Source organism: Lepidochelys olivacea, assembly GCF_965140295.1.
Source record: "Lepidochelys olivacea isolate rLepOli2 genome assembly, chromosome: 2".
Lineage (NCBI taxonomy): Eukaryota > Metazoa > Chordata > Testudines > Cheloniidae > Lepidochelys > Lepidochelys olivacea.
This window is the reverse complement of record NC_140412.1, coordinates 37,576,031-37,648,119: the sequence shown is the minus strand read 5'-3', so window position 1 is coordinate 37,648,119 and position 72,089 is coordinate 37,576,031. Positions and strand designations below refer to the sequence as shown.

The following is a 72,089-nucleotide window of genomic DNA, read 5'->3' as shown; positions in this document are numbered from 1 at the left end:
GATTATCCAGCTCTCTGACTACTACTACCCCATGTTACTCATCCATGTGGGCACTAATGATACTGTGAGGTATGACCCTCAGCACATCAGAAGTGACTACAGGGCTCTGGGAGTAAAGGTGAGGGAGTTGGGAGAGCAGGTGGTGTTCTCTTTGATCCTTCTGGTCAAGGGTAGGGGCCCAGGCAGAGACAGATGCATCCTGGAGGTGAATGCCTGGCTGTGAGGATGGTGTCGCCAGGAGTGCTTTGATTTCCTTGACCACAGACTACTGTTCCAGGAAGGACTGCTAAGCAGAGATGGGATCCACCTATTGAGGATGGGGAAGAGCATATTTGGATACAGACTGGCGAACCTAGAGAGGAGGGCTTTAAACTAGGTTCAAAGGGGGCAGGTGACCAAAGCCCACAGGTAAATCAAGAACATGGAGACCTGGGAGAAGGTTTGGAACTTGGATGGGAGCACAGGCTGTTATAGCAGGGATAAAGGAGAGACCAGACAGAATTGGCAGGGGAGCGGGGGGATCAAATCAGTATTTTAGATGTCTGTATATTAATGCAATAAGTATGGGGAATAAGCAGGAAGAACTCAAAATGCTAGTGAATAAACAGAACTATGACACAGCTGGCATCACAGAGACCTGATGGGATAATACGCATAATTGGAATATTGGTATAGAAGGATATAGCTTGCTCAGTAAGGACAGGTAGGGGAAAAAAGGGAGGAGGTGTTGCCTTATATATTTAAAAATGTATAACATGTGGATTGAGGTTGAGAGGAAATAGGAGACGGACTTGTTGCAAGTTTCTGGGCAAGGATAAAAGGAGTAAAAAACAAGGCTGATGTTATGGTAGGGGTCTACTACAGACTACCTAACCAGGAAGAAGAGGTGTGTGAGGCTTTTTTAAACAACTAACAAAATCATCCAAAGCACAGGACTTGGTGGTGATGAGGGATTTCAACTACCCAGACATCTGTTGGGAAAATAACACAGCAGGGTACAGATTATCTAATAAGTTCTTGGAATGTATTGGAGACAATTTTTTATTTCAGAAGGTGGTGACAGCTACTAGGGAAGAGGCTGATTTTGACAAATAGGGAGGAACTGGTTGAAAATTTGAAAGTGGAAGGCAGCTTGGGTGAAAGTGATCATGAAATGATAGAGTTCTAAGGAATGATGGGAGGGAGAACAGCAAAATAAAGACACTGGATTTCAAGAAAGCAGACTTTAGCAAACTCAGGGAGTTGGTAGGTAAGATCCCATGGGAAACAAGTCTAAGGGGAAAAACAATAGAAGACAGGTGGCAGTTTTTCAAAGAGACATTATTAAGGGCACAAGAGCAAACTATCCCACAGTGTAGGAAAGATAAGAAATATGGCAAGAGACCACCCTGGCTTACCCAGGAGATCTTCAATCAAGAAGAGTCCTGCAAAAAGTGGAAACTAGGTCAATTTACAAAGCATGAATATAAACAAATAACACAGACATGTAGGGACAAAATTAGAAAGGCCAAGGCACAAAATGAGATCAAACTAGCTAGAAACATAAAGGGTAACAAGAAAATATTCTACAAATATATTAGAAGCAAGAGGAAGACCAAGGACAGGGTAGGCCCATTACTCAAGGGGTGGGGGGAGGAAATAATAACAGAAAATGTGGAAATGGTAGAAGTGCTTAATGACTACTTTGTTTTGGTTTTCACCAAAAAGGTTGGTGGTGATTGGATGTCTAACATAGTGAATGCCAGTGAAAATGAGGTAGTAACAGAAGAGGCTAAAAAATAGAGAAAGAACAAGTTAAAAATTACTTGGACAAATTAGATGTCTTCAAGTCACCAGGGCCTGATGACATGCATCCTTGAATATTCAAGGAGCTGACTGAGGAGATATCTGAGCCATTAGCAATTATCTTTGAAAAGTCATGGAAGACAGGAGACTGGAAAATGGCACTGTATTTGCCCATCTATAAAAAGGGAAATAAGGACAACCCAGGGAATTACAGACCAGTCAGCTTAACTTCTGTACCCGGAAAGATAATGGAGCAAATAATTGAGCAATCAATTTGCAAACATCTAGAAGATAATAAGGTGATAAGTAACAGCATGGATTTGTCAAGAAAAAACCATGTCAAACCAACCTGATAGCTTTCTTTGACAGGGTAACAAGCCTTGTGGAAGTGGTAGAGGTGGTATATCTTGACTATAGTAAAGCTTTTGATATGATCTCGCAAGACCTTCTCATAAACAAACTAGAGAAATGCAACTGAGATGGAGCTCCTATAAGGTGGGTGCATAACTGGTTGGAAAACAGTTCCCAGAGAGTAGTTATCAGCGGTTCACAGTCATGGTGGAAAGGCATAACAAGTGGGGTCCTACAGGGATCAGTTCAGGGTCCAGTTTTGTTCAATATCTTCATCAGTAATTTAGATAATGGCACAGAGAGTACACTTATAAAGTTTGTGGACAATACCAAGCTGGGAGGGGTTTCAAGTCCTTTGGAGGATAGGATTAAAATTCAAAATGATCTGGAGAAATGGTCTGAAGTAAATAGGATGAAATTCAATAAGGACAAATGCAAAGTATTCCGTTTAGGAAGGAATAATCTGTTGCACACATACAAAATGGGAAATGACTGCCTAGGAAGGAGTACTGCGGAAAGCAATTTGGGGGTCATAGTGGACCACAAGCTAAATGAGTCAACAGTGGAATGCTGTTGCAAAAAAAAAAAAAAAAAAAAAAAGCAAACATCCTTCTGGGATATATTAGCAGGACCATTGTAAGCAAGACACGAGAAGTAATTCTTCTGCTCTACTCACTCTGTGCTGAGTAGGCCTCGACTGGAGTATTGTGTCCAGTTCTGGGCGCCACATTTCAGGAAGGATGTGGACAAACTGGAGAGAGTCCAGAGAAGAGTGACAAAAATGATTAAAGATCTGTAAAATATGACCTATGAAGGAAGATGGGGAAAAAAAAAATTGGTTTGTTTAGTCTGGAAAAGAGAAGACTGAGGTGGGGGACATAACAATTTTCAAGTATGTAAAAGGTTGTTACAAGGAAGAGGAAGAAAAATTGTTTTTCTTAACCTCTGAGGTTAGGACAAGAAGCAATGGGCTTAAATTGTGGCAAGGGAGGTTTAGGTTGCACAGTAGGAAAAACTTCCTAACTGTCAAGGTGGTTAAGCACTGGAATAAATTGCTTAGGGAGGTTGTGGAATCTCCATCATTGGAAATTTTTAAGAGCAGGTTAGACAAGCACCTGTCAGGAATGCTCTAGATAATATAGTCCTGCCTTGAGTGCAGGGGACTGGACTAGATGACCTCTCAAGGTCCCTTCCAGTTCTATGATTTTATGATGGAAGTCAAAGTCCGTGATGTGGCTGACAAATCTAGGAAGCGCAGCTTTGCTGGTTTGGTTATGTACAAAGGATGAATGAAGAGGACTCGGTGAAGATAGCAAGGCAAGAGAGGGTGGTAAGAAAGAGACCATGAGGAAAGCTGAGGAAGCAATGGATGGATTGTATCAAAGAAGGTGGTAAGCAGGTGGACATTAGTGCCAGCTCAGGCAGGTGAAGATGGCAGAAGCACAATGACCTGACCCCAGATAATGGGATAAGACGAAGGAGGAGGAGAAGAATAGGAATAAAGAGCTGGACAAAAAGGTGAAGTCTAGACAGAAACATAGGATGGGGAGAATGGGATGAGACAAAAACTCATTCCTCTTCGGCTTCAGCTGCACTTTCAATCCATCCTGGACCATGCCTTCCAAATGAAGCCCTTCTTTCAGGGACTGGCAGGAAAGGAGACCATGCACTGATGCAGCATGTTGATGGTCAGCTAGACTAGTCCAAATTTACTGGAAAACTGTAGAAAATCAACAATGGAGACCAGTGCATGGTTTCTGAACATCTTTGGAAGCCAGTAAGGCTTTGCCTCTGGTATAGATCCTTAGGAGGAGGAGGACTCACAATGTATCATCCAAACAGATGCTCTAGGCTGCAACTGGCATTGACACCATTTCAGATACATCTGAATAAGCCTGGAGAGGCTTGTGGCTAAGAGACAAGCACGCTAGAGACCATGTCCTCAACTGGGAAAGAAAAGGACCAAAAAGTGTTAGCATTTTGGTTTTGTTGCAAAAGTAAGTCTCAGGGAAAGTGTGTCTGATTCAGAGAATGAATTTCTACCCTAACGGAGTGGCCTGATTGTGAGAGGTGCCGAGGACCTGCATCTCCCAGTGATTTAAAAGGGACTTGTGCTGATAATCTGCACTTCTTAGGTTGAGGCCCTAACAAAGCAACTGTGATGGAGGGAGGGGTTTAAAATAAAGAGCAGGGAAGGGTGGAGGGGAAGGGAGAATTTTCTCTCTAAGGTTCTAGCAGCGAACTTGACATGATTACATCAATTTTGTTTGACTGTAGCTTTGACCAGATGTATAGAAATTATGTTCTCGGAACTGTGTGTAGGGAGGAATTAGCTTTTTATTTCAATCTGCTGAGAAGAAAGGGGTACTATGATCAAATTACTAGGACACTGAGCCTGAGGCACTGGCTTCTGTTCCTGGCTCTGCCATTGACACACTGTTACCTGGGGCAAGTTACTTAATCTCTGTGCTACAGTTTCCCCATAACTCACATGGGGACGACAATGGGTACCCATTGTTGTAAAGAACTTTAAGATCTACAAATGGAAATTTATCATGTAAGTCCTAAGTGTTGTTTGTTAATAATCGTTTAATGACACTTTAACTACAAATAAAACAACAAATCTTTGTCACTAGAATGTTACTTAAGCCAAAGATGGGTTTTTTTGTTTGTTTGTAACGTACAATCTGTCTGCCTACATAAAGTTAAAGAGCCAGTGATTCAGGCAGTGCCTTTAGTGCTACAAGGACATTTGTGTTTGAATAAACCAGCAATCCAGTTTGGGGGAAAAGCTTTCTTTGGGAGAAGGAGACAGTCTGTCTGTGACATGCAGATGGGCTGGTCCCTGAATTCTGTGCCGGTTCTTTCTACTGCAACAAACCAAGTATTTCACCCTGCAACTGTCAGTACTGCTATGATGCATCACAAGTGTGCACTGATAATACTCTAGGAAAAGGAATAGCTACTGTCAAGAAAGCCGGAGATCTCATCCAAATGGCGGGAGAAGGGAGTGCTGGTGCCAGACTAGTGACAGGGCTCGTGCAATGTGTGTGGTTAAGAACAAAACACATCCCACTTTCATATACCTGACTTGACTGTCACTTTCACTTTCACTGCCAAATCCCAGAAACATCCTCAGGTCTGAGCTTTTCAAGGAAAGTCCTGCCCATAGAAGCGAAAGTCGTAATAGTCACTTTAGAAGGCAAGACCCATTTCTGTAATCAATGTGTCTGGGTGGGGAAATTGAGAAGTTAACTCTTGCTGTGGAAGTCAAGGATTGGAGTTGTTCACATTATAGTCATTGTGATAAATACAATATGGTTATTTTACGGACTGTTCATCACATCAAGTGTTACACAATGCTTTACACTCATAAGCTAGAGACAGAAGATACATTCTAATGCAAGATTTAAAGCAATCTACTCGCTGGCTCTTGAGGACACTAAGTCCCAGTCAGATGGAGTAATACAAGTAAAGCTGTGACCCCTAGTGGAGAGTGATAGTAGGACACTAAGAGGAGGCTAATGCTGGAGGAGGGGAGTGAGCTGGTAAAAAGTGATGAGGTACCACCAACAGACAACCCTTCCTGGTTTGTCTGTTTCACTAAAGAAGTATTTGATTAAGACAGCCCATGCACTGTCTTATCAAGCCTGTAAGATTGTATTGAACAAGTCCATAGACATAACTGTTTGAGCTGTGTAGGAAATGATACATCCCCTTTTCACCCATCACGTACATTTTCAAATCTCAGAAGTGTTAATGTAGAACATTATTCTGATGGAGCCTCTGGTTTTCTCATATCTGGGTTTGGGATGATGGTGACTGATTTCTATCATCCTTTCCTGAAAGGTCAAAACAGGTATTTTATGTGTATTACCATCTCAAAACAGGTATGTGCAGACCTGAACACAATGCAAGATTATATTACAAATAATCAGAGACTGGTTTAAGTAGCTTATCCCCATCACTATTCTATTGAGTGCCTGCCAGCTACTCAAAAGTAAATGTAACGATCTCTCCTTCTCCTTTTTCAACGTGTAGAAGAAACACCTTGGTTAGGTCTTGTGTGGGTGTAAAGACTTTAGTGAAGGAAAGCCAAGTCTAAGGGATGAGCTTTGCATTTAGTTCTGAGAATGCTGATAGCTGTGGTCACTCTTACCTGTTGCAGGAGCGAGTTCCATAGTTTCTGTCTACCTCTTGTGGAGGTTTTGTCTTCCACGTTGACAAACTTCTCAGTTATTGGTCACAAGTTTGATCCAGTGAAACCCACGGTGTCACGGGAGATCACTGTGCTGGAGAGAAAGGCAGTGGCTCAGGTAACTAGATAATTCACACAAAGAGCTTTAGATATCAGGATAGAGATGCTGAACTGGATTCTCTTATTAGTGGAGGCAGAACACTGGAGGGGAGTTCTAGGAGACATTTGGGAAGCAGACAGGCTGCTGTGTGTTGTACCATTTAGACCCTTTTCAGGGTTGCAGGGATCTCAAACTCAAATGACCACGAGGACCACATGAGGACGAGTGCATTGGCCCGAGGGCTGCATCACTGACACCCCACATCGCTGCCCCTGGCTCCACCCCCACTCCACCCCTTCCATGAGGCCCTGCCTCTTCCCACCCCTTCCCTGTCCCCATTCCAACCCCTTCCCCGAAGTCCCCACCCCAACTCTGCTCCCTCCCTGCCCCCAAAGGGTGCAGGAGGTATGCAGGGTACAGCAGGGGGCTCAGGGCAGGGAGTTGGGGTGAGGGGTGCAGCAGGGGGTTGGGGTGCAGGGTGCGGCAGGGGGCTTGAGGTGCAGCAGGGGGCTCAGGGCAGTGAGTTGGAGTGTGGGGTGCAGCAGGGGGTCATGGTGCAGGGTACGGCAGGGGGCTCAGGGCAGGGGGTTTGGGTGCAGGAGAGGTGCAAGGTGCGGCATGTGGTGGGGGCTCAGGACAGGGAGTTAGGGTGCAGGCAGGGCCAGCTCCAGGCACCAGCAAACCAAGCAGGTGCCTGGGGCGGCAAATATAAAGAGGCGGCAGGAGGTTGGGCTCTGGGGCAGCAATCCACCCTTGGCAGCGGCGGGAATTTGGCGGCTGCTCCGTCACAGCGCGTTTCGCGCTCGGTGGCGGGGACACGACTCGTGTTTGGTCACCGGAGGCAATTCAGTGGCTGCACAGTCACTCCCCCTCCGTGTTTGGCGGCAAGGTTTTTTGTTTGTTTGCTGCTTGGGGTGGCAAAAACACTGGAGCCGGCCCTGGGTGCAGGATGCAGCAGGGGGCTCAGGGCAGGGAGTTGGGGTGCAGGAGGGGTTCAGGGTGTAGGCTCCGGCCCGGTGCCACTTACCTAGAGCGGCTCCAGGGTGGCAGCAGCGCGCACCGGGGCCAGGGCGGGAGGGGGCTCCGCGTTGCTCTTGCTTCCAGGTACCTTCCCTGAAGCTCCTATTGGCTGCGGTTACCCGTTCCCGGCCAATGGGAGCTGCAGTTGGCGGCGCCTGGAAGAGAGAGAGCAATGCATGGAGTCATCTGTGTGTCGTCCTGTCCCGTCCCCCCCCCCCCCCAGGGCTGCAGGGACATGGTTCTGCGCACCATGGGGGGGCGATCCCATGCCTGGATTTGGCCCGCGGGCTGTAGTTTGCCCACCCCTGGCCTAGAGATAGGCAGAGAGTTGTGGGGGGATATGGAGGGCACAGGGAGCTTGGCAGGCCACACAAAAGAACCCCGCGGGATGTGTGTTTGAGACCCCTGGTTTATGGCTTCTTTCCTAGGCATGAGTTGCAATAACAAAGCCCCCAGGTCACACAGATACGGCCAGTTATCTATGTATGAGTCTAATAGGATAGGGCTTTATCTTCTGACCAGACACAGATTCGTAAGTTCCAAGGAAGAAGGCACCATTGTGAGCTGACCTCCTGTACAACATAGGTCATAGAACTTCCCCAAAATAATTCCTAGATCATATCTTTTAGAAAAACACATAATCTGGATTGAAAAATGGCCTGTGACTGAGAATCCATCATGACGTGGTAAATTGTTCCAATTATTAATTACCCTCCCTGTTAAAAATATGCCTTATTTCTAGTCTGAATTTATCTAGCTTCTTGCTAGATTGAAGATTTTATTACATTCGTTCCTCTCATATGTACCTGCAGAAGTAATCAAGTCACCCCTTCATCTTTTTCTAATGTTAAATAGTTTGAGCTCCTTGAGTTTGTCACTATAAAGCATGTTTTCTAATCCTTTAATCATTCTCATGGCTCTTCTCTGAACTCTGTCAATCCCCACCCCCCCAACCGTTCTTGAATTGTGGACACCAGAACCCAGTATTTTAGCAGTGGTTGTACTCATGTCAAATTCAGAGGTAAACTATCCTCTCTGCTCCTACTCAAGATTTCAGTTTATGCATCCAAGGATTGCATTAGCCCTTTGGGTCACGGGATTGCACAGTGAGCTCATGTTCACCTGATGATCAACCCCAATGCCTAAATCTTTTTCAAAGTCACTGTTTCCTATGCAAGTATGGTTTACATTTTGTTCCTAAAGGTATCCATTTACACTTACATATTGTTTGCTTGCACTCAGTTTACTATTTTAATATAACTAAGTGATCTAGATCACTCTGTATTAGTGACCAGTCCTCTTCATTATTTACCACTTCCCCCAATTTTTGTGTAATCTGCAAACTTTCTCAGTGATTTTGTTTTCTTTCAGGCCACTGACAGAAATGTTACAGCATAGGGCCAAGAACTGATCTATGTGGGATCCTGCTAGAAACACACATTTTCAGACCTCAGTGCACGTTTTCTGCATCATAGCTATTCATGCCCTCAGTAGAATTGAGGGCCTTGTTGGGAGTCGATTAGCTACAAACAGCTTGAGGGCAAGTAACCTCAGTGGGAGGATGATGTACAGTAAACTTAAACTTTTATAGGATAGGAAATGTCTTCTCATTCTAAATCTCAAGGTTGACGAAAATAGGACCTAATCAGCCCTTCAACAATGTAAGCTTTAAATTAAAAACAAAACAAAACAAAAAACAGAAGACAGTGTCAATTTCCAGACTTTGGAATGGCTGCAGTATAGCAATCAAGAGAATGTCAGTATAGAGATTGTTACATTCAGAGGCAGCCAAGGAATAACAACCAACTTGACTTCAGAGAAAAATGACTATTTTTGTAATAACCGCATTGCTCTGTCTTAATCTGACAAATAGGAGCACTCGGGACAGAACAGAAATTAATCTGTTAGTGCTGTTACTGTCTTACAGCAAGTTTCCCTTCTGGCAGCTAGCTCATACTGTCAAGCACAATTGGCTTTGTTCTACAGCAATTTGCTGGGTAATCCTATTAAAACACCTAATTCAAATTAGACTATACAGAGGCAAGGAGATTAAAATGTAATGTGAAAAGGTGGCTTTGTTTAGCTTGAAGGTTACAGTATTGTTTAATATTGGGTTCTATATTCTACTCAGCCTGTGACCATTTCCACGGCAGCTAGTTTTACAACAGTCAAACCCTCCTCTTCTTCAGAGGCTCTTTTGCCACAGGTAATTTTGTCATGCCAGCCATTCTTCCACTGGAGGATCCAATACTATTGTATTATACAAAGAAGCTACAGGGTAGCTGTACTAGGATCCAAACACAAATTCCCTTATGGGGTAGCAGTATTGCCAATCTCAACCATTCAAAGATCATGAGTCAGATTAATTTAAAAAAATTTTTTTTTAAAAATAGGGGGGGTTTACTTGCCTTCTTATTCTGAGCCTGCAGCATGCATTCCAGTTCACGTTTCCATGCTTTTCTCTGCAATCATGAGGTCTAAAAACTTACTTAAAAATAAAAAGCCGATCCATATCGCTTCTCTCCAGGAGATTTGGGGGCAGAGGGAGGCAACACTGCAGTAGTAAAGGGTATGCCTGCATGACCACCATCTATAGCTTCCCCATCTTCTTAAGAATGGTTTTAATAAAAGATGTGTTTATGGCTATTTGCATTTTACCATGGAAACTCTCAGGATGCAGATTCTAGTTGGCGTCAGGTAGGAAAGGAGATGATCTAAAACAATGAGTTTAGGCTATTCTTTGTGTGAACTGAAGGGCTGAATACTTAAAGCCTTGGTTGTTCACAGGCAGGAATGGATTAAGACTATCAAAGGCCACTGGCATGCCATAGCCTGCCCCCCACCCTGCCCAGCACCTGAAGTGGCTGTGGGCCTACCTTCCTTCCCAGAGAGGTGGCAGCAGGTACCCTTGTCTACTCCCTGAGCAACAAAAGTCAGGGTCTACCACTTGTGGGTCCCATCTCCCTTGCAGGGGTGACCATATCTTCTAGGATAAGTACTGGGGCCTTACAACTATTTATCTTAAGAACTGGTGAGGGGGAGCCTCTTACATTCCCCTACTGCCACACACCGAGGTCCATGCTAGGGTGCTGTTGGTAGGGCCTACTAAAGCAGCAGTGGATCTTGGTCTTTATAGCCAAGGCACCTCATGTCTCAGCACTGCTGTTTGACTCTACAAACTCAGGCAGACCTCTCTCTAACTATGCTCAGTTTACATTTTCATATTTTTGTTTTAATGAAAGCTGAGATGTCACAACCTCATCATATGCCTCTCAGAGTTGGTGCCTAGGCCTGTGCCTAATTACAGGGAATCAATAGCAAACCAAAATGCAAGATTAAGTTTTAGACTAGCACGCCCTAGTCTATCAAATTCTAGCAATTTATTTAGCAGGTATCTTCTGAGGGAAGTAGGGACAGTAATTAAATCTAGTTTGTTTTCCTAAATATACAATGAAATGGTTTTTCATAACTTTCCCTGTTCTCTCAAGCCTGGATCAAGTCTCATGTACAGCCCATTAAGAGTATTAAATCTCTTTGGTGTTCCCTGTAATGTGGGGGAGTGTTTTCATTAAAAGTAATGAGATGGGGAATGGAATTTACCCACCTCTGACACAGGACTCACCTTAGCTAGGTGACAACCCTCAGCTCAAGGTAAATTTTATATTTAGGTTGACTGGGTAGCAGCAATGGATTTACTAAATCACATTTATGTGACTGGTTGCTTGGATAGAGCAGAAGCAGCTGCAAAGTGTCTTTCCCTACTGAAAGATAACTGACAGAGCTTGAGTAGTTTGGTTATACCAAATAAAGAGGGACCATTGCCTCAAGTTGTGGTGCCTAATTAAAGGGTGGTGATGAACGCTTGGGAAATGCCAAAACATATATACAAATTGTCAAATGTATTGATGTAGTACTTCAGAAGAAGTATTAATAGTTTTGTGAACATAGGTATGGTGTAACACTGAGCCTGTTTGGGATATACATGATTATTCCAGTGTACTGGAAACAGCACTTAGATATTAACATCATGGAAATTAATGGTTTAAAATCCCCACTGTATTCATACCAAGGTCCACAAGAGTAGTTTTCTGAGCGAGAAGTTGTAGATGTGTATTCAGCATGACAAAGCTACATTACAGTTCAATTACTATATAGAAATCATTCAGGTTTATATTTTAACTTCTGAACTGAGATTACAATATTGTAAACAAATGATGGTAACAATTTTTAGCATCAAATTGAAATACATACTGGGTTCAAACTTTTTTATGGCAAACTGTCTTCATATACAATAGGTATGTCTGAACTGACCACCATATTATTTACAATGGAATTATTTGCAACTGAGCTGTAAGTTTAACATAAAACAATTCTCTTTAAAGCTCCACAGCAGAATCCTGCAACATGATCTCAGATAACCCTAGGTGATGTTTTGTATTTGTTTAGGATTTCAACCAAACCTGCCACTGGAGGACTAGAGTACATGGACTCTTTCAAACCTAGAGAAATTTGGGCTGATGGCTAGATTTTCCAGACGAAACTAACTCCCAAAGTATTAACCCCCATAAATAATTATTATAAAACATGACCATCTTCAACCTGTCCCTTCAACAGACAGGAACAATTCATTAACTCAAAAAGCACAAGACAGTTAAGCCCAGAGGTGCAAAGGTATTTAAGCACTTAACAGCCACTGATTTCAATGGTACTTAGATACCTAAATACTTCTGAGGTTTTGGGCCTTAGTGCTTCCCTTAGGACTGGCCTGCACCATTCTATCAATTGAGAAACAACATGGTACAATTCCCTATTGTGATTGTAGATACAGGTATAAAACTGTGTGTAGGCAAGCCCTTGGTGCTGGAAGTCCAAGGTGAAAGGATCATTCCATGATAAACTCACCTTCTTTCCACCTTTAAAGATATACAATATTATGTATTCTTAGCCTTTCTGAACTGCAAACTTGGGTTTCCTGCCAGTTGGCACTAATGTACAAATGCATTTGTACATGTAAGGTGGAAATTTCACACCCCCAGGTAAGGAGCTAAAAAATCATCTCCATTTTCTAATTAATGCTTTTGATTCAGAGATCCAGGATTTAGCACAATAGCCATGAGTATTTAAAAATCCTGACTCCTAACAGTTTCAGGTTAGCAAGAAAAATAAGTTAAAATGAAAAAGCAAGTGGAGGACTGGAGAAAAGAATCAAGAGACTTTAATAACAGAACAAGTAATTCCACTGAACAGCTTCAGTTATTAAGATTAGTTGGCATATATAGTTGGTGTGCTTTGCTGTTATTTAAATACACAAAGTACAGTGCAAAAGAGCATCAAGGTTTCTGAAGACATGTAGCCCTTCTATTACAAAGACAATGCTGTACAGGACTAGTTGAAGGTTTTCTATAAAGCTAGTTCAAAAAAGGGAACTGACATTTCTATTTAACATTCAGTACAGCTGTAATTCATATTTCTACATGGGTACTACATGCATTCTAGCTACAGCTACCTCTCTCCTAGGTACTGCTATTCACTACTGTTGCCTTGAATGTTTGATATTTTTGGTGTTAGAAATGTTAATATAATTTAGTTTATGTTGAAGCAACACCACAAACTGCATTTCAGCTTGCCAGGAACTTATCATCTGAACTTCCCCTCACACGAGCTCACCAAACTTAATTTACTTAAATTAATTATTCATCATTTAATGTTCTGCCAACCTAAACCTGAAATAATAGGCTGGAAGAAAAAAAAAATCTTTTCAAAACAATCATCTACATATCCATTTCACTGCTATCTAGTCCCTCTCACAAAGAGAGCCTGAAAAAAAAAATCTACACAAAGTTTTATTGCAATCATACATGGGTTACGTCAAGGGTCAAATACAACAAATACTATGATGCAATTTTACATTTATTGAACTACAGTTCAAAGCACAAATTTACACACTAAATACACTGAACATCTCTAATGAAGTCACACTAGTCTCCCACTGACATTTGATATATCTGGGTGAAAGACAATAACTTTACAAGACTTTCTAACAGGAATCCTTAGTATAAAAACTGTGTACTTGTATGTAAACTGTTTAACTGAGAACCCAAGTGATGGGTTTCCATCTCGACTAAGTCATCCATTTTGTTGCATATTTTATTTAAACGCTCAGGGGTTGAACAAACTGGCAAGTTTAAATCTGCACACTATTATCTAACCCTCCCACCCCAGTGAATTGTAGTTGTAGCTGGTTTTGCCTGGTCCCAATTAGCTATTACTAATTTTCAAGTTTTGAAGAGAATGAGTTGAATTCAAGATTGTTCCATTTTAATTCCACAGTGGAATGTTGACCAGACAAACTACAGGCTTGCAACTGCAAGTCTACATGAAGCGTTACTGCCTGTTTAAGCTGCAGTGGAAAAGCTGTCTTCTGGGCTCAGCTGAATGCAAGAAGGCACAAAGAAGAAGTTCTTCATCAATGTGTCTGAAGTAATTCCAGCATCTTGCATCTCATACCTACAGCAGAAAGTATAACAGAGGTATGTTCAGGAAGCATAGACCTGAGAGTTTTAAAGTTCTCATGGCGGCTTAACATTGGAAACCAGCATTAAGTTCAGTATTCAGTCTAAACAAAAAAATGATTTGGCAGACTTAAAGATTAAGTTAACCTTTTCCACCTTAGTAATACGTGCATTACGGTATTTACTGGTGAATATATGTTATATAGGCTGTGCTTATCACAACACTTCCTTTTAACACATTGGACAGCTGCACAGAGACTCATCAGCCAGCAAAGCAATACCTACAATTGTATGCATTCTACCATTGTCTTAAATGAAAGACTTGTCTACACCACACCACAGGGTAGACTATGGGATTGTGAATTGCAGAGCACTCCAAACCATTGTGCTCTAACTGTCCTGCATGGACACTATTGGTGAGAATACCTAGTTCATGTTAATGTAGTCCTGTTTGAAAGGTGAAACAGTGTGGTAGTATTTTAAAAAAGAAACATGAACTAATTGTCTAAGTTGATTTTTTTTAAAAAATAAATCTTCCTATATCAATCACCATGCATCCAACTGTAAGATTATGACTAAATGTTTTCAGGGGGGAAAAAGGCTGAGTGCAACTACCACAGCAAATATTGAAAACATCATCTTACCAGTCATTGAAAGACATCATGTAGTAAATTGGTGGTCTCTGAAAATCATTAAAGGCAGACTGTTGACCCAAGGTACCAGAACCCATATTATCAAAGATCAGCCAGTCTCCGACACTCAACTCAGGAAGAAGACAGTTTTCCACAATTTGATCAAGCTCATCACAGGATGGACCCCAAAGGCTGCTGGCAAACAGAGGCTCATCTTCCTTGTATTTCTACAAAAACAATCCAGTCAAGTCAGGCTTTAGTTTAAGGCAAAAGGAAGTTTTATAGACGCATTAGAAAAAGAACATTGATATTAAGTCATCTGAAAAATTCCTTTCTTCTAGGAAAAAAGTCCACAGATCCATTACAATGGGTCTCACGCCTGCTTGCAGCTTCTTGGGGCAGAAAAGACTTGTCAATCAGGCAGTCTGGGAGAGGCCATACCCCTAAAGACCTAGCCAGTTCGGAATACTTCCAAAGCTGTTTTGTAGTGCAAAGTCCTTTAAAGGTTAATTCACAGGTTAACAGACAAGATTCATAAACATTTTCCGCTGCAGAGTAACTTGAAATTCCACTCCAATTATATTATTATGTCCCTAACTTCAAATTTCACCCCAAAGAAATATATATTGTGTCCCCAAAGAAAATGGAGGCTAGTGTGATGGTTTAAGCCTTCCTCAGACCACAATCCTTGTACTGAGTTGGATCTGTGGACTTTTATGACTGGAAGAAAGAAAATTTTTGAGAAAAGATATGGTAGGTTTCCCTATTCTTTTTCACAGGGAAAGTCCACAGAGCCATTACAACAGGGTGTCTAAAAGCAGTGCATTTCCGTGAAGGGAAAACAGGAAGAATGAGATGAGTGGCTCTGAATGAATGAGCACCAGCTTTTTTGGTGGGGGGCATGCTTTGCCTGTTCCATGCAGGCCAATAATGTAACATGACACACACAGACCAAGCCCTTGAAGATGTCCTGTTTGTAAAAATACTTTTTCAAGGCTAAAGAAGTGTTAACACATCTGACTATCCTATTTTAATTATACCTCTCACATAATGTAGTTAAGATTTGATTTTCTGGACTTGGGTACAAAATTTTGTCCTTGGGAGCAGATTCTTTTTGTAGAGGAGACATAGCTGAGTGGTGGTGGACACCTGAATTCTACATGAGACCTAGAATTTCCCTTGACAGCATGGAGGCCATCATGGCTCACTTCTGCCTTGTTCGTTTGTCCTGGAGATCCTGGAGAATACTGTGATCAGAAAAAGAAAGTCAGGCTTTTGGCCCTGGAAGAAAGGTGCATAATCATGCCTGCAGCCTATTATTTTCTTCATCAGAAAAGAGACTCATCTTTGCTGGGTTCTGGCTACAGATATGTCCATTGACACACAGGTGACTCAGGGCTGACTCTGCACTCAAAGACCTTAGGCTGTAGACTCTGCTCTTCTGGATTTTTCCTTTACTTTAACCACCTCCTATATTTATTTATTCTATATGTAGTGCTTGAATATACAGAAGATTTTTTTTTGCTCTTTTCAAAATATGCAGCCAGGAACAGCGAAGATTAGATGCTCATCCAGGTTGAGGGCCTGGTACCTCTGTCCTTGTTTAAAGCTATTGCTGAAGTGTTGTAAGGGATCACTGCTACATCTTGGCTGATCAGGACTGCTCTTAAGGCCTAATTATTTTGATCCCCTTGATACTGTGTTAGAAGTCTGTTCTTGCATTAACTTTGGATGCAATTTGTTCCCTGAATGAGGTTTCCTGCTTTTGAAGCTGCTATAGATTATCTCCACCAATCCTCTCATTGCAACATACCCTCTCTTCCAAGTACCCCTGGCAATGGCACAAAAAAGACAGTCCTACATGCCCAAGAAATGTATGGAGAAAAACCATGTGGAGTCTTACAACAGTATGTTGTTCCTAGAGACCCCTGTTCTTATCCAAGACAACAGAGCCCTGACAGATGTGACTGGAGAACAGAGGACACTGTGCCTCCTGACCACTGGCTTGGAGTGGAGGTTGATAGTAACAGTGCCAATATGATCTCATTTAGATGTTTGTGATACTGACAAACTAGGTTGTTCCAGGAAAGAATATGAATTGTATGGTATCCCTTTTGTGTGGGCATTTTCCAGGAACAGTGCTCTGATGAGCAAGTCATCTTAGCACATGTATACAAGAACCCTGTTCTGCTTGTGGAGAAACAATGTTAACTAGCACCTTGGAGGACAGCCTGAGAAAGGCAGGTAGGCCACAGAATAAAGGGTATATGGGTAATGTAGTCTGTTGCACATGATGCTGGTATCTCCTCCAGCACGATTGCATAACATGTAGATAGGTGTTCACATCAATTAATGATGAAAATTTGGTGCAGTGGTAGAACTTGGTCTCCATCTTGTGACTTTAGAGTTGAAGTTATGAATATTGGCTCTATACTGTCTGTATTTCAAACTTATGCTATGCTTCTGGGTGACACCCCAAACAAGTTGGTGTCAGCTCTGCCTAGCCTGCTTGATGGTCTATTAAGGACCATCAGCTATACAACCGACACATTGAAAGAAGGCAGATACACCTTGTAACTCAGCAAGGTATGCAGGGACATGACTATGACCAGAACTCTGAGGTTTTTCCATGCCATGTGATGGACAGCTTGTCTTTGGTACAAAGAAAGCAGAGACCACATGGCAAGAGACTATAAAAAGCTACTGCAGCTCCTCCACCTTGTCTTCAATCCTGCTTCTTACCTCTGGAGGGACTTTGCTACAAATGGAAGCTCTACACAAAGAACTGATGACCCATCCTAGATGTGGATGTACTCCAGAGACTTGATTTGAACTTGCAGTTTATTCCATCACTGCTACAAGCCTGAATTAAGAACTTTGCCATTACTGTATGTAATGGATTCCATTTAACCAATTCTTGCTCTCATCTATATCTTTTTTCCTTTTATGAATAAATCTTTAGACTTTAGATTCTAAAGGATTGGCAACAGCGTGATTTGTGAGTAAGGTCTGATTTGTATATTGACCTGGGTCTGGGGCTTGGTCCTTTGGGATCGGGAGAACCTTTTTCCTTTTACTGGGGTATTGGTTTTTATAACCATTTATCCCCATAAATAGTGGCACTGGTGGTGATTCTGGGAAACTGGAGTGTCTAAGGGAATTGCTTGTGTGACTTGTGGTTAGCCAGTGGGATAAAACCGAAGTCCTCTCTGGCTGGCTGGTTTGGTTTGCCTTAGAGGTGGAAAAACCCCAGTATTGGGCTGTAACTGCCCTGCTTTAAGCAATTTATCCTGAACTGGCACTCTCAGTTGGGTCCCACCAGAACCAGCATCATTACACCCTCCTCTAAGTCTCAGCTGGATCAAAGAGTGCCAAGACCCATAGAAGAGTCTTTCTCCTTTTGAGTTATCAGAGCTCCTTAGATGATTAATATATTTTAAAATTATTTTATGTAAGCAGGTTTCCAAGGCAGGTTTGTTTATAGTCACTAAAGTGTGTGCCCCCTGTGCTACTCAGCAGTAACCAGTACCTACTTGGCCTGAGGATTGGACTTCCACAGCCTCAGGCAGAGCTGGTGCTGTGACTAAGCTGAGCTTATTGCTCTTACTGTAAATCTCAGGCTGTTTTGATGAGGGACGGCTAAGGAAATCTTTCTCAACAAGGCTGCTGGCCTGAAGGTTCTTAATGATACAATGGGCAAGAGGTAGTCTGGCCATGTATGTCTGGTTCTAGTCCGATATGTGGAGGCACAAAAGACTGCTGAGCTGGCTCAGGGGTTGTTTTGGTTTTTAAATTATATTCTTTTAAATAAAGATCATCTGTTTCTTTAACATGAGGACTGAATCAACATTGGGAGTACAAATTATCACAAATTTGCTTGTGGATGAACTAATTCCCCTTTCCTCACAATCCCCATGTTTCCTTTTGCAGGGGCTTATCTGGAGGCATACAGAGTCCCCACCAAATACTCCTGAGAATGGTTTCTGATTACTCCTCAAAAGAAAAAAAACTGAGTTCTTCCTGTATTGTGGTGACCTACAAGTGGAAGGAAGTCAAAGGAGACTTCGACTCCCTCAGGGAACAAATGGCCAGGATCCCCTGGGGGACCAACTTGAAGGGGAAAGGAGTCCAGGAGAGCTGGCTGTATTTCAAGGAATCCCTGTTGAGGTTACAGGGACAAACCATCCCGATGAGTCGAAAGAATAGTAAATATGGCAGGCGACCAGCTTGGCTTAATGGTGAAATCCTAGCGGATCTTAAACATAAAAAAGAAGCTTACAAGAAGTGGAAGGTTGGACATATGACCAGGGAAGAGTATAAAAATATTGCTCGGGCATGTAGAAATGATATCAGGAGGGCCAAATCGCACCTGGAGCTGCAGCTAGCCAGAGATGTTAAGAGTAACAAGAAGGGTTTCTTCACGTATGTTGGCAACAAGAAGAAAGCCAAGGAAAGTGTGGGCCCCTTACTGAATGAGGGAGGCAACCTAGTGACAGAGGATGTGGAAAAAGCTAATGTACTCAATGCTTTTTTTGCCTCTGTTTTCACTAACAAGGTCAGCTCCCAGACTGCTGCACTGGGCATCACAAAATGGGGAAGAGATGGCCAGCCCTCTGTGGAGATAGAGGTGGTTAGGGACTATTTAGAAAAGCTGGACGTGCACAAGTCCATGGGGCCGGACGAGTTGCATCCGAGAGTGCTGAAGGAATTGGCGGCTGTGATTGCAGAGCCATTGGCCATTATCTTTGAAAACTCGTGGCGAACCGGGGAAGTCCCGGATGACTGGAAAAAGGCTAATGTAGTGCCAATCTTTAAAAAAGGGAAGAAGGAGGATCCTGGGAACTACAGGCCAGTCAGCCTCACCTCAGTCCCTGGAAAAATCATGGAGCAGGTCCTCAAAGAATCAATCCTGAAGCACTTGCATGAGAGGAAAGTGATCAGGAACAGCCAGCATGGATTCACCAAGGGAAGGTCATGCCTGACTAATCTAATCGCCTTTTATGATGAGATTACTGGTTCTGTGGATGAAGGGAAAGCAGTGGATGTATTGTTTCTTGACTTTAGCAAAGCTTTTGACACGGTCTCCCACAGTATTCTTGTCAGCAAGTTAAAGAAGTATGGGCTGGATGAATGCACTATAAGGTGGGTAGAAAGCTGGCTAGATTGTCGGGCTCAACGGGTAGTGATCAATGGCTCCATGTCTAGTTGGCAGCCGGTATCAAGTGGAGTGCCCCAAGGGTCGGTCCTGGGGCCGGTTTTGTTCAATATCTTCATAAAGGATCTGGAGGATGGTGTGGATTGCACTCTCAGCAAATTTGCGGATGATACTAAACTGGGAGGAGTGGTAGATACGCTGGAGGGGAGGGATAGGATACAGAAGGACCTAGACAAATTGGAGGATTGGGCCAAAAGAAATCTGATGAGGTTCAATAAGGATAAGTGCAGGGTCCTGCACTTAGGACGGAAGAACCCAATGCACCGCTACAGACTAGGGACCGAATGGCTAGGCAGCAGTTCTGCGGAAAAGGACCTAGGGGTGACAGTGGACGAGAAGCTGGATATGAGTCAGCAGTGTGCCCTTGTTGCCAAGAAGGCCAATGGCATTTTGGGATATATAAGTAGGGGCATAGCAAGCAGATCGAGGGACGTGATCGTTCCCCTCTATTCGACATTGGTGAGGCCTCATCTGGAGTACTGTGTCCAGTTTTGGGCCCCACACTTCAAGAAGGATGTGGATAAATTGGAGAGAGTCCAGTGAAGGGCAACAAAAATTATTAGGGGTCTGGAACACATGAGTTATGAGGAGAGGCTGAGGGAGCTGGGATTGTTTAGCCTGCAGAAGAGAAGAATGAGGGGGGATTTGATAGCTGCTTTCAACTACCTGAAAGGGGGTTCCAAAGAGGATGGCTCTAGACTGTTCTCAATGGTAGCAGATGACAGAACGAGGAGTAATGGTCTCAAGTTGCAGTGGGGGAGGTTTAGATTGGATATTAGGAAAAACTTTTTCACTAAGAGGGTGGTGAAACACTGGAATGCGTTACCTAGGGAGGTGGTAGAATCTCCTTCCTTAGAGGTTTTTAAGGTCAGGCTTGACAAAGCCCTGGCTGGGATGATTTAACTGGGAATTGGTCCTGCTTCGAGCAGGGGGTTGGACTAGATGACCTTCTGGGGTCCCTTCCAACCCTGATATTCTATGATTCTAAGTCCCTGCACCTTTTTCTCCTCCTTTTGACTAGGAAAAAATCAAGCTTTAGAAATTTCCTCTGTGGAGGAGTGACACCTGCAATTAGAGTCCATAGTGTGCCTTTTATGTCCCTCTCAGCTTCTGTATTCTGTGGTAATAGAATATCAACAGAGGGGGTCAGGAGAAAGCATAGCAGGTGTGGTTCTACAGAAATAATGTTCTTTTGAGATGAGCCCTTGAATTTTATAGAAGCTCCTTAAATCCCTGCCTGTGGAAGGAGCAGGGAAAACAATCACATGACACAGCCCTTTTGTCTCACTAAATCCCCTGGTGGGCCCTGTAGTGCTACACAACAGTTAACACCCATGTTGTCTCACTGAATCCTAGGGTGGGCAAGGCAGGCTTCCATAAGGGATGATTCCCACCTTGTTAAAGAGGGTGAAGTAAATTAGAAACAAGTAGTGGGCCAAGACACCCTTTACTGCTGCTTGTTCCTCCACCTCTGGGCTGCTCTCTACCTCAGCCCTCCAAGACTAGCAGTCTGGGGCATGGCTGACCTGCAAAGAGCAGAGACCCATTAGTCAGGCAGGTAGCACATGGCTGACTGGCAAAACAAGCTGAGTTCAGCTGGCCAGACATTTTTGCGCCCTTTTCGTCCAACTTCTCTATTCCTCCAATTGCCTTGAAGCTGTTCCAACAGAGCGGCATGTCCAGACAGGTTAAAACGGAAACTTCTGCAGCCAGCAACCCTGGTATCAAAACGGGGTGGGGGGAAGGTGTTTCAGCAAGCCTGCTACAGAGCACAACTCCTCCACTCACCCACACCCCTTCCAAGGCAAAATAAAAAGCCAGTTCAAACTAGCTAGAAGTGGCTGGGTCTTCAGGGGTGTGGCCATTTGCGCCTGAGTGGCAGGTCTGGTTACTGCCCCAAAGAAGCTGCAAACAGGAATAAGATCCATTGTAATGGATCTGCAGAATTTCCCCACAAAAGAATAATCCTTTGTAAATTCTGTAAGAATATGATATAGACTCACCTTGTGAACCTCTGGGATGGTATTAAATTTTTCAAACAATTTACTTGCAAAAGAACCATAAACACCATCGTTCATGTAGTACATAAAGATTGGCTCATCATCACTCCTGGTTTGCTCCACTGGAAGAAAAATGGTTACAGAGGATTGCGAATTAAATGTTGTTATAAAAATATGTAACAGTTAATCCCCACCCCCCAGAGTATGTAAAACATGCACTGGGATAAGAATGTTGGGGAAAGAGTGTAATTATGAGACTACAATATCCATTCAAGCCTCCCGCTAAAGGCTATGCTTAAGGACACATTTTGTATATTAATATTTCAGTCATTACTCAAAACATCCAAAAAATTCCATTTTAGTAAAAGAGGGACAATAGTAACTCCATTGCATGTTCTTTCATCTTCCCCTAATACAGCTGTAATTATATGCTGATAGCATGCCTGAAGATCATAGATGAGTCACATCCATAAACCAGTGAGGAAAAAAGCAATGCCAAACAAACACAGAAAACAGAAAATTAACAGAGGTACAGATTAACCAGGCTTGGAAGGATTAGATTTTTATCGGTAAATGTCTTTCATTGTATACACACCAACTGATGAAAAAATATTTCCACCAATGATAACAAAATATACATATAGGCAAAGAAAGAAAAATGCTGCTTGAGAATTTATTAGAATTTGATTAATGATATTCATTTTATATATTTTGACATGATGTTGATAATTTGTTTTAACAGTTATAAAAAATTTGGACTTTTTGAAACTCAACATCTACTATAACGAAGTAAGTATTGTCTGACCATGCCACATAATATCCTGCAAAGGTGAAAATTTAAAATATATAAAAATGAAAAAAATATGCTTCAAAACAATCATCAATTATTTTTTAAAAAATCAACACTTAATTCTGCCAAACCTAAGATTAACATAGGGACAGAACCTTAAAAAATAGACAGACTCAAGTATGAGCCATATATTGAACAGAATATTTTAAAAGCATAATTCATGATCTGCACATAAAATGGAGCTATGCTGACAAAAATGGAGACTTATTTGTACTGATTCACACATGTACAAAACAAATATATTGCTTACTTCCAGAGGGAAGAAATTTATCGTATTCAACAGCTTTCTTTGCAATGATGTTAACTGCTAGAGTAAATGCAGATGAAACATAATAGCATCCAGGCTCTGCAATCACATTAACACCGGATTCTTCAGGAAAGTAGACATCCAACAATGGACTGATGACATGATTAACCTAGGAAATTGAAGTCATAGCTAATGTTTAGATTGCTCATCTGATTTATTTTGAAGTTTATTTATAGTTCTTGTGAAAGGTGCTGGATTGATAGATCAGACACAGAAGTCCTCTGTCACAAATTCCCAGCCAACAATTTACAGTGCTGGTGAGTTGGCCATAAGCTGATTTTTACTATCCATATTGGGCCTTTGCTGAATCAAGTCTCAGACATCACAGTTAAGATTTACAAAAATAAAATGGGTGTTACTTTTGGGATACTGATGCCATACCTAGGCACCTAATAATAATTGCTAGCTCTTATATAGTGCTTTTCATCAGTAGATCTCAAAGCGCTTTACAAAAGGAGTTAAGTATCATTATCTTCAGTCTCCAGTAAAGCCCAAGTCATCCAAATGACTGAATCACCCATTTAAGTAATTTCATAGTGGTTGTAGTACAACAGATGTTGTAAAATTATTTATGAATCCATGAAATGCATCAGGGTTGCGTTTAAAAACAAAAAAGCAATTTGGTCCACTACCCTCAATAGTTGTACATCTTGACAAATAAAGAAACAGATGGTATTCACTGAATTTACCCAACATTAATCTGATTTTTAACTTCAGTATTAATGCCATAGTCTTGCATGACTTGTCCACAACTACTTGATAAGGCAAACACTAAGTAGACAATTTTCAAAGTTCTATTAACGATTTTAGCTGTTTGAACCTATTCATTTCAGCACCCCAGGCTTTGGGAGTTTATCTTTAAGAGTACGCAAAATACAGTGATCAGTCTAAATCTCCATTATTCACTAGTGACCAGGTCATAACACCAAACCAGAGATCAAACGAGGCTCTGTCTACACTTAAAATGCTTCAATGTAAACACTTACTAAAGCAACAGGAGGGGTTCTGTCATAGCTAGTAGGTAATCCACCTCCCTGAGAGGTGGAGCTAGGTCAATGGAAGAATTTATCTGTTGACCTAGCACTGTCCACACTATGGGTTAGATTGGCTTAACTGTGTCTCTCAGGGCCATAGATTTTTGACATCCCTAAAAAATGTAGCTATGCCACTTTAACTTTTCAGCGTCAATCTGCTCTAAAAGTAAAAATCTTAAAGCTCTTTAAAGCAAATGTCCAGCTGATGCATTGTGTCTTCAGTTCTAAACCAAAATACTGAAAATTCCAGCTGCAGCAGCAGGTCAGTATTCATCCACTATGAACACAGTAAAAAGAACTGCCTCCAGAAGAAAGGGCTAAAATCTTCATGGTAAGGGTACACGGGTAACCGAGGCTTTGGTTTGCTGTCAATTTAGAATGGTTACTGTTTCTCTCATTTGTAAATCCTTAGCACCTGAGGGACAATTTTGTGAATAATTTATGTAATATTAGTTGAATCAGAGTTGAGAAACTAGCAGGACTTCATGGACCTGTACTAATTCTCTGCTAATGACTCCACAGTGCAATTGTGGCATATAATCCAGTCCATCCCCATGGTTTTAAATCTGTCAATCCAGGTTTTAACTATCAATATTAGTTGGAAACTGACATGTCAAAAAACTCCAAACCTACAAATGAAAGGCAAGCTAGTTCTAACTTCCACTGAGTTGCATACCTCTTCCAGCTGAAGTTCTGAACCTGTGAAGCCCCCACCAATGTCCAACATGTTCATCTTAAAGCCAAATTCTTCCTAAAAGGAAGTATAGACAGGCCTTTAAGTATGCAGACAATAGAAATTAAAGTTTTTATTGAAGAGCTCTCCAATCTCATTCAATATTGTATGCTCATGATTTTAAACATGAAATTGTGACATCTTAAATACAGTTGAATATTCCAGTGAACAATTCACTCCTGTTATACCTAGTATTACTCTTCATTAAACATTACTGCAATATTAGTAAAGAGAATGAATAAATTAAGCAATTCCAAAGTAAAGCAACCTTAATTTGGCCTTTGTTGAGTATGCAGTAGAAGTGTCTTTTCCTCACAAAACTGGACAGTGCAACACACTGTCCAGCAAATACTTTACTACAGTATAGTGGGAAAGAATTACATGTTTATAACATTAGATGCACATAACAGTATGTATAATATAAATGGATGCATGGTATGATAATGTAATTCAAGCCCCTCTTGTAATGCATATGCACAAGGAGGAAAGAGTTAAACTGCTGTGGGAACTTCAACTGTCTTCCTTGTATAATTAATCACATCAATAATTTTGCAATAATCACAGCAAGGTCATTATCTTTGATTTTTCTGAAGTAAAACTTAAGCTTTTCTTTCTCACTTAAAACGAACAGAAATATTTTCAATACAAAAATCTGTTTAATTAACACAAGAAGTATACATTTATAGCCTAAAACAACAAATTAATTTACCAGTGTCAACAAGTCAGTTCCTCTTTGCCAAGAGGATCATTCAGAGTTCTGTTCCTCCCCACCGCAAAACCCAATGACATAATTATACAAGGAAACATACGGAAGGCAGCCACATGCATTGTTCAGTTGGTAGTGATTTCATCTCATGCAGAAAAACAAAACCTGTTCACTGGTCTTGGTAGATAAACATTTTAGTTTACTTTTAAGATGTATTCTTAACTTAGAAAGCTACAAATATATTCTGCTCGAGTTGAGATCTGGGACTTTTAAAAAAAAAAAAGCAGTTGGCCTTTAATGAAAATTTTAAAATACAATCAAAGGATGTTTTAGTGCAAGATTTTATTTGTCTCACATTAAATACTAAGTAAGGTCTATAATTTACTGCTCAGTTGTGTGTAATCAATTCCTTTATTTGAAGGGTCTTTACAGCAATTATCTTTCCTACCCTTATCAGACTAGCAAGACACATTTTAGGAAACAATTTTTCTTATCTCCATTAGCGAGAATATAGTTGGATGATGACTCTGTTAAATCATATGTTACCATAATTACTTACAGCCATGTCAAACACACACCGAGCATCAGATATAGCATGAATGTACACTTGAGGTTCCTTGCAAGAACTTGAAATGTGAAATCTAAAAGAAATGAAATATAATAATAAATACACAAACCTACAACCTGCATTAACAACAGACCACTGATATATCTAGACCAATAGGGACGTACAGCAGATCACTCAAGGAAATTTGACAAAGGAAGTATTGTTTTGACAGTACACACGTATTTATAGTAGTTGAAATGCATGTATATTCCATGCATAGGTGATTAAGGTTTTATTTGTTTAAAAGAAATGTATGCAATATATACAGGACTATAGGAAGAGACCTCAAAACATCTTTGCTTTCCTTCTAGCTCATTAATTTTGCCCACAAAACAAATTTGTACAGCACAATTTAAGAATGGCTAACAATGGCTTCATTCTAATCTTTTTTAAAAAGGAAATGTCAGTGTTCTCAAGATATGACAATTAAAGTTGCCTAATGGCAAGTCCATAGAAATAGTTTATTGAAATACGTTTATAAAGAAAAATAGGCTCAGTAGTGAGATAGCATCTGAGAACCAGTTACCGAAAATACTCTAAAACACAGTCCTAGCACCTCCCTACCCACAGTGTCCATATCAGTTTTGATTTTTTTTAAACAGAATTTTAGGCTTTGGAGAATTAAAACTATTGTAATGCAGGTTTATAGAACTGTACAAATGACCAGAGGGACACAGTAAAACAATAGATGTTATAACAACTGGGAACAGTAGTTATTCCCAATTATCCTCTTTATGATTATTTTCCTAATAGACCAGATTGTGGACTAGACACATTGATTGCACAGATGAGATGGGGTAATTCAAAACAGGTGAACAGAAAACATTAGCTAGAAAACGAGAGGCTAAGAACAGATGAGACAAACCAGCCATTTTCTCATATCTAAAACGACAGACATGAAAGGAATAGAGCACAGTTTCAGCCAGCAGTCTGGTCTCGAAATCTAAGATTACTATCTTACTATGACAGAAGACGACACAAAAAAAATAAACATTTTCATCACGGAAACTTAAAATATTGTGACACCATATTTATTCACAAAAATTGTTCCTTGTGCCCACTCACTAGCACCGGGCCTTTTAAAAGAGACCTAGTACTTATGAACTTTGTTGTTCTGACAGTCCAGAAGAATGATGATGTCTTATTTATGTACAGAACATAAAAATATAAATACAACTGTGAAGATATAAATTTCCTTTATAAAAATGTATCCATATTGACACTGGAGAGATGAGAAGATAATTCAGCTTCCATGGTTATACAGTCTACTAGACCACTCTGCTCAGGCTGCCAACAAGGTGCCAATTAAGAGGGTGACTCTTGTCCAAGGGAACTAGATGAAGACTACAGTTCATTTTATACCTTTTATGTTTCATGCCCCTATAATATAAAGCTTCAGTGCTTGTGAAAAACACTAACTCTACATCATATAGAGTAAAGGTCACAAAAGCCATTGGTTGCTTCTGATCACTACTAACTTGGGTAAGAACCAAAGCAGCAATCTAGAGGGGAAAGGCTCTGTATCCCATTATCAATCCCCTTGAGCCATTCAACCTCTAACATGCATACTTTGATATGTAACATGTATTCACTCAATATTCTATAAGCTGTTTTATAAATAAAAAATGGTACAAAATGCAAAACAGATGACCCGTAGTTAGAAGAAAAGGCTCAGCACAACCAAATGATGGGAAGGAGAAAGAGTAGAATGTAAGTTTGAACTACAATGGATAGAGTATTTTAACATATTTTAGAGCCCAATCCTGCACTGCCAGGATGGACTAAGCGTTCTTTTCCAAATTATTTGGCCAAACATCTGAAAGAGGGAAGGAGACAATGAAGAATGTGACAAAACCAGACACGAACTCAGAACCAGCTATATTTTCTGCCTCTTTTTGGAGCCTTGTGAACCATGTGGCCCCACTGATTTTCATTTCTAGAATTAAGTTAGAACAGTTTTAGACATATTGATTTAACCCTGTATGCTGACAATTTGTATTCTCTTCTCATCCTTAGCGCTAAGTAAGCTCAGCCACAACATGACTGTTACTGAAGTGACAAAAATTAGACAGATTAAGCTACTGATACCTCATCCAGAGTCTAAGTCTTCATTGTGACAGACATGACAGATCAATTTAAATCAATTTTCATCCTGTTTTGCATTTGTACATTTTAGTTACTTTTCTAAAGAAAGGGTGATTTGCATTGATTGGTTAAATTTGGTACTTCTTTTTGCTAACCAGGAGGATACATTATCTATAAACAATATTTCAAAGCAATTCTATAGCTTAACATATAATAAAATGCAAAAATCTGAATAAATGTGATAGAAAATGCTGAATGATGCAGTTCTAGATGATTTTCTAGATTAATATTTTTACTTGTGATGTTTGTCAAACTACGTTTCAATCAAAACTGGAATTCAATTAAAAATGCACAAAGCTTTTTAAAATTAGTGAAAAATACCTTAAATGTGCCGAATACATAAAGTTTATCAAAACATATTTTGCATTTAAAACGGATTTATAAACAAAGGAAGTATCTGCAGTTAGTGAACTCAACTAATTGTTTCTGGTCATGTCTTTCAGGATTTATAAGTAGTTCATCTCATCCTCAGACACCTCATTTTTGTATATTGGAAGAGCTGAAGAAGCTTCTCTGCTTTTTCAGCTCCCAACTGGTTTCTCAAATTTGAATGAATTAGTCATTAAACTGAACTAACTGAATAAACTGAAATGAAGAAAATATTCTCTCTGTACTTGCAGAAGCAGCTAATGCTGTCAAAAGCTGGTTTAGCATTTCAACACACACTGGTTCCAGGTGCTTAGCCAATGACTTCCATTAGTTCAGTGCTTTGACTTTCTTTAAAACTTTGCCAGCAAACATATACTGCTTGATTTTTTTTAAATTTAATTTTAATACTTTAAGTTTAGGCATTAACATACATTACTAACTTCAATTTTAAATAGGTTAATTTATTAAATAATAAAAATGTATTTAATTTAAAAAATCCAATTTGTTTAGGTTAAAAAAATAGATTTTTTTTAACCCACCCCCAGTGACTGATAAAGGAATATTCCTCTTACTTTGACTGTTTCCTTAATCTATCAAACACATTCATTAGTGTTCCACAAGTTTTTTCAGCAGTTGAAAGAGTACAGACAATTTGTGCATCGATTTTTGATCAGTGTGATATGAGAATTTTTCATCTTTGTGTATCTAGCTTACTCTAGATTTAAGAGCCACAGGTCACTCAGTTTAGGAAGACTAAAAACACTTCAAGAAGATCCTCTGCCATCTACAGGTCAAAAACTAAAATTACTAGAACTCTGAATTTGAAGTGATTACTATGGACATCACTAAAAACTTTCCATAGTTAAATCTTACAGCATTATCTCACCTAGTATCTGTACTGATTTTCCCACACTTAACTACTGGCTTTTATCAGTTCAACTGTTTATTTTTCTATGCAGAGTTAGACAGATAAAAGCTAATCACTGGAAAGCACAACAGCAAGAGTAGGGAAGTCAGTGGATGAAATGCTCTAGCAGTTTTTCTGACTACAGCAGAAGGGATTTCACATTCCCACTATGGATTGCATTAAATTCACTTTATGTAGCTCAAATGCAATTACTTTTCTGTTTCATACTGATTTGAATGCTTAAGTGTCACCAAAAATTCTGAAATGATACAACTGGATTTTATATTGTTCCCTATAAGGAAAGGAGAATAAATTGGCACAATAAAAAATAATTTGAGTTAAATCTAAGTTTGAATATTTAATATTACACATAAAGGGAAAATGAAAAAGCTACTCACTTAACACCAACTATTTGGACTTCAAGCTCCTTAGCACATTCCATGAGGTGCCTACAGCTCTTCAGCATGGTGCCAAATTTCATGTTCATCTCCTCAGCTCCACTAATGTCTTCTGTGGCAATACGTAGTAAGAGCCTAAGAGAAGGGGAAGATGATTGGGGCACAGTTGGTTTACATCATCATCAGCACATGTGAAGCCTGAAGACTGTCAGAAGTATGTTGATTATGTTGTCAGTACTCCAGCTCCATCGATGGATGAGTCAAGTGAACCTAATAAAAACAATCCTGTACAGAGAAAAAACTAGCAATTAGGGGCTAAAACATTGAGCCAACAAGGAAAAGGGATTTGGAAATGCAGCAACTAAGACTCTGTTGTAGCAGCAAGAGTCTGTTGGGTGCTGTAATAAAGAAAGGGTTACCGTCTCATAAGGAGTGCTTGCTCAAAAGCTGCTCTTTAGTGACAATGGGATTGCTTCTCTCCAGCCCTTTCCTCCTGGCTGGCAGGAGGAAGAGTGCCCTGGGATTCCCTTTGGAGCCTGCTGTGTTTCTCTTCTTACATCAGCCTTGTCTGGTAGAAGTCTGATCCATGTAGAGACCCCTCCCATCCCCCCATCTCCACTGGCAGTTGGACTGGGTGCAAGGGGTGTTCCATTCCCTCCCCCATTATTTCCTGGTTGCCTGTGAGAAGGAGGCTGCTGTCTGAGTGCCATTTCTCCTCCTCCAATGGGTCTCACATATCATAGCTAGAAGACCTATTAACTCAGTCTTTGGCTAGAGCATAGGTGGCTAATTTCTTGTAGCTTCGTGAGCTGAGTCTCATTAGTTGATATTTAATCAGTCTTGTTATGATTTAATTGCTGTGGAGTGGTAATTTGATAAGACATGCCTATCAAAACCAGAGAATGTACAAACACAAGATTATATTAATACAAACTCACTCAACGTCAGCTAAAAGGGTCAATGATTCCATTTTCAATCCCAAGTGAGAAACACCATCAAACATAAAAAGCCGCATTTTGCACTAGCTGAAGGTTGGCTGGTGAAGTCCAAGCACCCCATGCAGAGTGAACTGCAGTAATCCAATCTGGAGATGAAAAAGGCATGGATAACTGGCAAGTTCTACATCTGAAAGGAAAGATCACAGTCTCCTTGCCAAGCAAAGATAAGCACACTATTGGCTACTACCAGCGATGTGATAATCTAACGGCTGCCAAAAATTTAATGGAACCCTCAAATTGCAAACATTTACAGGTTTAAAGGTATATGCCGGGGGGGTAGGGGGAATCATCTAACTTCCATTTCTTCCATGTGTGCCCTTCAGCATCCTTGCTCGTCATTTATGCCATTTGTTACTGCTGGCATTTCACTCATTTTGGATAATTAAAGTAGACTGGCCAGTTTCATTTCCTGGTTCTCTTTTACCAACACAAACACTTCAGAGGAATTTTTTAAAAATCATTTATCAAAATTAAACAATTTTAGTTATACAGTATTCCGTAATAACATTTGGACAAACCTATATATTCGGCCTAGTTATTTAATCAAAAATCAAATCCTTTGAATTCATCATATGAAAACTCCAAAAATATATCTATTTTTGCACACTACAGCTTAAGTATCACCAAGGTTAGTCTGAAAACATTTGTTAACCAAGACTACATATGCCATACTGAACTGACAAGTTTTCATGACAGCATTATAAAGCATCAGTAAAGATTTTCTAGCGAAAACAACTGTACAAGATAAAAAGAGAAAACTACTTTACCTTGTAATTCTGCTCTTCTCAAAATATCTTGCAGGATTCTCACACCTGGGTCTCAGCTGGCTAAAGTGAGGCTGGAGGAAATCCAAGATCTTGGTGCTTTTTGGCCCTTAAAGGCAATGGTAGTGGGTAGCAGCATGAGCCATTCTTTCCCTACCAGAGGTCACATGACACCCTGAGCTTAATTAGTGCCTTTGGATTCTTTCAGTCAATTCCACATTTTAGCAAAATGTGAAGGCTCCGCAAAGAAAAATTAGCCAATCACAAAACAAAATGATTAGAAGAAAAGAATGCTTCAGAAGGCTGAATAGTAAAAGCATCAAAATCTGAGAAACCAACACTTCAAAAAGGTTCCTCTTCAAACATCGACAGAGATGGATGAAAATCTTCAGAGAAGAAGTACAATTTTCTGTGCAGGATTCTCTCCAGGAATGCAAGTAACTAAAGTCACATGATTGGAACAGGCAGCAAAGGCAAGTCAATGCAAAAATATGAAATTATTTCTGAAGTACACAAAGAAGGTATAAGATAACTCCCAAAAGGAAAACCAGGCTTATCACTTCAGACTGTAGGACAAACACAACGACTTCAAAAGTTTAGCCAACTCAGGTGAAATCCAGAAAGAAATAAAACTATATAGTAAGAGAATTTGGACTCACAAGTTGTACAGGATTTATACTCCAAAATGGGATTTCTTCCTGTAAGCTGAATCTAAGCAACTGCTTTGTACATGCATGGAGCAAGCATCATGTAGCCGTCTTGTACACTGCTAGAAACATCCACGAGGAAGACAGCACAAGCCACTTTGATTGAATGATCCTTTAACAGGGTCTTTAGCTTATAAAGGCTTTCACATACACCTGCTAGCTACCATCACCCACATCAAAGGCTGTCTGTACCAGATGCCAGCCCAGGTCCATGCCCTCCTGCACTAAGATTAGTTATGTACCTTAAAGAGTCCTGGCATTTTGTCCAAAGAGACTGACTGAACCAGGGCAGAGGCCTTTTTTCAAAAGTCAGTCTGTCCTTTGACCGTGAAGAACTGATATTTCACCATGCTAAAGGAGCCAACTGTGCACTAGTAAACCTTTGTCCAAAAGAATCTTAGCACTGAAGATCAGGATCACAATGAACAGTCTGTTCCAGCCATGGTCACCTCAACCACAAGCTCATGTGGGGATGGGGCAGGGCAGAGAGAGGGGAAACTTAGCTGAAATACTTCTTGACTGTCTGACAGGGACAACAGTCTGGGCAGCCTGATACTTCTTCACCAGCTGGACCCAAAGAGGGTGCAATGGTACCACAAGCCTACTGGATGGAGGTGAAAGTCTTGATTATAGCCTTTGAAGATTCCTGAACTGGCACTAACTCAAACTAGCCAACTTAGCCAGTTTTTCAAGAAACTGGAGGAAGCCAGTTCCTCCCACAGTCTTGCTAACCTGCTGCTGCTCTGCAATGGAAATGTATTTGCCATTAGTTGGTGGTCAGCTTATCTGATTCCCAATAGAAGCCATGTCATCCTGATCACCACCCTGCTCCCACTATAGTGATCTATCTAACACGCTAATGGAGCATACACAATACCACAGAAGTCATCTACACTGCTTTTCTTAAGACCCTTCAATTGCATGAGGTACCTATGTCAAAGCCAATGCTTCATGCACCAGCTCAGTGTGAGTGTAGTCTCTGTGCAGACGGTGCTCTGATTGTGTGAAGCGCCACCAGGTCTCAAAGCAGGGTGGGAGATAAGCACTGAAGGGAGTACTGTAGCCTTTGGGACAGCCTGAGAGATAACCAGGAGGGATGTGGCAAGATCCCAAACACGTACCATCACAGAATCTCCCCACATCCATCTCCAAGATGTGAACCTGAACAGAGTCAGGTGCTTTGGTAGTGATATGTCAGGGCAACTTGTTTCTTGGTGTTTCCTGTTGAAATTTACGTGGAAGCAATGCCTTGTTCACCAATGTGAAGCACAGTACTGTTCACTTAAAGTACTAACTTGCAGTGTCTTGGGAGGCTCGGACCATAGGCGACCCCCAAGCTATGAATGGGAATGATGCAAGATGCTTTGAGGGGAAGCTCTCTCGCACTGGGTCTGGAGGGAAGTGGAATCTGTACCAATGTGGGTGGCACTAACGGAACTCCAGCCCTCAGCAGCTGAAGCAGACTCAGGTTTATGATTGAGTGATTTCTCTTTTGAAGTACTCTGAGCCATGGCTGGGGTATCTCAAGAAGGGACTGAAGGCAATACCCATTACTCTTAATTCGCTTGTGACATCTGCAGGTGTATCTGACACCACTACACAGCACACCCAAATCCCAGGCAGAAGATTCAGTGTATGTGGTCATTTGTTGACAATTGAAGCTGTTGGGAGTCAAGTAAATGGATGACATCCTGAAATAAAACACTGAAGCCATGCAAAGCAAGATTACTTGTAGATGAAGAGAAGCTGAGGCCTCAAGGCAGGTGCCAACGTACTGAAATTAAACTGCCAGAATACTGAAGTGAAAGTTGGGCCCCCAAAGCCAAAGTTCCCCCCAGGTTCTCCTGAGCATAGGAAGTTCCACCTGTTATGCTAGGAAGCTGAGACCCAGAAGAGAAAATCCTGCAACAAAATATCTTTAGAGAAACACTGCTACACCAGAGCCAAGGTTGGACAAAATACATGCAAGTAAACTGCACTAAAAAACCCACATGCTTCTCTTGCTTCCAGGTAAACAGACAAACCATACCACAGCCAAAGTTAAATTCCCACAACAATAAGAAAAACTAAGATTTCTCTCTCTTTTCAATGCAACACTTACTTAGCACTTGGATGGTTACGTGCAATTTTCTTTAATTCACTTTCATTGTCACAAGTCATGATGTTTACCCCAGCTTTCGCTGCATATTTTATCTGAGAAGCTTGCTTGCAAGGATTTGTATATATAATGTTTTCAGGAGCAATGCCCAAGTCTTGTACCAATGCCATTTCAGACTGAAAAACAAGACAGTATTAAAGTGTTAAACACAAGTCAAATGAGTTTCAGTAGCGAATTTATCTTCAATTTATGTGGGGATATATAGCTCAAATAAGGTTTTCTTCTAATTAAACTGTATATTATAAGCTGCTTCAAGAGTACAAAATGGAATTGCTATACTAAATCATAATGAAGGGTTTACAGTTTAAGGCAAAGAATGTGTCCGCATGGTAACTAACACCAAGAGCATAAGTTTTATACAGGACAAATTTAATGAACTCCAGGATAGAGAGAGGGTAATTTGACAGGCAAACAGGATATATAGAACAAACACTCACTTTACTAGAACATGCAAACCCAATTCCAAGAGCTGCCAAAATCTCAAGTACACCTGGAGTGGAATTGCATTTTACAGTGTAAAATGGTTTTACTGGTGCCATCACATTCTGCCATTGGTTGTGTTTCTTCAGAAGCTTTCCAAGATCACCAACAAAAAATGCATTTTTTCCAGTCTATAAACAAAGGACAGTAGAAAAATAAAAATCACGTATCTATAATGGTGGACCTGAAGTCAAAGCAAAAATATCCTAGGACGCACAAATATCTCATGTTTATTAGGTCAAAGAATGACTGGGAATCATAGGTTATATATTTTTTATTCTGCCATTTGCTTAATGTATGACCGTGGACAATTCATTTGACTTCTGTGCCACAATTTACCCAAATTTAAAATGAAGGCAATACCTATTCCTTCGAGGAAGTTGTTAAAATTATTTACATAATACTTTAAAATTCCTTGGATGAAAGGCCCTACCTTAAATGCCTAGTATTATGGCTTTTGCAAGAACTATATTTAAGGTAACAAAATATTTCCATTACAAGCACTTCTTTATAAAAAAAAAAAAGTCCTCAACTTTCTTGAGCAGGGCCAGGGCCATAGCATCACAGAAATGTAGGACTGGAAGGCACATCGATAGGTCATCTAGTCCAGTCCCCTGCACTGAGGCAGGATTAAGTATTTATCATGACTAGGGCTCCGTGTCTGTCACGGAGATCATGGAAGTCACGGATTCAGTGACTTTCTGTGACTTCTGCAAGGGCCAGTGTGGCTGACCCCAGAGCAGCCGACTCTGGGGACAGCTACTCAGGTGGCCCCCAGGACAGCCACACCAGCTGCTGCGGTCCGTTGACCCCTGGATGCCTTGCCTCAGCCACCCCCCTGGATGCTTCCCCCCCAGCAACACCCCCCCCGCACCCCCCAGCCTCAGCCACACCCCCCAGATGTCCCCCAGCAGCGCCCGCCCCAGATTTAGTCACAGGTATTTTTAGTAAAAGCCACGGACAGGTCACAGACCGTGAATTTTTGTTTATTGCCCGTGACCTGTACATAACTTTTACTAAAAATAACTGTGACTGTATCGTAGCCTTAATCATGACCATCCCCGGCAGATCTTTATCTATCCTTATCTTTAAAACATCTAGTGGAGATTCCACAACTTTCCTAGGTAATTGGTTCCAGTGCTTAACTACCCTCAAAATTTGAAAAATTTTTCCTAATGTCTAATATAAGTCTGCCTTGCTGCAATTTAAGCCCATTACTTCTTGTCCTGTCCTCAGTGGATAAGGAGAACAATTTATCACCCTCTTCTTTGTAACAACCTTTTATGTACTTGAAAACTTTTATGTCCCCCCTCAGTCTTCTCTTGACTAAACCCAATTTTTTCAACCTTTCCTTGTAGGTCAAGTTTTCTAGACCTTCAATAATTTTTGTCATTCTCCTCTGGACTTTCTCCATATCTTTCCTGTGGAGGCCTTTTCCTGGGCAATTTAGTGCTGAGCAGTGTACTCCAATTGAGACCATAGCGCTGAGCAGAGTGGAAGAATTACTTCTCACGTCCTGCTTACAACACTCCTGCTGCTATGTCCAAGAGTGATGTTCACTTTTTTGGTAACAATATTACAGTGTTGACTCATATTTAGTTTGTGATCCACTATAACCCCCAGATCTTTTTCTGCAGTACTTCTTCCTAGGCAGCTGTTTCCCATTTTGTATTTGTGCAATTGATTATTCCTTCCCAAGTGTAGTACTTTGCACTTGTCCTTACTGAATTTCATCCTATTTCTTTCAGACCATTTCTTCAATTTGTCCAGATCATTTTGAATTCTAATCCTATCCTCCAAAGTGCTTGCAACCCCTCCCAACTTGGCATCATCTGCAAACTTTATAAGTGTACTCTCTATGCCACTAGGCAAATTTATGAAGATATTGACTAGAACTGAACCCAGGACAGATCTCTACTGCAACCCATTTGATATGCCTTTCCAGTTTGACTATGAACCATTGATAGCTACTCTCAGAGTACGATTTTCCAACCAGTTGTGCACCCACCTTATAGCAGATTCATCTCTAGGCTAAATTTCCCTAGTTTGCTTATGAAGAGATCATGTGAGACAGTATCAAAAGTCTTACTAAAGTTGAGATATGACATCTACTGCTTTCCCCCCTCCACAAGCCTTGTTACCCTGTCAGAGAAGGATATTAGGTTGGTTTGACGTGATTTGAGGTTCTTTCCCCCATCTATCTGAGGCATCAAGATTATAATTACAATTCTATACAAGAATCTATACTAAAAGTACATTAAGGTTCTAAAGTCAAGCACTCAAAAGTTAGGAAAATGCCAGGTCACCTGTGCAACCTGGTTAACTCTTAGGTATGGCATATTAAAGAACAGGGTTCTATTCTGAGCTCTGCCACAGATGGCCTTGTGCAACACTTCCATTACCCCTTTATGCTGTCTGCCTGCTTCTTAACTTTGGGGTGTGAGACCTTGCTCAATAAAAAAAGTCTATGACATCACAGAATTAATAAAACTAGTCAGTAGAAGATCCAAGACTAGAACTCACTGTCTCTTCCTGGCTCCCAGTGCAGCATACCTTCCTCTAGGCTGAAGGAGGAGCTGCTGCTGTTGTTACCCCACCCCTCTGTTCCTAGCATGTAGGAGGTTCGTTGGGAACGGGGAGCATATACAGTGCACTTACCATATGCGGTAAGTGCACTTACCAAGGGCTCTGTGGGACTGCTCAGTGCAGATGGAATATAGAAATTTTTAACAGGAAGACCCAAACAATCTCTGAGCATGTGCAAATGATTATTTTCAGAGGCTTATGAATCAGCCAAATCTGGGCAAATTTTCATGGGGGCAATAAAAGTCACTTCTCTAACCCCAGCACTAAATACTGGCCAAACTTCAGGTCGCTGCTCCAAATCCCATAGCTAAGCTCTTCATAGGAACAGCTGGAGAATTTTATTTATTTAACACTGGCAAAGCTATTTTCCCCACAACCTCATTCTTGGAAGTGGCTGACCAGGTTTTGCTCAAACTTTGCCAACAAAATTCAGCCTGAGGCAGAGAGCAAACATGGAAAATTTCAGCCCAAATGGTTAAAATTCAGCAAAGTTATAAGCAATTGGAAAGGGGTTTATAATTAAACAGGTTAGGCAAACTTAACTGTATGCGTCATTGCCATCTTGCCTACAATACACTTGCTAGTCAAACAATTTGAAACTAGGAACTGAAAAATTTAAGTACTAGAAAATTATACATGAAAATTAATTCAGTTAAATTAGAAGGCGTGGGTATCAAATACTTACAAGTGTATGTTCATAAACATAGTTGTCAATAACATCTCCAAGAGTTGCTCCTTCATCCAGCAAGCCAATAGAATAGTTTGCATCCTCAAGAAATCCTTTCATCTCAGCCGTATTCCGCAAAGCCGACAGTCATAAACCAAGAAACACAAGGGACAGGCCGCCAAGCCTTAGATCCGGGTCCTTAAATTATGCAACAAACTGCACAACAGAAAAAGAAAAGGAAAAAAAAAGGTAAAATAAACCAGCTGATAGCAAACAGCACACATCAGCCCCGAAGGCTTCTATTTAAATTTACAACAGACCTTCCATTTTCGGTGTGCTGCAAATGGTAAGACACTTATTAAATGAAACTTTCTGCTCTGCTCCCTTCACTTACCATGGATGAAGAGAACATGGGTCCTGCACAAAGATACTCTGAGAATTAGTAAAATTGTGTAAAATAAAATAAAACTGCCTTAAACTGATGCTAAACTTTGAGATGAGTCAGCTTTCATATTTTCTACTAGAAAGGCACTATTCTTACCTCTGTTCAAATGGCTGAAATAGTTCCTATGAAAGTCCTGTTCTTGGAAGGGTCTCAGGCTGGACACACATTTATTTGTGTTTCGCGACAGGAATTCAAAATGTACTGCTCTGGATTATAAACAAATTATTAAAAATACTCGTAGATAAACCGTAAAACCAAAACATGGGTGGGTGGAAGCTTGTTTTCAGTGTTGGTCCCAGGATATTAGAGTCAAGTTGGGTAAGGTAATCTCTTTTATTGGGCCAACTTCTGATGGTGAAAAAGACAAGCTTTTGATCTGTACAGAGCTGTGTGTGGCTTGAAAGTATGTCTCTTTCATCAACAGAAGTTGGTCCAATAAAATATATTACCTCATCCACCTTGTGTGTGGAAGCATAGTTCAATGTCCAGAGTGTCATCAGCACTGGATGTGCTTTATCATCTTAACAGCTGCAACCCCTTCTGTGTTATTCCTTACGTTTGGAGACGGATGTGTATACAAGGCTTTCAATAGTATGCTTCTTGCTGAGGCCTGGTCTACACGAGAAAATCAGGTTGGTATAACTACACAGCTCACGGGTGTGAAAAATCCACACTCCTGAGCAACGCAGTTAAACCGACCTAACCACCGGTGTAGAAAACGCTAGGTCGATGGGAGAATCCTGGCAGCTGCCTCTTGGGGCAGTACCTACGCTGACAGAAGAACTCCTCCCATCAGCCTAGGTAGTGTCCTCTCTGAAGTGCTACAGCAGTGCCACTGCCGTGGTTTAAGTGTAGACAACCCATATTCATGGAGGCCCTATCCGCAAGGAACCCTGGAGTCTACTGGAAACATGCTCGCACTGAGATTTGTTAGGCTGTTCCTATATTTTCCGTTCACAGTTTTGTTTTGAATTTAGAAAATACAAATGCATACCCATTTTATGTGAATATTAAATCCAGGATGGGAAAAAAAACTTGACTTTGTGCCATTCTAACTTTATCTACGGTCTTTGACATCTCTATTTCAGAAGAGCTAAAGATATCAATAGAATGGAAATAAGATCAGTGAAAAGCAGTTATTTAAGAAGCTTTGAAATTGTATAAGAACTATAACTGCATGTTGTTTTAAAACTCATTTGTTGTGTTTGCTATGTTGCGATCAATAGTGACAGACTTCAAAATAAAATCACTGATGTAAGAAACATGCATTCGTTTTGTCTTTTGTTTAATAATAAAGTCTGTATTGACAGTTAAAAAATTTTTCTGAACAAAGTGCATCAATTCAATTTAACAAAGTGACAATTTGGGTCAAGAAGGGCCCTGAATAACTAAAAAATATTTTTTTATTAAATATATGCAATGTATTAATATGGGGTATGTGAGATAAGGCCAAGTAATTTCATGTAAAACTGTGCACATGGCTGAGAACTACCAATTGCTCACTGGATTATCCCATCAGTCTTACTTGCTTAATAGGCTGAACTAGTTTAATCCTGCTTAAAACAGTCTGTTAGAACCCTTTGAGATTTTAAAGATTAACTGTCCAGCTTTCCATTTTTTCAGATCCCAGACTGGAGCTTATAAAAATTGTCTGGCTACCACTTTTATGTGAACATTGTGGATATTCCCCAAAATCTCTGGTTGAAAATGTCACACTGATTAGGAAAAAGAAAGGGAGTACTTGTGGCACCTTAGAGACTAACCAATTTATTTGAGCATAAGCTTTTGTGAGCTACAGCTCACTTCATCGGATGCATTTAGTGGAAAATACAGTGGGGAGATTTATATAAACAGAGAACATGAAACAATGGGTGTTACCATACACACTGTAACGAGAGTGATCAGGTAAGGTAAGCTATTACAAGCATTCTTACAACTACAATACCCACCTGCTGAAGTGAAGAAACAGACTGACAGAGCCAGAAGAGTACCCAGAAGTTACCTACTACAGGAACGGCCCAACGAAGAAAATAACAGAACGCCACTAGCCATCAGCTTCAGCCCCCAACTAAAACCTCTCCAACGCATCATCAAGCATATACAACCTATCCTGAAGGACGACCCAACACTCTCACAGATCTTGGGAGACAGGCCAGTCCTTGCTTACAGACAGCCCCCCAACCTGAAGCAAATACTCACCAGCAACCACACAACAGAACCACTAACCCAGGAACCTATCCTTGCAACAAAGCCCGTTGCCAACTGTGTCCACATATCTATTCAGGGGACACCATCAGAGGACCTAATCACATCAGCCACACTATCAGAAGCTCGTTCACCTGCACATCTACCAATGTGATATATGCCACCATGTGCCAGCAATGCCCCTCTGCCACATACATTGGTCAAACTGGACAGTCTCTATGTAAAAGAACAAATGGACACAAATCAGACGTCAAGAATTATAACATTCATAAACCAGTCGGAGAACACTTCAATCTCTTTGGTCACTCGATTACAGACCTAAAAGTGGCTATTCTTCAACAAAAATCTTCAAAAACAGATTCCAACGAGAGACTGCTGAATTGGAATTAATTTGCAAACTGGATACAATTAACTTAGGCTTGAATAAAGACTGGCAGTGGATGGGTCATTATACAAAGTAAAACTATTTCCCCATGTTTATTCTCCCCCCCCCCCTTCCTCAAATGTCCTTGTCAACTGCTGGAAATGGCCCATCTTGATTATCACTACAAAACCCCCCCCCCCACCTCTCCTGCTAGTAATAGCTCACCTTACCTGATAACTCTCGTTACAGTATTTATGGTAACACCCATTGTTTCATGTTCTCTGTGCATACAAATCTCCCCACTGTATTTTCCGCTGAATGCATCTGATGAAGTGAGCTGTAACTCACAAAAGCTTATGCTCAAATAAATCTGTTAGTCTGTAAGGTGCCACAAGTACTCCTTTTCTTTTTGTGGATACAGACTAACATGGCTACTACTCTGAAAACTGATTAGGAAAAAGCTGAGAGCTTTCTGGAAAGATATGCTACTTTGCTTTGAAATAAAAGCTTTTTGTAGATTTTAATAACAGTTCTGGGAACAATTGTACAGAAGCTGCAATAACCAAATGAAAAGAACCCATTGTTTCAAATGTCAGCATTTTCCTATATTTGGGGTCCTAAGTAAAGCACTAAAAGCTATATTTCTACCAAGGGGTTAAAAACAAAAAACAAAAAACCAAAACCACCACAAAACATGGTTGATCTGTTTCCAAAAGTTAGTAAGATAACTATGACTTCAGATGGCTTGAAGACCACTGTACTATTCCTGGGGGAATTCTTCACCACTGCACATGAGCAGAATTAATTTCCCCACAGATTTCTTTGCTTCCCCGCTGAAAAATGACTCTCTGATGGGGAAGCAAAGGGAATCTGCAAAAGTCGTCATGTGCCACTCCCCAGCAGCGCGGGTGCGTTGTTTTGGGTGCCCAGAGCAGCCATCTGAGAGGTAAATCGGGGGGGAGGGGGCAGGGCGGGGCTGGGGATGCTCCAGCCAGTGGCTCCTACCCTGTGCCAGGCTCAGCTGTTAATCCTGGCTGGGCTGGGCCTTCCTCTTCTCCTGCAAGGAGCAGCCAGGGCTGGGTCAGACCCATCCCCAGAAACCTTCCCTCCCCCTGCTTCCTGCCCACATTGCGCCTCAGTCAAGGGGGGTGAGGAGTCACTGTATAAGGAGCTGCTCCCCCATCTGCCCAACCCTCATACATCTGGGACCTCCCCCCATATACAGATCCCCCACACAGAACCCCCTGCACCCAAGCCCCACCCTCCCAGCATCTGGACCCTCACCCCTGCACCCAAACTGTCCCTGCTCTCATACCCCCACTCTGACAAACTCCACCCCAGATCTCCATCCAGACTGCCCCTGGCACCCAGACCCCCCACCAAGCCACCTGCACCCAGATTTCCCCATACAGAACCTCTCACCCCACACCTGGATCCCCTCCCACTTGCACCCAGCTGGGCTGAGCCTTCCTTCCTATTCCTAGTGTACGTGGCATGGAGGTGCAGGGCCCCGGGGTGTTTCTGGGGCAGGCCTAGCCCTTGTGCCATTTCAGGGATGGGTGCAGCCTCACCACTGAGTCCGTGTCCCAGGGAGGAGGGGACAGGGCTGCAGGGTGATCTCCCATCTCCGTGCTTGCATTGGGGAGCACAGGCTACTACCATGTTGGAGCCATCACATTTATTTATTGACAAATAAAGTTTGCAGAATTTTAAAATACTGGGTGCAGAATTTTTTTTGGGGGGGGCACAGTATTATATCAGGAGTACACTGTACTAGCCCCTTCACCCTTTCCCCAAAAAGGATACTGTGAAATGAAATGTAAAACCAATTTCACTAATCCTGCTTAGTAAGGTTATGAAAACAACACTGCTAGTATCTCAGGCCATCTTTGAGAAGGACAACTTCTATATGCAGTTCAACTTCTTAGCATTTTAATCTGGTGTATGGAAACAAATCATGGGGCCTTGATTTACATGCTTTCTATTTGGACTCATTTTAAAACTATATGGTCAGAAAAGTGCCTTGAAAAAAAAAAACCTGTACCTTCTTATCTGGCATACCTGCCCTGGTACATATAGCTTATCTGAGATTTCTACTTTTGTGAGCCCTGCAGGGCCAAAACAACTACAGGAGAGTGAGATGGATCCCCTGATTAGCATCAACAGAATTATTTACTAAGTTCTCAGCTGTAGAAACCTCGATACAGGTAATGTGAGCCAGAAAGATAGTGGAAATGTCTATCAGATCAGGTTGAGTTTGGCAATTAAAAATTTACTTTTAACTTCAGCACATTTGATTTGGAATCAATGACACCAACATGGAACACCAGAATACTGTTTACATAGCTACTATGCACAATGCAGTAGCATTTTAAACACCCCAGCAATATCGTGGTCTTGACAGCTAGCCAGTGTCCTAGGCAGGAGCCCATGAACCCATTTTCAGACCACAGGCAGAAGTTACAAGAAAACAACACTGGGAAGACTCTAGCTCAAATCTTCATTTTATTAAATTTGGTTAAGTTCTGGAATCTATTCAAGGACTGATGGAGAGAGGAAAAGCTATAAAAGGAGTTAAAATCACTTCCTTTGCCATTTCTCAACACTACAATTTAAGGCAAAACTAGTATTTGACTGTTCTTTGAGATGTGTCCCTCTGTATGTGTTCCACTGTAAGTAACTTCACAGCAGTATCCCTCATGGATGGCTGGGACTTTGGAGTGGAGTCTGTTACTACAGAGTACTGCGGAGTCGAAGATGGCATTGAAGGCCAAATCTCCAGTGATTGCATACTGTTCTGTGAAAGTGTGGACAGAGATCTAAGTCCCAGCTCTGCAGATTTCCAAGATAGGGGACATCTTTAAGGAATGCAACCAAGGTAGAAATTGTGGAGTGCATAAAGATTCCAGACAGAGGCAACAGTTTGCACCCAATAACAGTGATTAATGTAACACGAGACCCATTTGGATAGTCTTTGAGCCAATATGCACATTAGAAACTATACACATAAAATGATGGGATCTAAATTAGCTGTTATTGTAGAACTGATCAATGAAATAGTTTTTAATTGTTCACTTTATTAATATAACTTCATAAGCAAAGTTTTATGAATGAAACCTGGAGAAATGGTCTGAAGTAAATTGGATGAAATTCAATAAGGACATATGCAAAAGTACTCCACTTAGGAAGGAACAATCAGTTGCACACATACAAAATGGGAAATGACTGCCTAGGAAGGAATACTGCGGAAAGGGATCTGGGGGTCATAGTGGATCACAAGCTAAATATGAGTCAACAGTGTAACGCTGTTGCAAAAAAACCAAACGTCATTCTGGGATATATTAGCAGGAGTATTGTAAACAAAACACAAGAAGTAATTCTTCCGCTCTACTCCACTCTGATTAGGCCTCAACTGGAGCACTGTGTCCACTTCTGGGCGCCACATTTCAGGAAAGATGTGGACAAATTGGAGAAAGTCCAGAGAAGAGCAAGCAAAATGATTAAAGGTCTAGAAAACATGACCTATGAGGGAAGATTGAAAAAATTAGGTTTGTTTAGTCTGGAAAAGAGAAGACTGAGGGGGGACATGATAACAGTTTTCAAGTACATAAAAGGTTGTTATAAGGTGGAGGGAGAAAAACTGTTGTTCTTAACCTCGGAGGATAGGACAAGAAGCAATGGGCTTAAATTGCAGCAAGGGCAGTTTAGGTTGGACATTAGGAAAAACGTCTTAACTATCAGAGCAGTTAAGCACTAGAATAAATTGCCTAGGGAGGTGGTGGAATCTCCATCATTGGGTATTTTAAGAGCAGGCTGGACAAACACTTGTCAGGGATGGTCTAGACAATACTTAGTCCCGCCTTGAGTGTAGGGATCTGGACTAGACGACCTCTCGAGGTCCCTTCCAGGTCCATGATTCCTATGGTATGCCCATATCTTGAATACTGCGTGCAGATGTGGTCGTCCCCATCTTAAAAAAGGTATACTGGAATTGGAAAAGGTTCAGAAAATGGCAACAAAAATTATTAGGGGTATGGAACAGCTTTCATATGGAGGAGAGATTAAGACTGGGAAATTAAGACTGCAGAAGAGATTAAGACTGTTTTCAGCTTGGAAAACAGACAACTAAGGGGGAGGAATATGATTGAAGTCTATAAAATCATGACTGTTGTAGAGAAGTAAATAAGGAAGTGTTATTTACTCATAACACAAGAACTAAGGGTTACCAAATGAAATTAATAGGCAGCAGGTTTAAAACAAACAAAAGGAAGTATTTTTTCATACAACTCACAGTCAACCTGTGGAACTCCTTGCCAGAGGATGTTGTGCAGGCCAAGACTATAACAGTGTTCAAAAAAAGAAAAGGAGTACTTGTGGCACCTTGGAGACTAACCAATTTATTTGAGCATGAGCTTTCGTGAGCTACAGCTCACTTCATCGGATGAAGTGAGCTGTAGCTCACGAAAGCTCATGCTCAAATAAATTGGTTAGTCTCTAAGGTGCCACAAGTACTCCTTTTCTTTTTGCGAATACAGACTAACACGGCTGTTACTCTGAAAAGTGTTCAAAAAAGAACTAGATATGTTCATGGAGGATAGGTCCATCAATGGCTATTAGCCAGGATGGGCAGGGATAGCGTCCTTAGCCTCTGTTCCCAGAAGCTGGGAATGGGTAACAGGGGACGGATCACTTGATGATTACCTATTCTGTTCATTCCCTCTGGGGCACCTGGCATTGGCCACTGTCAGAAGACAGGATCCTGGGCTAGATGGACATTTGGTCTGACCCAGTATGGCCGCTCTTATGGTATTGCAGAGCCTTTGGATCTTTCCGCAAGTGAAAGGAAGAGTTTAAAGGACCTCCTGAAGTCCTTAATTCTGTCAAAGTAGAATGCTAGTGCTCTTCTAAAATCTAGCGTATTCAGAATGGCCTCCTTGTTGTCATAATGTGGTTTTAGGGAAAAAACAGGAAGACAGATCTGCTGATTCATATGGAAAGTCAAGGCAACTTTAGGGAGAAACTTGGGATGCAGACTTAAAGTTACTTTGTCTTTTTAAAAAAGACCATGTATGGTAAGTGTGCTATTAGGGCTGCTATTTCTTCTATGCCCCTAGTTGAGGTGGTGATGGCCATTAGAAATGCAGTCTTCATGTACAGGTGTTGAGAGAGCAAGTTGCCATGGGCTCAAACGGAGGTCTGGTCAAAGCTCTGAGAACTAGGTTACGATCCCAGGTTGGAGCAGGTGGGTCTCACTGCCATGGAGACCAAGTGGGCCACTGAATCAGCTGCATCCGGCGCCATCTGTAGTGCTGTTCTGGCTACTAACTGACCATCTCTGACAATGTCCTGCTCCTTGTGTGTGTCTGGTAAAATGTCCAGAAACACTGAAAGAAAAGGAGTACTAGTGGCACCTTAGAGACTAACAAATTTATTTGCCTCTCACGAAAGCTTATGCTCAAATAAATTTGTTAGTCTCCAAGGTGCCACTAGTACTCCTTTTCTTTTTGCGAATACAGACTAACACAGCTGCTACTCTGAAACCTGTCAGAAACACTGAGTTTCCCATAATTAATACGATAATATTTAGCCATGATAGCTCAGTAGTTTGCGACTCTAAACTGCCATGTTGCCAATAAATATGCCTTCCTCCCAAAGAGATCTAGCTTTTTCTGATCCTCACTGTATGGGGTCTACTTGGTATGCTGTTGCTTGCCTCGTGCATTAACCGCACCCACTATGATGGAGCTGGGTTATGGATGCTGAAACAGGAACTCTGCCTCTTTGGGAGGGATGTAGTATTTTTGTCAGCTCTTGTAGGTTAGTGCAATGGAGATTAGTGTTCACCAGATGACTTTGGCAGGAACTAGAATTGCTTCATTAATTGGGAGGGCAATTTTGGATGAGGAGGTGGTGTGCTGAATATCTACCAGCTTGTGATGTGTATCTGGCACCTACTGTAGAGGAATCTGCAGCTCATCCGCCACCCTCTTAGTAAGGTCTTGGAAGTTCATGAAATCATGAGCTAATGATGGGGGGGAGGCACATCACAGCCTCATCTGTTGAGGACTAGGAGAAGTAGCTTCCCCTTCGAGCCCTCCTCCTCTGGTTCAGGGGTTCTGGACAGTGACACTGTAGGAGACCATCTGGCAGACTCTCTCTGAGACACTAGTCACCTGCAGAGTATGGGATCTGTACATCGCTCAAGGATCCCAATACGGCCATGCGTTGGGGAAAGGACATAGGTGGTGGGAGGGCCCAAGGGGGCCCAAACCAAGAACACAGGTCAGCTCAATGAAACTGAAGAGGATCCTTGAATTGTGACGGGAGGCCAGGGAAATTATATCCTCCTGGTCACTGTCTGACTCTTTACTGGGTAAGGATGGTGCTGACTGTGGTAATGGTGGTACACAGCCCAGTGCTGAGGGAGATTCCAGGCAGCGGGATGTGCTCAGTACCAGGGACTAGTAACAAGTAATGGGGATTGTTGTTCCTCCCCAACTGTCAGGTCTCTAGGGTACCGGAACTCTTGTGGTACCGTTGGCTCACTCAGAACCACAGAGGAGTGTCCACAGTATGTTGTCAGTACCAATTGTTTGGAAGGTGCATAGCGCTCCCTAGACCAAAGGTTTTCTCAGTGCTGCTCCTTTAGAGGCAATATGGTTTTTTTTTTTTTTTGGTCCTTAGAGGGGGGTAATGCTGCCTCAGAGACTCTAGGTGGTGTGGCAGAGCTCACAGCAGAGGCACCCTGATGTTTTTGGATACTGTGCTTTGGAGCCACTGGTACCGGGGTGGTTGATCACACTAGGGAACCCTGCTGGCTGGCCAACTCAGTTTGCAGATTTGGAGCCCTTTTTTTCCCCACAAACCTTTTGGGGGGAATCTGCTGTTTCCCCCCCCACACAATTCTACCGCCTCTGAAGTTGAAAGCTCCAGAGATGATCCATGGTCAGCACCAGAGCCCTCTGGAGGGTGAAGTGCCTTCTCCATAAGGAGGAGTTCTAACTTCAGCACCTGGTTCTTGCAAGACCACAACTTTAGCTGATGGCAGAGGGAGCACTTCTGAGCGATATAGGACTCTCCCAGTCACCAGACACAGTGAGAGTGTCCGTTACAGGAATCAACTCCTTGCAGGAGAGGCACCTCTTGCAGCCAAGGATAGGAGAGGGGAAACGATCCTACTCTCGCATCGAGGAATGCAGAAGAAAGTTGTCTCCCCGCACCTTCCTTTTAAAGTGGAAGAACTTAGAGAGGGTCTTCTAAATACCCAAAGGGAGGGTGGGTAGGGAGAGAAATAGTCCCGGAGAGGGAAACAAGCTAAAGTTCTTTTTCCTCCCCCCCCCCCTTTTTTTTTTTAAATCCCAAGGGAGTAAAAAAGGAAACACTAACTATTAAGAACAAAATCAACTACTACTTATGCCAACACAGATAAGAAAGGGATAACTGTTCACTGAGGCCAAAGACAGTCAAGAAGGAAGGGGGGGGGGGTGTCATCTAGGCAGCGCTAGGTAACCTTGAGGCAGACCATGAGGGAGGCAGGGCGCATGTGGGGGCTGAACTGACACTGCAACCTAAAATCTCCGATAAGAGGAGCAGGGGTGCAGATATACCTATAATGGAGCACCCACAGGGACACTACTTGAAAAAGAAGCTGCATGTTTAAACAACTGATGAAGTTGAGCACAAATAAGAGAAAGAGGGCTTTTATTCATTCTCAGGTTATTACATTAATTGCTCAAATTACCCATAGTTCTTCTAAATTAGTGTCTAATACTACAAAATGGGCTAGTTTAAAAAAAATGCAGGCCAGGTTTTATAAGACACTATGTATTTTTTTCTTTCAATTAAGAACATCTGATATGCTGAAGGTTATAGTGTATCATCTCAGCTTTAAGTTATGCTTGAGTAAGACCACTGAATTCTGAAAATGAAAACCAATTACTGTAAAGTCAGGAGGCAAAAAATAAAGGGACTTTGAGGAATGAACAGTTAACATTTTATATACAATAGGCATTTAAAGTGTATTTAAAGAAAAAATTAAATCACTGAACAGCAAATCCATCTCCCCTCCTTCACAGGTGCAGAGGCTCCCCAGGCAGCAGAACAGATGTAGATTTGTTTGGAAAAGGGGCAAGTTTCCAGGAGCTGCTCACTACTTATTTTGCATCTGGCTTTGCAGCAGCTCCTACACAGCAGACAGTCAAGTGGATTCTCTGCTGCACTGATCCTTCTGTGGATGACTGTTAGCGAGAACACAGCTTCAACTATTGGGTTTCAGTAGCCGCGGAAGAACAGATCTGTCCAACACTCAAGCTGGCTCTTCATTTTAGGATTTATCCCTTAATTAGCTTTTAGGGAAAAAAAGCTCAGAGATTTTGTCAAGAGTTATTGTTCATGTGTGTTTTCTAAAGCTCTCAGTCTTGGTCCAACTCTGCTCTCATTGAAGTCAACCATTGGGAGAGCAGAGTTAGGCTAACTGCTTCATACTTTGACAATACAGGCTGGGATTTTTAAATTTAATCAAGCTGGTGGCGCTGTTTAGTAGTACAAACTAAGCTCAGTGGAGAGATTTCTTCAAATCCCCTTCTCCTCCCCCCCCCCCACCAACACAATTAGATGGAATCAAAGATGACAAGATAGCTGGGAGAGAGGGAGGATGGCAAAAATGACAAACAGAAGGAGGAAACAGGGGTTTAGCTCTTAATTTTAATCTTTTTCTGCACCTCACTCTGAACAACTTGGGCAGAAACCACCATTCCAAACTATGAAGTGAAAGTTTTGCTTGGAATGTTGAATTACCATAAAAGTCACATAAATGTAATGTGTTGGCAGTAACAATACCCTCTTTACCCCACAAGTGTCACTCTTCAGACAATAAGAAAAGGAGTACTTGTGGCACCTTAGAAACTAACCAATTTATTTGAGCATAAGCTTTCGTGAGCTTGGTTAGTCTCTAAGGTGCCACAAGTACTCCTTTTCTTTTTGCGAATACAGACTAACACGGCTGTTGCTTTGAAACTCTTCAGCCAATATCGTTTAAGGCTACCATCAACTGAGCACTATAAAAAAAGACAGCCACATAGCCATGTAATTGCTACCTTTGATGTAGGTGTTAAATGATGAAGAGCCTGGGATGTAAGAGAGTGGATCTCTAGATTAAAAACTTTCAATTATTGATACATTAAAAATTTATCTTAATGTAAAATACTTAAATACTGCTGTTAAAGTACAAATATCCGAAAGCCAAAAAAAGTTAAAATTCAGTTTTACTTTGAAAAGCAATTCAAACCAAATATCTGTTTATTGTATCTGAGTGTCCATAAAAACTGTAAACTAAGACATTTGTTATTTATTTAAACTGACAGCACTGGATACGCAGCCTATGCTCTGAAACAAGTTAAGGTGGTTTCCTTCTTTGATATATATCACCTGAAAGCTAGCTAGAAAATAGAAATCACTTCCCACCAACCCCCCCACCCAAACCCATGGGGTTGGTTTTTTGTCTGTTTGTGGGTTTTGGTGGGTTTTTTTTTGGGGGGGGGGGGGGTGTCAGATCTTGAACCAAAACGAAATGGTCAAAAAATGCAAAAAAAATTCACAGGAAGATGTTTCAAGAAAAAGAATCCATTTGGGGAGAACTAAACTGGAATTTTTCAGCTTCCTAACAAATGAAATTGCAAAGCGCTTACAGCCAGGCTGCCAAAGACGCAGAGAGCCGGGGCATAGAGCCTCCCCTCTAGCTCCAGGGCTAGAGAGGCAAAGGTCAGTCTCTGCCACAGCTGTGAGAGGGGGGAGTCTGAGAGACCAAGTCAGGGTGCTCAGCCTTGGCACCTGTTCTGGAAACCTTTTATCAATTTCACTCACAGAATAGATGAACCCCTGTGCTATGACAGTCATTAATATAAACAGGATGATACACATGCACTTGGAGTTGTGCAGACAGATGGATTCAGCTCTGCAGATTCAGAGAGCTTTGGATGAAGCGGAAATACAGCTAAAAGAGGAGGACGACGACTAAATCAAGCAGTTACTTCTGCACAGCATTTATACAGAGCAGCTTTATTTGGTGGAGTGCTGTTTCTAGTTTCAGCCAACTCACTTGGTGGGATGAAATACTGATGCAGAACTCAGATGACCAGCAGTGGCTGCAGAACTTCACAGTGAGAAAGGCCACTTTCCTAAAGATCTGTACAGAGCTTGCTTCAGAGCTGCGAGAGCAGCAGAACACCAATATTAAGAGCTCCCCTCACTGTGAAGAAGCATGTGGCCATCACCTTCTGGAAGCTCACCACCCCTGATTGCTAACAGGTCAGTAGTTAACCAGTTTGATGTTGGCAGATCAACTGTTGGGGCTATTCTGATCAGGTTTCCAATGCTGTGAGGGTGCTGCTGTGCTATATAATGAATCTTGGCAAGGCACAGGAGTTTGATGACTTTTCATGGATGGAGCTCCTGAATTGCATATGGGCTATAAATGGGATCCACCTGCCTATTTTTTGCCCCTCCCACACTGAAACAAAGACTATCAACAGGAAGAGGCATTTCTCCATGCTGCTGCAAGACATGGTTGGTCACCATGGAAGATCCATCAATATTCATGTGCAGTGGGTTGGAGGTCCATAATGCCAGGATATTTAGAAATTCAGGCCTCCTTGCAGGAATAGGCAATGTAATATTTGCTCCACAACCACTACAGACATTCACGGAGTTATGGCTCCTCCTGTCATTCCGGGAGACCAAGCTTATCCTCTACTTCTGTGGCTCAAAGCCTTTTGCTGTACACTTGGCTAAGAAAAAGGAGCAGTTTGATTTTGGCAGTAGGAGGTACAGAATGCCAATGGAGTGTGAGTCTGGAAGGAAAGATAGGTGGGTGGTGCCTTATGAAGAGGCTGGAAGTTTATCATTAAGTGCCTCATCATAAGCACCTGCTATATTTTGTACATCTGTAAGAACAAAGGAGAGCCTGGAGGATGGGTGGGAGCAGGCTGTGGAGAGACTTTTGAACCAGGCAGAAAGGGTGCTGCTGAACATGCCCCAAGTGGCCAAGGAAACAAGGTGAGGCATGCACTATGCTCCTACTTCAAGGCCAGAAGCTGTTAGGGGTGATAAGTCACCGTAACCAAGAAACAAACCAAGGTGTGTTTCATTTTATTAAGAGGTGACAGGGAGGAATATTATGCCATTTATGGACTGTGCTGTACCTCACTAAGATTTTTCAGCCAAGCTGTACCAAAACGAAGGTACTAAATTAACAAAGCCATCACTCCGACATTGCTTCTTTAATGAAACCAAAAACAATTAACCAAGACTATAGTACAAACTTAAGATGAATAGACTTGAGGCACAGCCAACCTAAGGTGTGCTCAAACACTCCTGTAGGTAATTCACTTGATATGGAAGAAAAGCGTGCAAATGTCCTGTAAGTGAAAGGGTAGGTCCAGTAAGGTGTTCTGTATTTTGCAGGACCACTGGAAGGTTAGGATGCAATGTTTGACCTCTCTAAGAAAAAGGACTCTAGCAGCTGTTCGTCTCTATATCATATCCCATTGCAGGACTATATGCTCCATTTTGATCTTTGGACAATCCTCCAGAAGCCACCCCTCTGCCTTCAGGGCACTCTGGTGGGAGCTCTCTCTCTCTAAATCTAAAGCAAAAAAGCACAAGTAATTATTGCACACCTAATCTCCACCTCTAAAAATGTTTCTTTCCCCACAATCTGGAAATGGCATTCCCTTCTCTTCCCCCTCGGAAGTGCCCTTTGACTTTTCCAAGTTATTGCTACATAGAAAGGGCCTTCTGTGCAAAAGCTGGTATTGGGGTGGCTGCAGGGCTGTAAGATGGGTATGAGAGGCTATAGGCTTTCAGGTGGGTAGGGGACAGATTAGTAATTGCACATGCAGACTCCTCGGTTGGAGGAGGTTACTCAGAGGATCTTATTCAAAAAGGCAATAGGGCAAACTCTGAATGGATGTAGAACTGCTAATTGCCAAGACAGCACCACCTTCCCACTCCCAAACTGGTACAAGAGAAGGGGGGGGGGGAACACCACATTAGCTCGATATGCAGTCCCAAGAAATCTGCTTTACTTTGGCATGTTCACGAGTACTATTTTTGGCTTCAGTTCTTACGGCACTTACAAATCAGCCGCACAGATACAAAATTTATAGAATTCTGCAAGAATTGTTCTAAAGCCAAATGCCTTATAGAGCCTTCAAGTCTCTATACAGCCTCTGCAGACCGGTTTGGGTAATTTATTTAATGAAATCTCAGAGTGCATTATGACTCTGTGAACCAATCTACATTTTCTCTCAGTCTGCCACTACAACAAACATACTTACCTTTCAATGTGTGTCTTACCCCCAGGGTGCCAACATCTTGAGAGGGGAAGGTTTGTGGGGGAGGAAGGAGGATACCAAGAGAAAGCAGCTTGGCAAAGGGGATTGGGCACCCATATTGGATCATATTAAAGAAGTTCTGTATTAAAATCACAAATGAGTTTGATTCCCCATAGTTTAAATTCCAGGGTATTACTAATTAAGAGGTCTCTTGGTTTTTGGTACTGTTTCTCTCCCTCTGTGTGAAACTTGCAAGCTGCTAATTGCGTTAGCACATTTTAAGACAGAGTCTGTTCTCAAAGCAATTCTTTGCAACAACTACTCACACAGAGAGAGACTCAAAGCAATACTCTAACAACAGAAATAGCACCCAGAGACTCTCCGCCCTTTTGTTGTATTCATCTCGCTTTGTTAACAATTGTGATTAAAATAGAGATAGAGGATGTATGCTTGGTGTGGATAATAACTGAATGATCAGCTGAACTGAATGATCAGCCTGAGGTGCCAGCCTAACAATCTAGTGTCCATTGGCTGAAGAAGGCGTCAAGTGGAAACAACCAGAGGACCCCCGGAGGGCAGACTGGAATCCACCCAACAGCCTCAAGAATGGGAGAACCACAGAACAAGATAACATCTGGCAGCATGGAGCTGTCAGGAATGTGCCATCTGCTGATTGATTCAGCAACAGCATGATGAAGCAATTCCCATAGCCTGGCATAGGAAGAAATTCCTATAAAATGGACTCTAGAAAGAGAGAACTTTGGGGTCTGATTCTGCAAACCAACTTCCAGGAGCATCAGATGTGCATCTGACAAGGCCCTGTTCCCTCATGTCCAGGCCACCTGGCCAGTGGGCAAACATGAGCAACTCATGCTGGTAACTATGATAACCTGGCAGAATGTGTGTGTGTGAGAGAATGAATAAATATGAAATTGAATGGAATGTTATAGCTATAACTGCTTACTAGGATTCTTTCTGTATTCACAATAAATGTGGTATTTTGCCTTTTCCCCTTTAATAAGATCCTGCTGGTTTTTATTTTATTGGTATAACATTTTGGAGGAGAATTACGAAAGGGGGAATATTGGTAAAAAACCTCAGTTGTTGTAAATATTGGTGTGCACAGCGCCAGCCCTACTGAGCTAGGCATTTTTATTAGGTTAACCAGACCTGCTGGCCTCCAGGAAGGTAGCAGGGGAAAGTGTATAAATTAAGCTAAGATTACAGAATCCAATTCCTATTGTTCACTGAAGTATCAGGGGCAACAAGAAGGCCTAAGGGCCAGGCAGTGCTGCTCGCTGGAACAAGGAGCAGCAGGATCAGAGAATCTAGGCTGTGTCACTTGATGACCTGTGCCAGGTATGACGAGGAAATTTGATAAGTTACTATTTCAGAATCTAGGCTGTGTTACTCACTAAGTAATACCAGGAGTGACAAAGATTGAAATACCTGTGTTAAGACATTTAAAAGAAAACTAGGTAAGCCAGTACCAGAGGGAGGAATGGAGTGAGAAGGAACTCCAACCTCACCCTTTGTTTAAAAAAATTACCTTTTAAACAAATCCTTCAAAAATTTGAGCACAGTCCTTGGACTAAACAAGCCCTAGCTGATGTCTGCACTATTTCGGACCTAGAGGATAGATTGGCTCAGTATATCCTCATATACAAACCTTCTAGTGCTGCCAAAAGAGATGCAGCAGCAATTTGGCTGTTGTGGGAAGCATGTAAGGATTCTTACCTCCGCTTGTCTTCATGTATAGAGGAAAAGGCACAAACGGAAAAGGGAGCAGACAATTGGAAGGTGCTGGCTACAAATACCCAAAGTCAGCTGAAAATAGTGAGAGGCACTCCAGGAATGCAAAGAGAAAGATTCCTGGCAGACCAAGCTAAAGCCTCTGAGAAAATTGAAAGAATCATGTGCTCCAAGGTATGGTAAAGAAATTAACCTTGAAGCAGGGCAGAGCACCTGCAAATCATAGTCATCGTGAATCACTAATTAAGAATCTGAGACAAAAATTGGGCTTTGCCTCTAAACAGGTAGCAGCCATTACAGCAGGTGAAGGGGGAGAAGGTCCTATGTACAGCACCTCCAAGCATAATTACAAAGAGAAAAGAGTGAAAAAGTTACCTCTGCAGAGGCTGGAGGGAATTAAGCAGCTAAACTTTGTGAAAATGTTAAAAAGAAAAAAGTGTTAGAGGAAAATAATTCTTGGTTTCTTTTGAGGATGAAGGAAGTTCGGAAAGGGAGAAGAGAAGACAAACTAAAAAATAAACCCTTTCCCACATGAAGACTGGTGGTGCTAGATTTCCTCTTACAGAGAAAGGTAAAAATTTAGGCACAAGGTATTTCAGTTTTAAAGAACTTAAAATCCTTTCAGCTTCCCTCAAGTTTGCCAGGTCATCTTGCTACAGGAGTCGTGTCACAGGAGGCAGCAAACAGACCTGAAAACATGAGTTTGAGGGAGGGTGTACGGATTATTTTTTCCTTCTTCTTGATAGGAGCTTAGGAGGGAAGGCTGTGACAGCTACAGAAGCAGCAGAGGTAGTGATTTAAAGATGAATGGATGTGGAAGCTGCAGAGAGAATACCTGAAAGATGCTTTGTATGTATGAAGTAGCACCTGACTGATCTGATGGAAGAGAAGATCCAAGGTTTGGAGCTGCAGATAGAAACTATGGTTGAGGTTCTATGGGAATTTGAGCGGATAGTGGAGGAAGGAGAGATGAGGCTGAAGACTTGCAGATGCATACTGGATCAGAGAACTGTGAGGATAGACTGCTGGATGAGAAGGGTGGCCAGTGGAAGCACAGCACTACAAGGAAGAGGAAGAGACTGGCTAGCAAAGGAGAAACAGAGCCGAGAAAAGGTTTGCAGAGTTGGAAAATGAAGGGGAGAGGCAGACAGTAACAGAAGATTAGAGAGCAAGGAAGAATAGCAGAGCAAGTCCTACAAGAAGTAGGGAAGAGACAATGAGATACAGAGTTCAGCGTCCCAGGAGACCAGATGATTACTCAGAAGATTGCAAGTGAGAACAGAGGACAAGACAACTTGCAGCCGGAAAGAAAAGGAGGAAGTCCAGAGAACCACACCAACACCAGTAAGAGGCAGATCTGTTTGGGGATTCCTTACTAAGAACAGACACTCCAGTCACTAGAGTGGATCTGGAGACTAGAAGGGTGTGCTCTCTGCCAAGGGCTAAGATATGCGATGTGGACTGAGGCTGAAGGAGGTGCTAGTGGGAGCAGGAAAGAATCCACTGATTGTCCTTCACATGGGAAGGAATGATAGAGCAAGATTCTTGTTGGGACACATCAAAGGAGACTATGCCAGGCTGGGGAAAATGCTTAAAGAAACAGAGGCTCAGGTGACAGTCATTGGGATTCTACATGTTGCTAGAGGAGGTCAGAAAGGGAGAGACAAGGTTATGAAGATCAACAGTGGCTCAGGCAATGGTGCTAAAAGGAGGGATTTTGGTCTTCAACCACAGAGGCATTCATGGACAGAAGACTGTTCGCATGGGAAGCACTCCACCAGAGTAGGGCAGGAAATAGACTTCTGGGATGGAGGTTGACAACCGAGCTTTAAACCAGGAATTCAGAAGAGATAATTGGAGATGGTCATGTAATCACTACACCTGATTAAAATACTGAGTGAGGAAAATCAAGTAAAAAACACAGCAATTTAGAAAGAAAGAGGATAGGAGAATGGACAACAAAATAAAAAGATAGTGCCAGTACCAATGACAGTAACAGGCAGGTAGGCGATACTGGCAGTAAAACTACTACTAAATCAGGTTAGAAATCTGGGTTATGCCAAACAAACAATTAAGATATCTGTACACCAATGCAAGGAGCCTGGGTAACAAAATGGAGGAGCTAGAACTACTGATGAGGAAGTTATTATATGGATAATGGAAACCATGGTGGAATAATAGTCATGACTGGATTACAGGTATGAAGTATATGTACAGTTAAGGAAAGACAGAAAAAAGTAAAGGTGGTGGCGTGGCATGGATTAACGATGAGGTGGATTATACATAAGTGATGGAACAGATAAAAAACAAAATCTGTTCAGGTCCAAGTCACTTTGGGGAAGAAAGACGACTCCGCTAACACTTGGTTTGCTACAGACTCCAGGATCTGATCTGGATATGGACAGAGACCTAATATTTTTCACCGATATTCCTGGATGTGATAGCGGACATTTTTTTTCTACCAAATAGTCACTGAACTAAGAAAAGGTGATGCCATTTTAAATTTAGTAAGCAGCAAGGACCTCATAGAAGAGATGGTTGTAGAGGACAACCTTGGTTTGAGTGATTCATGAGTTAATTCAGTTTAAACAAAAAGGAAGGATAAACAGGTGTGCAACTAGGGCCCTTGACAAAAAAAACAATGAAGGCAATTAGTTAGGGAAGTGGACTGAACTGAAGAAATCAAGGATTTGAATGTGGAAGAGCCTTCGAATTACTTAAGCAAAGTTGAAGATAGTATCTGGAGCCTGCATCCCAAGCAAGGGGAAAAATTCATAAGGCAGGGTTGCAGACCAAACTGGATGAACAAGCACCAGATTATTGAGAAAGCAAAAAGCCTACAGAATGGAAAAAGGGATGGATCAGCAAGGAAAGCTACCTCTTGGAGATCAGAAAGTGTAGAGAAAAAAAGTGAGAACTGCCAAAAGTCAAGCAAAGTTGGACTTTGCAAAAAGTATTAAAGCCAGTAGTAAAAGGTTATTTTAGCCATATAAAGAAAACAATGAAAAAAGTAGGACCAGTAAGCACTGAGGGATGGGGTGGAGATTAAAAGTAATGTAGGTATGGTCAACCACTTAAATATTTTGCCTCTGTTTTTAAGAATAATAATGAGGCACCTGGGGACAGTGGCAGAGTGGTTAATGGGAATGAGGATACAGATGTAGAAATTACCACAGATAGAAGCCAAACTGAAACAGTTCAATGGGACAAAATTGGGCAGGCCAGATAATCTCCATCCAATGCTATTAGAAGAAGTGGCACATGAAATTGCAAGCCTAATAGCAAGGATTTTAAATGAATCCATAAACTTGTACCCTATGACTGGAAGAACTGCAAATACAATGCCTACATTTAAGAAAGGGAAAAAAGTGATCTGGGAAACTGCATACAGTTGGAGTTAAATAGGCCTGTAAGGTCTTAGAACAATTTTTGAAAGAGTAATTAAAGACAGAAACAAATATTAATTGGGATGAAATACAACATGGTTTAAAAAGGTAAATCATGCCAGACAAAATTCTCTTTAAAATAAGATTTTCTAGACAAAGGAAATGCAGTAGATCTAATCTATCTAGATTTCAGTAAAGGATTAGATACAGTTCCACCTGGGAAATTAGTTATATTGAAGAAGACTGAGATTAACACAAGAATCAAAAGGTGGCTAGGGAACTGGTTAAACGGGAGACTACAATGGATCATGCGGAAAAGTGAAATGTCAAGCTGGAGGGAGGTTACTAGTGGAGTTCCTCAAGGAACTGTTTTGGGACTAATCCTATAACATTTTAATTAATGTCCTTGCAACAAATAGTGGGAGTGCACGAATAAAATTTGCGGATGCCACAGTTGGGAGGTATTGCCAACATAGAGGAAAACTGGAATATCATACAGGATGATTTGGATAATCTTGAAAACTGGAGTAATAGAAAAGGGGTGATATTTAATAGTGCAAAGTCATGCACTTATGGCTAACAACAAGAATTTTTGCTATAAGATGGGGACATATCAGTCAGAAGAGACAGGAGGACGAGGAGAATCACAGTATCGGTCAGTCACAGGATGACTACGAGCCATCAATGTGATGTAGCTGTGAAAAAAACTAATACGCTCCTAGAATGCATTAGGAGAGGTATTTCCAGAGGAGTCAGGAAAGTGTTATTATACAAGGCACTGATGAGACCTAATCTGAAATACTGTGTGCAAATCTGGTCTCCCATGTTTAAGGAAGATTAATTCAAACTGGAACAGGTACAGAAAAGGACTACTAGGATGACCACAGGAATGAAGAATCTACTTCATAATAGGAGACTTAGGCTAAACAAGCTATGTCCCTTAACAAAATGAAGGCTGAGAAGAGATGATTGCTTTCTATAAATACATCAGAGGGATAAACATCAGCAAGGGAGAAGAGTTATTTAAGTTAAGGCTCAATGTTGACACAAGAACAGATAGATATAAACTGGCCATCAACAAGTTTAGGATTGAAATTAGACCAAGATTTCCAATGAGCAGAGGACTGCAGTTCCAGAACAGCTTTCCAAGAGGAGCAGTGGGGGCAAAAAACCTAACTTATTTCAATACTAAGATTGCTAAGTTTATGAAGGGAATGGTAAGATGAAGCTGCCCCACAATGGCACTTGGCCCATCCAAGACTGCTAGTAGCAAATATCTCCACTGGCCGGAGATGGGACATTAGATGGCAACAGCTCTGAATAACAAGAGAGAATTCTTTCCTAAGTATCTGGCTGGGGGGTCTCATACACATGCTCAGGATCTTATGATCACCATATTCAGGGACAGGAAGGAATCCCCCACATCCCTAGTCACACTAGCAGAGACCTGGGGGTTGGGTATGTGTCTGATGGGGGTGGGGGGGTTTCCTTCCTCTGCAGCATGGGGCACAGGTCACTTGCTGGTTTGAACTAGATTAAATAGTGGATTTTCTGTAACTTGAAGTCTTTAAATCAAGATGTGACAAACTGGAGTGGATGGGTGAGGTTCTGTGGCGTGTGATGTGCAGGTCAGGTTAGATAATCATGACGGTCACTTCTGGTCTATAGGAATACACCACTCTGGGATATCACCAATATCAAAAATCAGAGCTTAATAGAAACCACTGGTCCCACTGGTTTATGGAAACTTATGAAAGTCTGTGATCCGCCCCTCCTTACAACATCTACTGACAAAGTTACTCCCTGACTGCCCTTTCGTCAGTAGTCTAATCAGTGGGAACACTGAGCTGATGTGTTTATGTTTAGCTCAGCTCGTTTTCTGGTTTTGCAGTTGAACTGTAGCTCTACAACTGGGTATGTGAGGAGTGGAGCCGAAAATAATGTTACTACTGATCAGTTCTTATGGACCGTACATATAGTAAAACTTATACTCACCTAATAAATCATAAGTGAATACATCCATTAGGCATCATTATACGAGAAAAAAGTTGACCGCAAGAACTTAAAGGAATAAACTCGTTAAGCGGCTTCAGCTCTGCTCACTAGGCAAAACTATAAACAGGATTTAAAGTTAATATCTGCACAGGGACTTCTGAACAGTAACTGAAGAATCCAAGACTTTCAAATATGCAAAGCTTAGGATAAATCAATTGTTTATGTTTTGCCCAAGTTTCTTCCATAGTTCTTTGGCCACTAAATTTACTGAAGATTGTGAGGTGCTTGGATACTACAGTAATGGGTACATGAGATATATATGTACATGAGATAGACCTTTTAAATTTAACCAAGTGCACTCAGTTATTATGCATTACTACAACATGTGTTATTTAGCCTAAGTAGTATCCATTGAAAGCCTTTAGTCTAGGGTTAAAAATGCAATTCTAAGGTTGCTTTTTTAAAAGATTACAAAAATGGCTTGGATGAAAGCTGCAGTCTGAGTGGGAGAAGAGACTTCAAACATGTAATTTTCTCCCAATGAATTCACATCAGGACTACAAAGTTTCTTCAACAAGATTGCTGTAATAGCCAAGCACTTTTAAAACTTATTCAATTTAAATCTTAAATTTTCATCTGAATAATCTTTAATTTTAAATTATCTTATAAAAAAGTGGATGATGGGATTAGAGAAGGCAAGAGCTGTAAAATTCAGACAGCTCTGAACCACTACTTCTTTCACCTGACAGAGATGGGTCTGGCTAAAAGTTAAATGGCTTCCCCACTGCCTACTACTTCCCCTTCATCTCTCCATTCAGTGGGATCTGGCAGCAAACAAAGCAGATTTTCTAAAGTAGATCAAACCACATTTGCAAGCCCAGATATGCTGATCAGCAGGAGCAGGGCTTGAAAGAGCAAGGCAGAGCTAAGCAAGAGAATGGGATCATAGTAGTTTAAAAGGAAAACAGCTCAAGCAGTTCCTCCTTTGCCACCATCAGCTGGAAGAGAAGGAAGAAAAATGGGAGGGAAGCAGGTTTAATGGGAATATAAACACATCCTCAGACATAAGCAGATTTTTATGAGTGTCTGTATGAAACAGATTAATAATTATGCTTAAACGCTTAATTGACTTTTTCCTCAATAAACCATTTTATAAGTGGAACAAACTCCCTAGGTGCACATTAATCAGCTAATTTAAGCACATCTTGGCTGTGTTTGAGGGACTGCTGTGCTTCAGCACACCCAATATGTGCGTGTATTGGCTGATTAACAGTTGTGTGCTGTGGCTTTATACATCACTAGAAAATTAAGATTTAATCTCCTTAAACTCATATCACACTATTTGAGGAGTAACAGTTCCTACCACAAAACAGAAAACCAGAATGTCTTAAGACATCGTTACAAACAATATATCCAGCTCTACGATAAACCAATTTTCACTATTTCCTATGGCATGTCTGCTAATTCACCAGTAAAAAAAGAAAATGAATTAGGAGGCTTTAACATTAGAACATTGTCTAGTAGCTTTTGTAACTAATCAACTTAGAGATTTGTATCTAGCCAGTTTTCAAAACGAATTTAAAATTGTTTTCGATTGTACACTACACCCGCCTCTCTGACAATTCTTCTGATTCTGCAATGACATTTTCCTATCATTTTAAATGTATTTCCTTTATCCCCTATTTCTGTGAAAGACCCATCTGTCAAGGAGAACTGACCATGTAAAAAGTGCAGTGAAACTCAAAGTGGGAAAAAGGAAAAAAACCTGAAAAAGAAACATCTATTACAGTAATCATAGGTGTTATTTGCAAAACAGCAAGCAAGAGATTTTCAGGCAGTTTTCAATTTGAGAAACATTCTCTCAGAAGGTAAGCATAAAAGTAAGCATATTTAGATTAATTCAAAACAATTTTCTCATAAGCTTGAAGAAAAATAACCCCGACAAAACGAAGCTACAAGTCATGATCAGCCAAGTTGTTCCCCAACCTCTCCCACCAAAGTGTTTTCTAATATAGGATTCCATCTGTATTAGATACCTTATAAATACCAGTCACTTTGGCATCTCATTTAACTCTGAAGGGTCATTTCAAAAGCACATGAGTGTTCCTGGAAATCTCACCCCGAAGTTTTTAAGTAAGAGTTATACAGCAATTAGCAAATAAACCGACACAGCATATTACTTTGAGCCAAACTGAGAAAAAAGGTACCATGTATAGAGTATCAAGCCATCTTAACTTTTAGGGTTACACTTAAACAGTAAGACTTATGATAGCCATCTTAAGCAATTGTTTTACAATATTATACAAAAGGAGACTACACAAGTGCAAAATACGGAGCAAGATCTTGCAAGTTAAAAGAGGCCATTGGAAAAAAAACCAAATTGATTCAAAAATGACTGGCATGAGTTCTGGATTTCCAAGAAATTAGGTTTTTCAACTTTAAGAAAATTACAATAACTAATACCTGAACATTTAGTCACTAATACACTTAAGTCATCAGAAGTGCAAGTCTTATGGTATTGGAAGATCTGGTATGGATATTCGTTATCAGAGAGCAAAGTCGTTGCTTTCTTTCGTAGCCTGCCACTGTAATTTTAAGTCTGTTTATAATTTGTACATAATGTCAGTCCAGCACAGAATTCAAGATTCTACTCTAATTGAACTATAACTATTTGTGGAAGTAGCAAGGTAATTAGCAAATAATGCAGACAGGCTTTTGGGGAGGCTCACCCTTCTAGAGCAGTATTCATACTGACTGTTTACAAGAGCAGATTTAACTATTTAGATATAAAACATTAAAAACATATAGTGCTGTGCCAAACATGATTCAATAGTCTAAATAGCTATGATCTCCAACTTAGCACAATGGAACTACAATTGTCAAACAGATTAGAAATAAATATAGCATTTTATTTCAAAAATTTCTGTAGCCTGTAGCTGTGATTCAGGAAAGCATTTCAGCATCTGACTTCAATGGGACTTAAACACATGCTTAAGCACCCTTCCTGAATAGGGAGAGACTTCAGCACAAATTTAAGTGCATTCCTGATTTGTAGCCCAAGATTCCACACATTTCCCCACCTATTAAGAACTCTTGTAACGAAGTAAATTAAATATTTATCAAGATGTCTGGATCTATAAAAGAGAATAGATGTGTCCTACACATTTCTTTAAGTTGTTTCCTTGCTTGCGTAGCCATAAAAAAAAAAAACAGACTTACATGGACAAGTTAGGAGATGGAACCCTACTATCATCAGCTAGGTTCCCAAGGTGGCTCGGCGTTGAAGTCGAACTGTTCTCTATAAAGCACTTCTCCTAGGCCTTCTGGATAGTTGTAAACCTGATCAGAGAGTTTGCCCTGTAGGAAAAATACATAGATAAATAAAATTTATAACTTAGGAGTAAACACCACTTTACCTTCAAATATGCAACTTCTGTTCTTAACTGCACTTTTAATATGGACTGCTGTCTCCTTTTATAGTAATTTACAACAACTTACAAAGCCTGTTTTTCAAAGGTGAGTGCACACACAAATGAGCATAAGCAAGACAAACTGTCAACAGTGACATGTTTAACTATCAATAGATGTTATCCACCTTATGGCCTCTTGATATTTATGCCCTCCTAGAACCTCCTCCCCTTATTGTCTCAGATAGCAACTATGAAAATTCAGGACAGCAGGTGCCTATATAGGAGCACAGAAGGTCAAAGCTATGTGCAACGATTGAAAATGGGACTACAGGCAGTGGATACAAGGACAAAATATAACAACCCGCGGGTGAGGGAGACAGTGGGAAGTACACAGGAGAATTAAGCTTGAGTATGGAGTGACATCAGGGGGTATGGGACTGTAATTGTCATCAGGTGGTACACATGGAATTTAATAGTCATCTTTGAGGGGATTAACAGAGTCAGAAGTGGTGCAAAGAGCACGACTGTTCTGATGGCCCACCAATGATGAACTACAGGTTTGTTAGAACAGATCCTCTTTGAAGAACTTCCCATAGTTCATGGGCCTGCAGTCCCTCTCTCAAGGACCACATTTAATTAATCCAAGTCAAGATGCTGCATGCACCACGAGTCCCCTCAGAGTCAAAAACGTATTTCCCCAATTCCTACCCAGCTCTAATTAGCCCCCACCCCCAAGTGGGTACATATCTTCTAGGACCTCCTACAGTGCTCCTACTTCCTCCCCACCCACCCCCTTAACAGAGAATGGTTGGGAATGTATTCTAGGGGAAAAGTCAGGGGCCTTGAGCTATGGGGAGGCCAGAGTCTGTGCATCAAGAAACTGGCAGTTCAATGGGCCCTTAAGGGCCAAGCTATTAAATACAGATGCAAAAGTCAAACTAAAGTCTTGTCTACAGAGGGACAGCAAAGAAAATTAATTCAAATTAATTAAAAGGTGTGAATTCAAAGTGGCATAGTTAAATTGCATTAAATCACTACATGAAAACATTCATTCTGAATTAAAGTGGCCTTAATTTGGTTTATTTCAATTCACTCTGGAAGTTAATTTAATCCTGTTTAGTTCCAAAGTGAACTGAAATAAACCAAACTAAGGCCACTTCCATTCTGAGTAACAGCGTCCACACAGGAATTTAATGCAGTTTTTCTAATACACTTCAAATTCACACCTCTAATTTTCTTAGCTGTCCCTATGTAGACAGCCCCTTAGGTGTTAAAATATGAGGTTTATACACCTGAGTTCAATTACAATAGTCATTTCAAAAAGTACCATAATAGGTCACAGTGGAGTTTAAACCAACCCTGCTTACACAAACTGAATTCTTCACAGGTACAAACTCAGTGTCTGTCACATTTTAAAATAATTGAAATAACCAGTGTAAGCAAACTGGTCATCTTGAAACCTGGGACATGCTGAGATTAAAAAGTGTGTGATAATCCATGGTATAAAAAACAGAATACTACCAATATTTAATAAAAGTAAATCTACATTAAACTTAAAAATCTGAATACATATGGGCTATCAAAAATGACCGATAGCAATCTAAACTAGTCTGTTACAGATCCTTTATCACATCTTTATCTTTTCAGCCATAGCAGTTGCTTATGTATGTATTGGCAAGGATAAGTGAGCAAACACAGGAGAATTAGGCTAGTTCACATTCCATAATTTGCGCTCCAAACGTATCCTCTTTCTCTCCATCCCAACAAAGGCATAATAGCAGTGCTGTAGTGGAATCTCATTAATAAAATGTCATTTTTACAATACAAAACTATAGAACATTTACTAATACAGTTATGACTATTAAAACTGAACTACACTTGTTAAAAATGAATTGGGATTCTTTACTTCTAGCTGACGAAGTTACTTTTCATGTTCAGTTAATTTTAATTTTTCCACTGGAATTCTTTAAATTAAAGCTAAGCCAATAACATATTGGCATAAGAAATATGTTTTAAAATCAAGTGTTAATATCACAAAAGCAAAATGTTTAAATATCTACACTATTTTTGGATGCTGTTCAAAAAATGAACATCTGTATGCGGCTTTCAAACTGAGAGCACTTTTACAGCAAGCTAAGTCTCTTAAAAACAGGTGTTGCAAGCAGAAAAGATTACCTTTACTAGAGTACATAAAAGGCCACACTACAAGCAAATATGATCTGCACTACAGTCAAAATAAATTTTGCCACATGCCGCAAGGAGAGAGAGAGAGCACGCGCGAGCACGAGAGCAAGTTTCCTTGGAGTTGGAATAAAAATTGACAATTTTCCCTAGTGATAACTTCGTTGTGTTGTGTTTTAGAGGAATGCACTGGAATTTTAAACATACTTAGCATTTGAAGTCCTAAACTCAGGATTTCCCCCCACACTCTCCCCTTATTAGTGATCTCTACTAATGTATAGAAAGTACAATTCACTTCTCATGCATGAATATTTAACTCTCAAATATCCATAAAGGATAGAACAGCATTAATGAAGTCTGACTTTTGAAAAAAGAACAGGAGTACTTGTGGCACCTTAGAGACTAACCAATTTATTTGAGCATAAACTTTCGTGAGCTATAGCTCACTTCATCAGATGCATTCAGTGGAAAATACAGTGGGGAGAATTATATACATAGAGAACATGAAACAATGGGTGTTACCATTGTTACACACTGTAAGGAGAGTACTCACTTAAGGTGAGCTATTACCAGCGCGGGGGGGGCGGGCGACACGGGGGACCGACGGACCTTTTGTAGTGATAATCAAGGTGGGCCATTTCCAGCAGTTGACAAGAAAGTCTGAGGAAAGAATTTTATTCTAAGAGGTAAAGAATTTAACTAATGAAAACGTTCAGTTTCCAGATCAAAACAGGACAGTGCTAAAATGTAAAGTACTACATGCTAACATTTCACACAGGGTTGCCACATGTCCCTAATTCATCTGGGCAGCACAGATTTTAAAGGAATTGCCTCATGTCCAAACTGAAATGCTTGATTTTTCCCTATTTTGACTGAAAGTCTCAAAGGTGGCAATAAAAATTGTTCTTTACCAAGAGAAGTTTTCAGATGAGGATTTTTTTTAAACTAAATGCCTAGTAGCTGTACTTTGCCTTACAACACTTATAAAATCATTCATTGTCCATACCATTTTACAAACAGGAAAAACTCAAGGCACTAAACTCAAATATCCAGGGCCCAAACGCCTACAATCCAGAATCGCATGACTCACAGGTTTACAATGGTTGGCACACTTAGAGGCAGCATGAAGTGCATGGGTCATGGAAACTGAACTATCCCAATATGGTCCCTAGCTCCCTTCAAGATCACTGTTGAGGCATGCGGGTAGGACAGTATGTGTGAGAAGCTTGCCTTCCCTGCCGCCCTGCAGATCACAATGGCTTCTGTTGCCAGAGTATCCATCTGACCCCTTTCACCAGCACTAAATCTATAATTACTTTTAAACTGAAGCTTATGGTTTATGTAAATTAGCTCATTACATTATTTTCATTAAGTGTTTATGTGACTAAATGTCCCTAATTCCCCCCCCCCAAGAAGGTGAGACTCCTAATTCCCCTCTATTGTAAGAATGGTACAATTTATTACACAGAATATTCACATCAGCATCAAGCCCACAAAGGAAAATACTTGAGACTCAAAACTAGACAAGGTACACAGTCCCCTTTCAATTTTACAGCATAGGCTGGGGCAGCCAGAGGTACAGCTCACTGTAGCTCAGTTTCTCTAACACAGAAGGATTTCCCCTACCCCTCCCCCCCAGAGAAATATTTACATTACTATGTTACTACCAAACCCTATCCTAGCCTCAGAAGCAGCCACAATCCCCTCCTCCCCACAGACTTGGAATTCAGTGCTGCCTGTCTGCCACCTGGCTAGGGAATAGAGAGAGAAGGCAGGCAGAAGAGCGTGCCTGCTGGAGCTGCTTTGGAGAGAATTACTGTTCAGCGTATATGAGGCAGAGCAGGGAGGGGGCATCCACTCTTGCACTCACTGCAGTCAGACACATGGGGTGGGGGGATGCAGTGTCGCAAGCAGCCGCGACGGCAACGGCAGCAGCATTGTTCGCATGGTGACAGGAAGGAAAGAACCAGACTGGACCAGTCCAGACTGGAACAAACCCCTCCTCCCCTTCCACCACCATTATTCAGGCTGAAATGCTGTTGTCTTTCACATTCACCAAGGGAAGAACAGCAAGCAAGTGCATTATCTCTAAAGCTGGCAACCCTCACAAACTCGGTGAGGAAGAAGAATTGGGGCAACACTTCAGCTCACTCACACATAAGCATGAGTGTAAAAGAACAAGTTCTGAGTAGGGGCCCAGAGAAAGGAAAGCCAGAGCTAATCCATTTTGTAATTGTTATACAGCCGCTTCCCACAGTGACTGACACAATGCAGCTGTATTCCACTGGGGCTACCCAAACAAGCTATGCTGAGCCACCAGAGACTGCTGTAGACAGGGTCTGAATTGCAGCAAGCAGAGAATTGCAGTAACAGTACTTTTGCTCCTGTGTACTGTCACTTCTTGGTTGTGCAGGATGTTGCATAGCAGAAGATACATACCAAAAAGGACTGAAAGAGATTTAGTCTTGCTTTCCTCTGATACCCACAATTTGGATCCACCCTTATTGCAGTTACACATTTGTTTTGACTCCAAGCTTACATTTTATATGGATGGCATCGTGCTAAGTGTGAGAACATGAGTCTTCCAAACCCTATCACCTCATACACATGTGCATACACACTTGAAAACATACTACAGTCCCCACCTTGTTGCGTCTATATGGATGTATAAAAAGCCCTACAGTTCCCTCACAAGCTCCCCTTTGTATACTCACCCCCCCCCCCCAATTCACAACAATATACCTGGCTCTTCTTTCTCCTAGCACCCCCTTCCAATGAAGCAGGTGTTGGGACCATGACACAAACATACCCAGCTGACACCACTCTGAGAATACACTGACAGCCAGACCCGCTTTGTACACATTCTACCAGAAGCTGAGTAGTGACTCAATCCTCCTTCATACACTTTCCACAGGCCACCACTGTGACTGAGGAGGACATAAATAATCAGACCAAAAGGACTCCCAAGGCAGCCAAAACAGTGAAAATGGGCTTAATTGAGACAATTCCAAAAGAACTGGTGGGCAGCAGCAACCCAGTTACTGTTAGCCTGACAGACTGGTGGTGGGGAGGGGAGAATATTTGTGTGTGTGTCCGTCCTTGAGGCAAAAAGGGAAGGAGAGATTGTGTCTGAGGTTGAGGGTGTTTGCTAAGCAGGATAGAGGGGGTACAGAAGAGCATTCCTTACCCATTGGCATATCAGCATTAAGTTAATGTGCCCAAGACATTAAGACCCCTGGGAGAGGGCTACAGTAAGCCACTTGTGCAGTATCCTCAACCCCTACACCTCCCACTGCTGCCACATGAGCTTCACACATGCCCCTGTCATGAACCCCAGTAACAAAGGCAGAGCATGAAGATATCATTGGGGTTACCACCTGCCAGCACCCACAACATGGCTCAAGTGGTGGGGATAAGAAAAGAGGTGTGTGACACCACAACAGAACCCGGATGGATAGTCACAGTCACACAACATGGCCTCTGAGAAGCGAGAGGAGTCTCTGCCATGCTACGAACCCCTCTTCTGCTCCCTTGCCCTCCTCCCCTGTCTAGTCAGGCCTTCTTTACTGATCAAAACATCTAGTTACAAACCTATTTCCCTACACCCCCCAAAATGGCATTCTGAGTGTCAGTTTACTAGAGAGAAAGAGAATCAGCAAAGATCCATATGGGAGGGAAACAACACTACCCCTTGTCAGAGCTGCCCTGACTCAGAAGTGATGATGAAACAGCTCCTGCTACAAGGACTATTCCTGGGGGAGAGGGGTCTCCTTTCACTGTTATTAAGTAGCCAAGTCAAGAGACTCCCCTCTCCTCCCCCAGCCCCAAAAAAAGGGCATCGAGCAATGCAGAAGCAGCTGGAGGAGGAGTCTGCTATTACTGCTAACTGACCCACTTCAGACTGAGACACATCACACATAGCCACCCAACCCCCTCCACAGGAATCCGCCATGTTGGAGCAGCTGCTGAGCCCCCCCTTACATAGGCACATTTGGGTCTGTGGCTCGTCTCGTCTCCTCTCCTCCCCCCAGTGAACGGATACATCAGCCACGGCACAGCAGCCCCCAGATCCCCGCTCTCTCTCTCACACACACACACGGGTGTCCGCCATGTTTGAGGAGCAGCTGCTGAGCACCCTCCACACACACATTCCGTTGTTAAATGTGCAACAGCACCTCACTTCTGCCCCGCTCAGTGAGGACACGCCAGCCCCGCATTAAGCGGCAGAGATCCGCAGCATTGCGTACTAGAGGAGGGCGCAAATCTGTGACTCGTCCTCTTCTTCCCAGCGACCGCTGCTGGAAAGGGGGGTGCTGCCCGCGGCTCCCCCAGCCCGCCACGGCTGCCAAGGACCTGCAGCTCACGCCTCCCACAGCCGCTGCTCGGGGCAGGGGTGGCCGAAGGTCTGCAGATCCCTCCCGAGGATGGAAGCGGTGCTTGGATCCCCCGCCCTCTCGTCATGTGGGGAAGGGGACAAACATCCTCCGCTCTTTCCGGGGGGCCGGAGCCTGCCAAGCCCTAGGAACTTGCCCTCCCCCAGCCGGGAGGTCTGGGGCCAAAAGCCCGCAGAGCCCAGCTGTGCCCGTACCTCCCGCCAACAAGCCCCAGGCTTGGGAGGGCGTCTGCTTCGCAGCTGCCAGCGTTGGAGGCGTGGGGGGGGGTCTCTGCCTCGCCCCAGCCCCCGGGATTTGGGGCCTTCGCTTCCACCCCACCCCCCTCTCCGGCCATACTGAAAAGGGATGTGCCAGCATTTGGGGGGGTCTCCCCCCGCCTCCTCCACCGGCCCCTGCGCAGCAATACGCAGTGCCGGAGGGCAGGGGGTCGGCCTGCCCCCACCCCACGCCCAGTGTCCCCGGGGGTGGGGGGTCTCCCTCCGCCCTGCCCCCAGCCCGGGTACTCACGTGGGACAACGGCCCGAAAGATTTGGTAAATCGTCTTCGCTTTTTAGGCGGAATTTTTAAAGAGGGATGTGGGAACCTACAGCAGAAATACAGGCGGCGGCAGCGGCGCCCTCCAGGGCCATAGGCTGCGGGGGCGGCCGGCAGGGGGAGCGCAGGGCAGCGCTGGGACGGCGGGGCACGGGCGCGGAGAGACGGGCAGGCCGGGAGCGCGAGGGGAGCGAGCCGGGCAGAGCGGGGTGGTGGTGGTGGCGGGCGGCCAGGCAGGGACACGCGCAACGACGCCGAGCAGGCAGGAAAGAAGAGAAGGGGGCGCCGCAGCCCGGCACTTATAGGAGGAGCGGGGGGCGGTGCCACGCGTCACAAGCATGGGGGAGAGGGCGGTGCCTGCAGAAAGCAAAGCCGGTAACCCGCCGCCTCCCGCCTCCGCTACCCAGGGCGCAGCGCACCACCCTGGACAGGCCTGGGGCGCATGCGCCGGCAGGGAGCCGCCCCCTGCCCTTTGCTCCTCAGCTGCCGGCTGGGCGAGGCAGCGGGAGCTCCCAGCCCGCAGGTGGGAAACGTGACGTAATCCAGCCCCGGAGCTGCAGCCGGGCCCGGGCCTGGGCCCGGCCGCCGTGTTTCCCCCAGGAATTGAAATTGGAACGGGGGGGGCGGGAGGATGTTGGAATATGGGCGGGGCGACCAGGGTTGAGACCGTGGCGGCGAAGGTCGGCTGTATGGCACCTTAGTAAGAACTGAAAAATGTTTCACGACCCCTTTTTTAGGTTGAACTCGTGTTTTAAAATCATCACAAAAATTAAAGTTGGCTACTCCAAGCTTACTGTGAAGCGCTACATCTGCCTCCTTCTTGGTTTCTTGTTGTAATTTTGCACAACCCTTTAGTGTCTTC

The 72,089-nt window shown here is 42.0% G+C and overlaps 1 protein-coding gene and 1 long non-coding RNA gene across 3 annotated transcripts in view; both read right to left on the bottom strand.

Moving 5' to 3' along the window:
- Window positions 1-7,602, bottom strand: part of LOC311516369 — a 19,877-nt gene extending 12,275 nt beyond the window's left edge. Inside the window, exons 1-2 of the long non-coding RNA XR_014710393.1 lie at window positions 7,462-7,602; window positions 6,296-6,428 (exon numbers count right to left, since the gene is read on the bottom strand). This is a non-coding gene — a long non-coding RNA (uncharacterized lncRNA). The remainder of the gene's footprint in view (window positions 1-6,295; window positions 6,429-7,461) is intronic.
- Window positions 7,603-12,647: 5,045 nt separating this feature from the next.
- AZIN1 (antizyme inhibitor 1) lies at window positions 12,648-71,498 on the bottom strand. Of its 2 annotated transcripts, none has more exons than XM_084620438.1 (12): window positions 71,201-71,498; window positions 63,928-64,065; window positions 38,248-38,445; window positions 34,934-35,107; window positions 34,440-34,612; window positions 29,870-30,004; window positions 26,003-26,084; window positions 24,681-24,755; window positions 22,914-23,079; window positions 21,817-21,935; window positions 14,611-14,825; window positions 12,648-13,961 (listed from the first exon to the last, which is right to left on the bottom strand). In XM_084620438.1, exons 3-12 carry the CDS (start codon window positions 38,347-38,349, stop codon window positions 13,850-13,852), a joined length of 1,353 nt encoding a protein of 450 aa, XP_084476564.1. In that variant the 5' UTR covers window positions 38,350-38,445; window positions 63,928-64,065; window positions 71,201-71,498; the 3' UTR covers window positions 12,648-13,849. The 2 variants fall into 2 exon arrangements, with proteins under 2 accessions (XP_084476564.1, XP_084476565.1); XM_084620439.1 differs by having other exon boundaries at window positions 71,281-71,498.
- Between the last annotated feature and the right edge of the window lie 591 nt (window positions 71,499-72,089).

Excerpts from the sequence above, each read along its gene's own strand:
- AZIN1 (XM_084620438.1), bottom strand. The coding sequence starts at position 38,349 with ATGAAAGGATTTCTTGAGGATGCAAACTATTCTATTGGCTTGCTGGAT. Across the intron at positions 35,108-38,247 it reads ATGTTTATGAACATACACTT|ACTGGAAAAAATGCATTTTT; the intron begins GTAAGTATTTGA and ends CTTTGTTTATAG. Across the intron at positions 21,936-22,913 it reads TAAATTTCTTCCCTCTGGAA|TGGAGCAAACCAGGAGTGAT; the intron begins GTAAGCAATATA and ends TTTTTCTTCCAG.